The sequence below is a fragment of the Scylla paramamosain genome, chromosome 33 (genome assembly GCF_035594125.1).
Source record: "Scylla paramamosain isolate STU-SP2022 chromosome 33, ASM3559412v1, whole genome shotgun sequence".
NCBI lineage: Eukaryota > Metazoa > Arthropoda > Malacostraca > Decapoda > Portunidae > Scylla > Scylla paramamosain.
Window position 1 is genome coordinate 18,399,868 of NC_087183.1, and position 70,000 is coordinate 18,469,867.

Consider the following 70,000-nt stretch of genomic DNA (forward strand, 5'->3'; position numbering starts at 1 on the left):
ATTAAATTACGAAAAAAAGATATGCACAGTTTACCACGTGTGTGTGTGTGTGTGTGTGTGTGTGTGTGTGTGTGTGTGTGTAAGTCTTCCATTGTAGCGGTAAACGTTTTTCCCTCCTCCTCCTCCTACTCTTCTTCTTTTTCCTTCCTCCTCCTCCTCCTCCTCCTCCTCCTCCTCCAGAACACAAACTTCTCATTTCCTCTCTCTCTTCTTTACTCTCTGCACCTCATTGTTATCTCTTCCGCAGCATCATATTTTTGTACCTCCTCCTCCTCCTCCTCTTCCTCTTCTTCTTCTTCTTCCTCCTCCTCCTCTTCTTATTCCTCCTCCTCCTCCTCCTCCTCCTCCTCCTCCTTTCCCTCCCACTAAAGTTGACTGAGTACGTGTACTATAATACTACTATGTGTGTGTGTGTGTGTGTGTGTGTGTGTGTGTGTGTGTGTGTGTGTGTGTGTGTGTGTGTGTGTGTGTGTGTGTGTGGATTCTGTCATGTTGGAAAATCGGATTAACAGAAGCGAAACACACACACACACACCGCTTTCACCTGGTCAGTTCAATTCAGACACGTGAGCTGATTACAGGTAGAGACAGGTAAGGGAAAGACACCCAGTACATGTGGCTAGAATATACAGGTAAGATGCAAGTCATTAGCTATGCACTTGCCTTTCATCTAAGTAGTGGTGGTGGTGGTGGTGGTGGTGTTGGTGAAGGTGGTGGTGGTGGCGGTGGTGGTTTTAATCCTCGACTGTGGAAGAAAAATAAAACATAAGTTATTCTTTAGAAAAAAAAATAGATAAATAGTAGTAGTAGTAGTAGTAGTAGTAGTAATAGTAGTAAAAGCAGCAATAACAACAACAACAACAACAACAACTACTACTACTACTACTACTACTACTACTACTACTACTACTACTACTACTACTACTACTACTACTACTACTACAACTATATTACTACTACAAGACAACACTGCTAACGTGATTCACTTAGTCTACTCGTAAATCTAATAGACGTAATCCTACAATTCTGTGCAGTATTTCCCTTGCACCATGGAGCCTCTATTTATCTCTATATGTACTCTAATGAGGGCCAGACGAGGCATCTCACACCCATACAATCATTCACACAGGTTAGGTTAGGTTAGGTTAGGTTAGGTTCATCACTGTGGGCTCTTCTGAAGGGTTATTTAGTGTTCCTTTGTTCTTGTTGTTGTTGTTTTTTTTTTCTTCTAAACATTCATTATTGTTAGCCTATATTCATTTTTTGCTGTTTTTAAATACTTTATTTGTTCCTATCTTCCAAGTATTCACCATTGTTAACTTAAGTCTTGTGTTTTCATGTTCCTGTTATTCTTCTTAAATTCTCCATTTAAGCATTCATTATTGTTAGCCTAATATTGTTTTACTTATAATCCTTATCATCATAATCATGCGTTTATATTCTACGAAAGGGGAAAAAAAGAAAAAAAAGAATAAAGAAACGTATTATGATCATTCTCACAAAATAAAGAATAATAATGAGGTAAAAAAAAATCTATATACAACAAAGAAACAACTTCATGCAGTCATTCACTCTATCAGAACAAAATTGCAGAAAACACTGAATAGTAACACCGTTGAGATAAGAGGCGGATACAAACCAAAACAACAATGATTTTAATTTCCCTTCACCTCTACTTTACCTGTCGCTTCTAATACACCCTGACATATCACTGCAAACCCTTTCCCCTGCCAAATGTGTTAATAAGATCATTTTATACCTGAGATTAGATACAATATACTTTTCCCAATACTAACATACCAGTGCTCCCGCTATGACTAGCCTAACATTACAGTAATCAACTAAATCATGTAATAATTAAGACGATCAAGGTTTTAACTGCTAATAAAATGATTACGGAATACTCACAAGCTTATTTCTTTATCATCTCCTCCAAGCCACTGTAAACTATCCTTTTTAATTATTTTCTTCCCACTGGCGATTGGCTGGCGGCTACACAAGTTTGCCTTCTCACTTCCTTACCCCCAGAAACTGCGCGTCGCAAAGTAGAACCTAAATAAAAGCCCGATTTTCTTTCTGCGGAGATTAATAATTGTGTTTTTATTTACAGATGACTCACTTTTTACTCTCTCTCTCTCTCTCTCTCTCTCTCTCTCTCTCTCTCTCTCTCTCTCTCTCTCTCTCTCTCTCTCTCTCTCTTCCTTCGCCTCTATTTCACAAAATTTCAGAATGTGGTATTATAACAAATATTTCGAGATAATCTTCATAATATAAAAATCTGTAGCCTATTCCATGATTTATATTCTCTCTTCATAACATTTTCCTCTTTTCCTTATGTTCTATACAACTTTCCACTGTTCTTCATAATATTTTGCGTACTTTTTTTTTCCCCCTTCCTTCCTCTCATTTATTCTCTTTCCTCCTCCAGTTCTTCATACCATTCCCCAAAACTTTTCCCTCTTTCCTGCATTCGCCTGTACCCTGTTTTTTTTTTTTTTTCCCCTCCCTACATGATATATTATAAAACTTTTTCTTTCCTTATCCTCGTGACCTCTGGTGTTCTCTCCTGGTCTCCTCTCGGTGTCCTCTTCCTGGTGTCTTCTCCCTGGTGTCCTCCTGTCCTCGAATTGGTTATAAGAGTGGTAGATGAGTGGAAAAGACTGAGAATGTTAGTGTTGAGTCATTAGGGAGCAGGGACTGCCACGTGTAGGCTTCATGGCTTCTTGCACCAACTTTTATTTTCTTATATTCTGATAATAATACTAGATAATAACAATAGCAACAGCAATAACAATAATACCAACAACATCGTGGCATATATTGGCATCGTGTACAGACCTGCCACGTGTAGGCCTGACGGCTTCCTGCACCAACCCTTATGTTCTTATGTTCCGCCCCACCAAGACCTGCCTGACGGTGCCCCAGTCATCTCGGGAGTAAGAAGCCAGTACCTGCCCGGGGATTGGGTGGACCTTACCTGCACCTCGGGAAAGTCCAAGCCAGCAGCGATCCTCAACTTTACCGTCAACACAAAGCCTGTGAGTCCGGGGAGAGGAACAGAGAGAGAGGAGGGGGGGGGAGGAAATGGGTGAAGATAAACAGAGGGATGGGAAGAAAGATGACAGGACAGAGATAAAGACAGAGGCACAGATGGACAGAGATATAGATACAGGAAGAAGGAGAGGGAGAGAGGGAGAGATGAAGATAGACAGAGGGATGAGAAAAAAGATGAAGGAACGGAGATAAAGAAAGAGGGGACGGTATAAACAGAGGAACAAAGATATAAAAAAGCACAGGGAGAGAGGAACAAAGATAAACAGAGGAAAAGAAACAGATAGACAAAGAAGTAGAGGGACAGGGAGTGAGACAGATATTCAGATAGACAGACAATCATTTTCTCATCAAACATTCATTTCTTTTCTTTCAAACATCTTTTTTTTTTCTCTTGCACATCCATTTTCCCTTCAAACTTCTATATTTTCCTTTCAAACATTCATTTTTTTCAGCCTACAAACATTAACATTTCCTCTCACACACCCATTTTCCCGTCCAAACATCCATTTTCCCTTGAAACATTAATTTATCCCCTCAAACATCCATTTCTTCCGCCAGACACTAACCTTTCCTAAAAACATTAGAATTTCCTCTTACACACCCGTCATTTCCCCAAGCATTCATTTTCCCATCAAGCATTACTTCTTTTTTCAATCCCAAACATTACCTTCCTAACAAACCTTAGGAAAACACTTGATTCCTCCCTCTTTTCATCTTTTTTTCCTCTTTCCAGTACTCATTCTCCTCTTCCTCCTCTTCCAGGCTCCTCTTGGGTGGCTGGAAACACAGATAGACAAAGAGGATGATGACAAACTCTTCACGTCTAAGCTTCGTCTTCGCTTCTCCCTCCTCCCGCGCCTACTGCAGGAGGAAGCGGGAAGCCTGAGGGTCCGCTGCGAAGCCGAAATTCCTGGGGTTTATATGCAATCTGCACAGAACATTCTGACCACGAGGCCGCCCTACCAAGCCTCTGTCCTGGGCTCCTCCGCTCCTAACGGTGAAAATGTTGTGGTAATAGTAGTAGCATTAGCAGTAGTAGTAGTAGTAGTAGTAGTAGTAGTAGTAGTTAGTGTTAAGGGACAGTACTAGATAATGTTCTTTTCTTCTTCTTCTTCTTCTTCTCCTCCTTTCTGTCTTCAGTTTCCGCTACTACTACTACTACTACTACTACTACTACTAATAATAATAATAATAATAATAATAATAATAATAATAATAATAATAATAATAATACGAGAAAATATGTATTAAATAGATTATAACCACCTCTCTCTCTCTCTCTCTCTCTCTCTCTCTCTCTCTCTCTCTCTCTCTCTCTAAAGACACCCCCTCTACCCAACAGGCCCCTGCTCCTGTCGCTGCTCCCTGCTCCTTCTGCTGCTACTACTACTGTTACTTCTCCTGCCGTGGCCATCAACACCACCACCTCCACCACCACTCGTCTGAGACCCTCCCAGCGGCTTCCGTCACACGTCACCTCGCCTCCTTCCCCCTCGTCAGCGTCTCCGTCACGAGGACCCGCTGACGTCGCGCCCTTCCTGTACACTGTAGTAGGGGCTGGGATCTTCCTTCGTCTGCCACCTCGTCAGGGACACAAACATCTTGGAACACCTAGGAAAAATAATATCTGGTGTTTTTTTTTTTTCTTTTTCTTTTTTTTTTTTTTACATGTAGAATTACTGTATTTGATCTCTCTCTCTCTCTCTCTCTCTCTCTCTCTCTCTCTCTCTCTCTCTCTCTCTCTCTCTCTCTCTCTCTCTGCTACGGAAACTGCATTTTTTTTCTTACAATCCTCATTCATCTCGTTTATTATATCTATTTACATTAATTTATATCTATTTATCAATTATTAAACATGGTATACATAAAAAAGACGAGCAGCCAGTCAGCCAATCAGCGCCCAGATGCCACGATCGTCTGAGCCAATCATGTGTCTACCTGTTCCCCGGGGGTCTGCTTAGCCAATAGCGGAGCAGATCACATCACCCTTATAAGCCACCAATCAGATTCCTCGCCTCGCCAATTGTCATCCTGTAAAGAAAATGAAGAGAAATGAGAATAGATGAAAATCGAAACAGAAGAGAAAAAAAAATTAAAATAAATACAAAAAAAAAAAAAACTCGTCATTTTTATTCGTTTCAAAAATTTGCTCGTTAAGTTTTTTTTTTTTTTTTTTGAGAATAAAAAGTTACAATTATGATTTTTTTTCATGATTTACTTGATTTTTCTTCTAGTTTTTAATAATTTATTCATTCATTTATCACTTTTTTTTCTTTCTTTCGTGCACCCATCAAGTAATCTCCATTTTATTCATTTATTACTGTTGTTACTAAATACTGAATGAAAATTATTTATACGTAATGTTCTCTCATCATTCACTTAGCATTCTCTCTCTCTCTCTCTCTCTCTCTCTCTCTCTCTCTCTCTCTCTCTCTCTCTCTCTCTCTCTCTCTCTCTCTCTCTCTCTCTCAATTTACTCTTTTCGCTTTACACCCAAATCACATACTCTATAGTCCTCCCGTAACCTCATTCTCCCTCCCTCTCCCTCTCCCTCTCCCTCTCCCACTCTCCCTTTCCCTCTCCCTCTCCCTCTCTCTCGCTCTCTCTCCCTCTCCCAGTCAACAAGGTAACACAGGCTGAGGCTTTCAAGATTTCCCTAGAGTAAGAGAAGGTGCTATTAGGCTCTCTCTCTCTCTCTCTCTCTCTCTCTCTCTCTCTCTCTCTCTCTCTCTCTGCCGCCGCTGCTCCCGTCATGATGAAATTTAATAATATAACTATTTAATTTTAATCTACGTGAAAATACGGACAGTTCTGGTTTGTATATTTTTTCTACCTTATCATCATTATTATTATTATTATTATTATTATTATTATTATTATTATTATTATTATTATTATTATTATTATTATCGTGGTCCCAAAAAACTCCCCTTGCTCAGAATTATTAACTCTTTACCTAGTGTGTGTGTGTGTCTGTGTGTGTGTGTGTGTGTGTGTGTGTGTGTGTGTGTGTGTGTGTGTGTGTGTGTGCGCGCGCCTCAAGCATGCATAATTCACCAGCTGCCATTGATGCGCTAACTAGAAGAAAAAAAAAAAGAGGAGGAGAAGGAAGAAGAGAACATGAGTGTCTGTCTGTCTGTCTGTCAGTCTGTCTGTCTGTCTGTCAGTCTGTCTGTCTGTCCGTCTGTCAGTCTGTAGGTTGTATAGGTCTTGAATTTTCTACATAACCATAATACTGTACATATCCGTGTATGTGTGTGTATGTACATATACCTGTGCGCTCACCTGTGTATAAATATAGAGGGTTCACCTGTGTTTCTATTCTAATCCTTTTGGTCATCGCGAAATAAGGGATTCAGGAGTCTATGTTTCAGAAATAAGGGATTCAGGAGTCTATGTTTCAGAAATAAGGGATTCAAGAGTCTATGTTTGAGAAATAAGGGTTTCAGGAGTCTATGTTTCAGAAATAAGGGATTCAGGAGTCTATGTTTCAGAAATAAGGGATTCAAGAGTCTATGTTTAAGAAATAAGGGATTCAGGAGTCTATGTTTCAGAAATAAGGGATTCAGGAGTCTATGTTTCAAAAATAAGGGATTCAGGAGTCTATGTTTCAGAAATAAGGGATTCAAGAGTCTATGTTTCAGAAATAAAGGATTCAAGTCTCTCTCTCTCTCTCTCTCTCTCTCTCTCTCTCTCTCTCTCTCTCTCTCTCTCTCTCTCTCTCAGTAATCTATTCCTTCGCAACTTTATCAGCTCTTATTTAGTTGTTCAGTAAAAAGCCATTCATTATTTCAGCTTTGTGCTAGAATCATAAAATCACTCTTGGAAGCCTCAAATAACTTCCATTAGGCTTCATCAAACTAGCAGTGGAATCATGAAAACACCTATATCATATCAATTCCACAATAACACCCACAGGAGCGCATCAATCTGTTACCGAAACCATGAAAGCACCCTTGAAAACTTGCAATATCTTCCACCAAGCCCTGTTTCAATAAAGCATTTGACGCCAAGACACATTTTTCGGCTCCTTATCCACACCCATTCATCTTGCACAGAACCTAAAAACGTTTTCATAATTAGCTTAGCGTCTAAACTACTTTGCCGCCTCCTCTTTCTCCTCCTCTTACTCTTTATTCCTTTTGTGTGTGTACTAAGGCGAGCGTGTGTGTTGTAAATAGTGAGGGAGGGAAGGAGGGAGGGAAGGAGGGAGAGAAGACTGGCTAATGAGACTGGAGGGAGGAGGACGAGGAGGAGGAGGAGCAAGAGGGGGAGGTAAGGTAATAGCGGTCACGAAGGAAGTTACTGCGTATTTAGTAACGAAAGGACAACTCCTCCTCTTCCTCCTCCTCTTCCCCTTCCTCCTCCTCCTCTTTCGCGTTAATGGCCTTAAGTTTGTTATGGTTATTTTTTTTTTATCAATCATCAACATCGACATTGATTGATATATAAATGGCATGGATTTCTTTCTAACACACACACAGAGAGAGAGAGAGAGAGAGAGAGAGAGAGAGAGAGAGAGAGAGAGAGAGAGGAAAACGAATAAATGAATAAAAAGTTTTCTCATTCTTATAAATCTACTTTCCTGCCATTCCTTTTAATCTAATATCATTTTACATTTTCTTGTCTTCAATCGTCTCATTCTTCCAAACTTATTCTTTTAATGTTTTTTTTTTTTATCCATCCATTCTTTTTATGTTCCTTTTTTTTTCTCAAGTCGTATCATTTTCTCTAGCCTAGTATAACATTATTGCGTTCCTCTCATTCTTTCCAAGAGAGAGAGAGAGAGAGAGAATACTGGCCTAGATTTTTGCATAAGACCCACGTAAGTTCAATATTCGACCTTGCTCCACATTCTTCTCCCTTGAGGAGAGGGGACGCTTTAAAAAAATATATTTTTCAACCCAGAGGTCAAAATTGAGTTATTAACATCATAGTTACTCTTAACATGTCTGAAGTTTTCTGTGAAAACCGCAAGTTGTATTTTTAAATCGCCTTTGTTTACCATTATTAAAGGGCTTTAAATGCCCCACGCGCCACGTTCTTGCCAGGTGCTCGGTCACCTAGCTTAGAAACTCATAATTTTGGAGCAGTTTTTTTTTTTTTTTTACTTCTCTTTTGTGTTTTCTTTTTTTTTTTTTTTTTTTTTTTTCTTCTTAATACATGTGGAGCTTCAGTTGGCAACATCATTGATGGTCCACGAGGGACTCCGAGGGAGGCCGGCCACTGCGGTCAGTCCAGTGAGACATCAGATTGTCTGCACTCCGCTATCCAAGGCTACTCCAGTTTCTTTTGTATTTGGAAGGATGCCTCGTTATAATAAAGCAAAGCGTGCACGGACAAATGCGGCAAAGAAGATGAGGAAAAAGAAAAATAAGCAAGAGGAGTTGCGTTGTGGTAACAAGTCGCCACCACACGCTGCCTTTATTTCACCACCACCACCACAGCACTCTAATCTATGGGCTAGATGCAGCAGAACTAAGTATATTGGGACCAAAAGAGTCAAGTTTGCTACCACTGTGACCGTATTGGATCACCACTTAGGATATTGAATCCAGGTTTACTAATTTCTCTTGGGTTTGGTGACTCAAAACTCTCGCTGGGTTAGGCATTCAAGAAAGCAGAAGAACTACTTGTGTACAGAAGAGGAACGAAAAAAAAAGCTCCATTCAAGAGAAGGAAGTGAAGACTACCAGCCAGGCAGCTTCTAATGATCCTGGCGACAAAGAGGAGGGTGGCGCCCTCTGATAAACTCACCTGCGAGTGAGTAATATCCTGTCATACAGGAGGGGGCCAGGTGCCAGTTAGCCCTGAATATGATCATAAATGATGGTTTCCTTTTGGTTATATAATTTTTATCCTAATGCATGTAAAATTTTACCAGAAAACTCAACATATGGAATTATACAAACTTCTCAGAAGAAAACGGCTCGTATCTCAAAACTTAAGTTTTTCACACATCAAGCGTTTCTCCTTCGTTGTCCTACAAGACAGCGGAGATGTAAAGGTATTGTTGGAAAGAGGAAAAAACGGGCTATTTTCCCCAAAGATAGATTTTCAAAAAAGGCTCTTCATACCGTGCTAGATTTTTTTTTTTGTCAAAAAATTTTGAAAAAAAATTTGAAATTTTTCTTAGTTCTTATTTCAAAATGAAATTTCTAATAAAAAATCTATCTTTGGAAAAGTGAAGATACATGTATGCATATTATCGTGATACGTGAATAGAAGTGAAATTATGTCCACAATCACCACCCTACACTCACGCATCTTACCATAACAAAGATCAGCTGATCTGATCAGCTGCTTAAGTGTAAGCACAACACGCTTCCTCTTTTCTACAACTTTAGGCATGATGAAGGCGTCAGGCGATAAACAGTGCACACGTGGACTGAGTCACAGAGTAAACACAGTGCAGTGGGCCGCGGGTGGCGCGAAGCAGTGCGCTCTGGTGGCGGGGGGACAAAGTATGCCTCGCGCGGGAATTTTAATCGATTTTATGAGTACACATTGATTTTTAAGGCTCGGGGAAAAATGTGCCGGATACTTGAAGCTGCCGGATACTCGAATGCCGGATGAGAGGGATTTTACTGTATATATATATATATATATATATATATATATATATATATATATATATATATATATATATATATATATATATATATATATATATATATATATATATATATATACGAGTATATATATATATATATATATATATATATATATATATATATATATATATATATATATATATATATATATATATATTTTTTTTTTTTTTTTTTTTTTTTTTTTTTTTTTTCTAGACCCTTGAAAGTTTGTGCTACCTTTATTAGTAAATGATGGGAATAATTTTTTGCTAAGGCAGCCACTGAGTGTACTAAAGTTTCATGCTTGCTGAGCTCAGCAAAACTCGTGAGTAATGAAATTCACAATGCTGAGTTAAATGACAGATATTTGTATGATCTAATGCTCATGTGTACAAATATTTGGTGCTGAGTTATGGCCACATGGATGGGTTACTTTTTACTTAGCAGTAAGGAAAGATATCAACAGTAAGGAGATGGGATAGTCATGTGGTTAAGCAGCATGGTGGCACGGCTTCCTGGAGCATCCACATTGAATGAGATGGTGTGGTCATATTTGAAGTCAAAGGTTTGAAAGATGTCATTTGAATTGACATGCAGCATAACTGTGATGGCCTGGGTTAATCTCTTCAATTTAGCATTATTGTAAACTTACATAGCTGTAAGAGATAGAGGTGATTTTTATGGCTAAAGAAAATTTGCATGAGTTATTTGGTATGTCTTGCATGGAGATTAATTAGCACTGTTGTGAAAAACATGCTTTCCTAAATGTTCACCCATGCCAGGTAAGTTTTTTTTTTCAGATAAAAACTGACAGTTGTATAATTTTAGCACTGATATAACTGCCTGCTTATATTTTATGTCATCATGAAGACAGAGGTGAGTACAGAAGTGTACAATGTGAGAAGAAGTGTACAGAAGACACCCATGACTGCTCCTCTGTGGAGAACTGTGTGAACCACCTTGGCCACTAGGTACAAGGAGAAAGAGGCCCCGATGTATGAAAGGTGGTATGATGGAAGCCTGGGCGGTGATCTCTTCCGAGCGAGGGCACAGTGTATGGATGTGAACGCAAGGAGTCCAAGCCCCGCAGCAAAGTGTGCCAAATATGTGACATGGGAGAGGATTAGACGGTGGAACATGTGGTGCTGGAATGTGTGAAGTATGCCAGAGACAGGAATGAGATGATGCAAGTGATACTGACTGAGTTAGGGCATGACAGGAATGAAAGAGTGGAGAAGACAGGAAGAGAGTGGATGGTGTTCTTGCTGGGACCGTGTAAAGGAGAATGCAAGGATGGTTGAGGCGGTGAAAGAGTTTCTGGAGAGAATGTGGCGTGCCAAATGTAGGAGTAATTAGTATAAAGGATGCTGTTCGTTTCTCTTTTTTTTTTTTTTTCCTTCAGGAGTTGCCGATCCAAAGGCCTGGCTTAGGAGTGATCCCGAGCCACCTGTACTATCAAGATCAAGATCATGTACAGAAGACACCCATGACTGCACCTTGGCCACTAGGTACAAGGAGAACAAGTGGCTTTGCCTTGCTCTCTGAGTTTTCTCTGAGTTTTGTGGTTTATTTTTCTTGCCTGTGTGCTGAAATACCCTGAAAATGGTGATGAGCGCGTGTGGTTCATGCGAAGAGAGTGTGGCGAACAGGCAAAGGGCTGTGGCATGCGAGAGATGCATGGCCTGGTTCCATGTAGCCTGTGTGGGCATGAGGGAGGCCAACATGAAGGCGCTGGGGTTCGAGCTTCTGGTGTTCCTCTGCAGGGAATGCCTGAGCAAGAGCCTCAATGAATGGAGGAACCAGGATGAGGAAAAAGAAGAGAGAGTGGAGCAGAGCACCCAGACAGAAAACCTGATGAAAGAGGCAGAAGCACAGACGACGAAGACTGAATAGAGAAAAGACCAGAAAGAAGTGGTGGAAGTGGCCAGAACAGACAGACGCCCAAGGAAGAAGAGAATGGTAATCAAGAAAGCCCCAGTACGTGTCATTGGAGACAGCATGGTAAGGAAGACTCCCGACTTTGTGAGAAGGGAAATTGAGTGCACCAGCATGGGAGGTGCTAAGATCCAAGACGTCAAGAGGAAAGTCAAGGAAGAAGTGCAAGAAATGGAAGAGAGAAGCCTGCTAGCGCACGGGAGGCGGCGGCTTCGAGGAGGTTCCGAATCAGTTCTTCTGAGTTCTTCTTCTGCAGTGGTGTTGTTCAGGTTGCAAGACGTGGCCACCATTGCATTACCCATGTGCAATCACTAATCCACAGCGTATCTTGCATATTCACCCTGCAAAGTCACGAAATGCTCTGAATGTGACAATTTCCAGCATTCTGAACGAGATTTGCGTAATATTTCACTTCATTTCACGATCATTTCGCTGCTCAAACACAATAAATATTTAGAAATTATCAATGCCCAAATATTTATCCAGATTTTATCAAAGTTCCTCGACACACGGAAGAGATATTGGCAAAATTTATTTCCGCAAAGCGAAGTCCCCCCTAAAAACTGGAAGGGGTGGGTTGGGTCCCTTTGGGTTTGGTGGGGAGGGGGGTAAATGAGGAGATGGGGAGGAGTCAGAGGACGGGGAGGTGATGGGGAGGTGATTTGGGGGGGGGTAAAACCGTTAAATGCATTACATCACGAGAAATATATCTTTTTGTATAGATTCCTTAGCAATAAAAGCATTTCTATCTTTGTGTTGCCAAATTATTGTGCAACGATTAAATGTGTATCTAATTATATCTACCAGTCTGTGGAAAACCTTGTTTCTGGTTATAAATTGTAAATGTTGTAGTATTAGCGACGATATCAAGGCATACACTGTGTTGCGTTAGGTTTGGACCGTTTGCATCTTGTTTAGTTTACCAATATACAAAACAAATGGAGTCAATGTTTGCAAAAGTTTTGCAATACAGAAACAGAATAAATCAACAGAAAAACACAGGTTTGCCTAAGATATCTATTCAAAGCTACATTGTCTATCAGTGGCCTCTGAACCTAAATTTTGAACGAAAAACAAGGATTTTGCTGATTTTCGTAATATTTTAACACAGTTTGGTGTGTTTTATATAAAAGACAAATAATATCTCACCGCGGTACATCAAGTCTACTGCCTCAAACGAATACATCTTGTTTATTGCATTATTTTGCATGTAACTAGATCAAAATCTCAAGAAAATAAACACTATATACTAATTTATTTGTACCAAAACATTTATATTGAACGATGAAATAAGAAAACTCACTGGTACGAAAACATTCACTTAGAGCTGAGAGAAAACATGTGACGTCAAGAACAATAGATGACAGAATGCACAGTATAAGAGGATCCAAGTATTCATAGAGCACTCTTATAAGATATCTGAAACTTTTTACTATAAATTGAAACTCCTTATTTTGGCTGTTTACTAAAGATATCTCTATTTCATCATTATTTCCTGGATAATAGCATATTTTGTCTTTGGAAATTTAAATGTTGAATAGGAGAAAAGAATGGTCTAGCAGTAATATAAGAGGATCAAAGATAGCACCCCACGAGATGCCACGAAGGTCACAAGTTTATGAGCATACCACAGAGGGTTTTCACAGAGGGTGCGAGGATATAGATGAAAAATTAAAGTAATATATATTTTTGCACGCGTATGCTATCTATTGTGACGAGAGAGAGAAAAAAATATCAGGGAAATATATAATAAACAAATAAACGAATAAATAAATAAATATACAAATAAGCATAATTGAATAAATATTATAAATTCAATTACGAAAAACAATCCATTATGATAATCGAGATATGACAAAATGTATATTTCCAGAAACAAGATTATGAAAAACTATGGAATTTCACAGCAATACTTAGAGATAACGATATCTAAAGATTATACATGGAGAGATACTGAAGATACAAACTTAATATAACCTACACACCAAGAAATTATGGCTACCAATTAGATATATTAGGTAAAATAGAGATACTGAGAGACAAGTCCAGGGTGACAAAAAGAGATGGAGGGATTTAAACTATGGAGGAATATTGAGATAGTGAGAAATATAATTATGACGAGAGAGAGAGAGAGAGAGAGAGAGAGAGAGAGAGAGAGAGAGAGAGAGAGAGAGAGAGAGAGAGAGAGAGAGAGAGACCCATTCATTCTTCACCTGTCAACATCTGGGGAGGGGACCATAAATGTCCCCAGGTCTGTCTGCCTTTTTGTCGACGACCCTAAGTGTCTTGACACCCCCCTCAACTTTTTCTTCATTAACTTGTGCAACATTCGCGGTCTAAGATCTAATTTTCAATATGTACAACACCACCTCTCCTCTTCTAAACCTCATCTTCTTTTCCTCACATAAACTCGGGTGTCTGAGGCAACTGACAGTAGCTACTGTTTTTGTTTTGTAATGCAGTTTAGTACAGAGCAGAAATTCGTGTTACCAAATGGTCCAGCGTCTTATTTTAACTTTTATAAATTTCTAGAGATCTATTTAGGTTTTCAGAGGTATTTTCGTGACTCTAGGAAAAAAAGAATCCAGCTCTACGTGTTTCTTATGTAATTCAACTTATTACACAACAGGAATCAGTGTTATCATATCTTCCCGCGTCTTATCTGAACTTTTATCATGTTCTGGTCTGTTATTTAGGTTTTCAAAGGCATTTTCATGACTAGCACAAAAATCCATCTATTCTTGTTTGTTCTGTAATTTTTATATAACAGAAGAGAAACTCGTATCCTCAAACGATCTGGCGTCTTATCTTTCTTAATTTTTATCAGGTTCTAGTAGAAATTATGTACGTTTTTATGTTTCTGAGTAAAAAAGAAAAAATCTATCTTCCCTGTTTATTCTGTAATTCATTTAACTACAGCAGAACAAGAACAACATGCTAAAACATTCCGATTGCGTTGCGAGAAGTTTTGTGGAGCAGAGTTGTGAAATATTGTCTGCTGCTGAATTACTGACGTGTCCTTAAACTTCACCTATATTGTAATAGCACGTTTTTCTTGATTTCTGGCCTGGTGTTCTAGAGTGTATGGTGTCTTATAGAGGGAACAGTGAGAAAGGACCTTCACTCCTCTCCCTGTGTCTTATATAGGGAGCAGTGAGAAAGGACCTTCACTCCTCTCCCTGTGGTTCAGTGGCTGATGTCTCTTCTTATTTTTTTTTCTTCTCCCTCGTCACTCGGTCAAGGAAACAGAGTCGCCCCCTTTAAAAGATAAAATCCCTCTGTAACCTGGCTTTGGTCTGTATGACATCAAATCGCTCCACTCCCTCCCTTATCCACTCTTTAAATTCCCTTATACTCTTTACCCAATCTTAATAACCCTAGGAACACTTCAGCAATATAATATCTTAAGAGTCTTCTGTGGAATCAACTCAGACAGGTTTGAATTACTTGAATCGCGCTGACACACCTTCTCCTCACACTCCGTCTCTTAAACGTCCTTTAAATTCCCCTATACTCTTTACCCAAGCTTATTAACCCCACAGATACTTTCTTACTACAATATCTTAAGTCTAATACGTAATCATATCAGAGGCTGGAATTGTTTGAATTTCGCGCGAAAACATCCGCTCTTCACACCATCTAAATTGTGTTATACTCCTTATCCAAGCCTACTAACCCTAGGAACACTTCAGAACTACAATATCTTAATAGTATAGTGCGGAATCATGCCTTTATACGCTTCAGTTACGGTCTAATAAACTCCTTTCAATAGCGAGAAAATATGAGCTGCCAAGTGAATGGCATCTACCATCACCATGACAACGGGTCGTGAATAGCCAATCCCAGCCCGCCATTTCATCCGGGACCTCAAGATGACCACACTGATACAATATAGTTTAATTTCCAGCCAAGATCAGAGTTAACCGAGACATATATGGTGGATAAAAAGCTCTTAAAAATATGGGTGTTCCGAGGAAAGTATACCACTAGGGAATGTGGGTTACATTAGTAATGGAGGAATATTTTGACAGCAGACGAAACTAAAGGTACAGTTACTAGTTAGTGTTTTTGTGTGTTTGTTTATGTGTGTGTCGTGGAGGAGTGATCTGTGCCTGTTCATGTGGCTGTATGATGAACCAGGCGTGAGTATTCAGCATTTGACCAAACACACACACGCAGAGACTGTCCCTTTAAACCTTCGTCCCTTTAAACCGTACCCAAATAAACGCTTTCGATTCGCGTAGGCAGACCAGGCTAGCTCTCTCTGACCGGGCCATGTGACGTATTTTTAGTCATATGGTCCTAGTGAGAGTAACCCGCCGGCTAGGGAGTCTGGGAGTGTTAACTGGTTATTTAACAGAGTAGAAGATGAGAGAGAGACTGGGATGTGTGATGGATGAGTGACAGGGAGAAGAAGGGTGTAATCTGTTTGACGTAAGGGTGACAGGCTGTGTGCGTCCGTGTGTACATGTATGTGGGTGGGTGTGGGTGACTGGGTGTGTGTGGTGGGTCAGTGTCCGTATGTATGTGTGTATTACCCTTGTGAGACCCGCTCTGTGTGTATGTGTGTGTGTGTGTGTGTGTATAGGGAGGGAGAGACACGTGAGTAAAGAAGGGAGGATGGGGGTCAGGAAAGAGGAGGAGGAGGAAGAGGGCTGACTGGGTGGAGCTCTTAAAGATAGTATTCAGAAATTACGTGTTTTCTTGACGGCTTCGCTGAGTCACTGTGTTAGGGAAGAGGAAGAGGAGGAGGATGAGGATATAGAAGTGATGTAAGCATAGGTAGGTTTTAAGTTAGTGTCGGTAAGGTTTAGGTGATGTTAGGTTAGGCCACGTAAGTTGAAGTGTGTTAGATTGTAAGGTTAAGTAAGGTTTGGCTGTGTAAAAGATGAGGTGAGGTTAGGTTAAGATAGTGTGTTAGGTTAGGTAAGTTAAGGATAGGTTAGACTAGCATAGTTTAGGTTATATTAGATGAATTTACATTAACTTGCATAGGTTAGATTAGATTAGATTAAAGTAAGATTTGGATGACATAGGTTACGTTAGATCATGTTATGTTATAGCAGATTAATTAGGTTAGTTAAGGTAATTGAGTTAGCAAAGGTTGCATTAGGTTAAACTAGCATAAGTGAAGAAGTTAAGTTAGATTAGGTGAGGAATGAGTAGGTTAGATGAGAGGAGATGAGGTTAAGTTAGATTAGGTGAAGTGTAGTTGGAAAATGTCATAGGAAAAAATTGTAGTTAATATTGGATGCAAAATATCAAAGTAAGATTAGCTAAAGAATTTTTAACGTTGGGAATAGTAATCCATATATATATATATATATATATATATATATATATATATATATATATATATATATATATATATATATATATATATATATATATGGGAGTATATTTTTTGTAACTGTGAATGATAAGATTCCATTTTTCAGTGTTGCCATGGTGACGGTGGTGGTGGGCATGATACAGATGCGGGAGGTGGAGTTTGTGCCCGATGGAGACATGCAGCTGGACAAATTGTGTTGCTCATTGGTCAGACTGGAGTTTACATGTGTACCTCCTTCACCATCATTGGTGGACACTTCACCATGAGTGTTAGTGAAATGTGCTCTCTTTGTTACTTTATTTGTATATCAGAAAAATTTAAGGCCAGTTAGTTGTCTAGACTATAAGTTTTAAAATGAGAAAATAAATCTACATATTTTTTTTAAAAGCAAACAGTTAAGGCATTGTAAAGTAAAAGTCAAAATGTATTTTGGTTATTATTTTTTTTTGCAATCAACAACTTTCATGTATAATGAAATAAATACATTCATCAAACTTAATATCATATTTAATAACAGCTAGAGGTACCAATTTGCAGATGTCTATGGAAAATTTGTATGATAATCTTGTGGCCAACAAAAAAGGATACAATGAATGATGACTTATTATTGTAAGAAATCTTTCAGAGTTGTTGTTGTGTACTTTCACATTCCATAGAGACAGGTTTTTCCTTCACTTTTCAGCATTTAAAAAGTGATAATTTCAACAGGATGCTTGAGCTGTCACGGTGCTGCTGCTGTTGTCTGCCATCATCCCCCTGACACAGACCACCCTGCAGACCACCTTCATCCTGGGTGCCACACGTCACTGCTGCTACAACTCAGAGCAACTGGAGCGCAAGCCAGGAAGGGAGTTAGTAACTTTTCACTTAATTTGTTGTTTATTTGAGGGCCTAATGACAGACACATAATGGAATGAGTATTTGTGAATGTTTGTTTATATCTAGATACAGCATTCACATATCTTTTAAGTGCCACCTTCCAAAAACAATGTCAGCCAGAAAAATAACTGATGAATCTAATTACATTTCAAGTCAAAAAGTTTTCCTTTAACCACTTTGCTCCAGATGCTTAAAAACATGCGTTGCTCACATACATGGCGTCGCGTAGGCTCGTGAGTGGTAACTTATCTAATTTCTAATAATTTCTAATATAATTTCTGTGTGTGTGTGTGTGTGTGTGTGTGTGTGTGTGTGTGTGTGTGTGTGTGTGTGTGTGTGTTTTATGTATGAGTGACACTGGCCAAGGGCAACAAAAATCCAATAAAAAAATATGCCCACTGAAATGGCAGTCCCATAAAAGGGTCAAAGCAGTGGTCAAAAGTTGATGAATAAGTGTCTTGAAACCTCCCTCTTGAAGGAATTCAAGTCATAGGAAGGTGGAAATACAGAAGCAGGCAGGGAGTTCCAGAGTTTACCAGAGAAAGGGATGAATGATTGAGAATACTTGTTAACTCTTGCATTAGAGAAGTGGACAGAATAGGGGTGAGAGAAAGAAGAAAATCTTGTGCAGCGAGGCCGTGGAAGGAGGGGAGGCATGCAGTTAGCAAGATCAGAAGAGCAGTTAGCATGAAAATAGCGGTAGAAGACAGCTAGAGATGCAACAATGCGGCAGTGAGAGAGAGGCTGAAGACAGTCAGTTATGTTTGTGTGTGTGTGTGTGTGTGTGTGTGTGTGTGTGTGTACGCTGATGCAGCTGAGAAGGTTGCCTTATGATAATTATTGACAAATGAAGGTAATGGATGCGCATGTCATTACTACTTTTTTAAGTGTGTGTGTTATGTACACACACACACACACACACACACACACACACACACACACACACACACAACACACACACACACACACACACACACACACACACACACAAAGAGAAGTAATAGACACGCATCCTTTACCTTCATTCATCAATAATTGTCATAAGACGACCTTCCCAGCTGCATCATTACACACACACACACACACACACACACACTTACACACCACGTAGTGTAGTGGTTAGCACGCTCGGCTCACAACCAAGAAGGCCCAGGTTCGAATCCCGGGCACGGTGAGACAGATGGACAAGCCTCTTAATGTGTAGCCCTCTTAATGTGTAGCCTCTTAATGTGTAGGTACAGGATGTAACCCGAGGTGATGTGACTTTGCTGCCCCGGTGTGTGGTGTGTCATTGGCCTCAGTCCTACCCAAAGATCAGTCACCATGAGCTCTGAGCTCTTACACACACACACACACACACACACACACACACACACACACACACACACAGAGAGAGAGAGAGAGAGAGAGAGAGAGAGAGAGAGAGAGAGAGAGAGAGAGAGAGAGAGAGAGAGAGAGAGAGCAAAATGGCAATGAATGAAACAGGGAGGAGGGGGAACTGTGTGTGAAGGAAAACATCATCTACGTGAAACATTTGATTGATTATAAAGCACATGTGCATCATATATAGTCATGAATGTGGAGGAACAGCAGAGTGAGTGATCAACCACAGAAAGGAGAGAGTCGGACATGCGGAGAGAATGGAAGGGGAACAATTTGAGAAGATAAGCATGCAAATACATAAATATAAGGTGGAATAACAGTGTTTGGTGGGAAGATGAAAGAGAGATGCCTGTTTATGAAGCAAAATGGTTGTGCAAGAGAGGAATGATTGGAAAACCATTCCCACCAAAGCCAACAGACCTTACACCATATTTTTACAAACCACAGCATCTCTATTCATCCATTCTGTGTGTCTTCTCTTCTCTCTCTCTCTCCACTCTTAATGCTGCTGTGGGTCTCTGGGCTGGAGTACATCAGAGAAAGATTGACACCGACTTATGTATGAGAGGATGTTGTCTGTAACTATGCTATGGGGACATTGCAAGTTTGTGGGGTGTAGTGAATGAATAAGTGTGTCCTCTATAGCATACTTAAAAACCACACTCTCACATGGAAATCAATCTCTCTCTCTCTCTCTCTCTCTCTCTCTCTCTCTCTCTCTCTCTCTCTCTCTCTCTCTCTCTCTCTCTCTCTCTCTCTCTCTCTCTCTCTCTCTCTCTCTCTCTCTCTCTCTCTCTCTCTCTCTCTCTCTCTCTCTCTCTCTCTCTCTCTCTCTCTCTCTCTCTCTCTCTCTCTCACTACAGCCTACAGACTCACTATTTCCTTAACCACACCTCTTGCCTGAAACAAATTAAAAAGGCAGGTGAGAGAGAGAGAGAGTGTATATAAATCTGTTGTTATTGTATTTATTTGTCTATATTTTCCTTACAGAGTGATTAATTGATTAAATGATATATATTGGTGTTAATATATATAGACAGACTGGTATATAGACATTCTGATATGTGATGGCCAGTCCATGGAGCACAAGGTCTTTGTGGACTAATGAATATTTTACACTAAGGTTTAAGACCAGTGTTTTATTCAGCTATCATGAAAAAAAAGAAAAAGACAGTACATAATTATTTAGTAAGTAATTCATAACTTTAACCCAATCAAATTATAGATACATGCAAAAAAGAATTATATCAATAACAAAAGTAAATAATAATAATAATAATAATAATAATAACTATTACAAATTACAAACAATTACATATGTTTATAATAGTAGAGCTGATTACAATTTGAAAACTAATAAATACAATGAATAATTACTTGTTAAGTGTTGTTTTATCAGTAATTTAAAGGAATGTAATGGTTTGTTTTTAACTGTGTCCGAGAGCCGGGTCCAGTGCTTGGTTCCTCGTGAGACGACACTCTGTTGGGCACGGGAGGTTCAGCAGAAGGGTGTCCTCAAGTTACCTGTCTGTCTTAACTGAATATCATGAGCCCGTGTCTCTTGTGTTTGTATTAAGAGCTTTGTATACAAACGCCAAGGTCTGGAATACAGTAATGTCTCCAGTTTCTAGGAGTTTAAGATCCACTGCTATGTTCGGACTTGTTACTGTTTGTCTTATTCCAAATTAGCTTTTTTGGGGCAAGAAATAATTTATGAGTGTAGGTTGCACTAGGAGAGAGAGAGAGAGAGAGAGAGAGAGAGAGAGAGAGAGAGAGAGAGAGAGAATGTTTTAGATATTATTATTATTATTATTATTATTATTATTATTATTATTATTATTATTATTATTATTATTATTATTATTATTATTATTATTATTATTATTATTACTGCTACATATTCTCTCTCTCTCTCTCTCTCTCTCTCTCTCTCTCTCTCTCTCTCTCTCTCTCTCTCTCTCTCTCTCTCTCTCTCTCTCTCTCTCTCTCTCTCTCTCTCTCTCTCTCTCTCTCTCTTACAATAATAGTTTTACCCTTCTCTCTCATCCTCTCTCCCACTTCCACTCACTCACTCTCTCCCTCCTTTTGCAGCAAATCCCGAGGATCAACGAGGACATGGTGGACCCAGAGATTGCAGCAGCAGCGAGAGAGAGAGAGAGAAGCAAGAGAGGAGGGAGAGGAAGGAGAGGAGGAGGAGAGAGAGGGAGGCCAGGAGGGAGGCACGTCAGAGAGAGAGGGAGAGGAAAAGGTTGATTCTGTTACAACAACAACTGCAACAACAACAACAGTTAGTCAGTGAGGAGGGGGAGGGGCCGTCCTCTGATGCTGAGGATGAGGTATTGTTCAGGGTAAGTAGTAGTAGTAGTAGTAGTAGTAATGCATCATTTTTAAACTTTCCGAGATAATCTTATTTCAACAGGTAGAGATGAAAAAGTCCTCTAACTGACAAAAAAAAAACATTATCTATTTATTTTGTTATGTAGGCCAGCCAGCCGTGGGGGGGACAAAACTTCAATAAAAGAGACTCTCTGAGGTGTGGCTCCCCAAAATAGAATTGCAAATGGTAGCCAGAATTTACATGAATACTGGAGGGTGCTGTCAGGCCAAACCAGCTCCCCATCTGTGCCTATGCAGTGTCTGGCCAGCCACTAGTGTGTTTTGGGGGCTCAGACCAGCAGATTCCCACTGTTTATTCACTGTTTGTGTTGATGCAGTGTCTGGCCAGCCACTTGTGTGTTTTGGGGGCTCAGACCAGCAGATTCCCACTGTTTATTCACTGTTTGTGTTGATGCAGTGTCTGGCCAGCCACTTGTGTGTTTTGGGGGCTCAGACCAGCAGATTCCCACTGTTTATTCACTGTTTGTGTTGATGCAGTGTCTGGCCAGCCACTTGTGTGTTTTGGGGGCTCAGACCAGCAGATTCCCACTGTTTATTCACTGTTTGTGTTGATTTAGTGTTTGGCCAGCCACTTGTGTGTTTTGAGGGCTCAGACCAGCAGATTCCCACTGTTTATTCACTGTTTGTGTTGATCTAGTGTTTGGCCAGCCACTTGTGTGTTTTGGGGGCTCAGACCAGCAGATTCCCACTGTTTATTCACTGTTTGTGTTGATCTAGTTTTTGGCCAGCCAGTTGTGTGTTTTGGGGGCTCAGACCAGCAGATTCCCACTGTTTATTCACTGTTTGTGTTGATCTAGTGTTTGGCCAGCCAGTTGTGTGTTTTGGGGGCTCAGACCAGCAGATTCTCACTGTTTATTCACTGTTTGTGTTGATCTAGTGTTTGGCCAGCCACTTGTGTGTATGTAGGGGACTCAGACCAGCAGATTCCCACTGTTTATCCATTGTTTGTGTTGATGCAGTGTTTAGCCAGCCACTTGTGTGTATGTAGGGGACTCAGACCAGCAGATTCCCACTGTTTATCCACTGTTTGTGTTGATGCAGTGTTTGGCCAGCCACTTGTGTGTATGTAGGGGACTCAGACCAGCAGATTCCCACTGTTTATTCACTGTTTGTGTTGATGCAGTATTTGGCCAGCCACTTGTGTGTATGTAGCGGACTCAGACCAGCAGATTCCCACTGTTTATCCACTGTTTGTGTTGATGCAGTGTTTGGCCAGCCACTTGTGTGTTTTGGGGGCTCAGACCAGCAGATTCCTACTATTTATCCACTGTTTGTGTTGATCTAGTGTTTGGCCAGCCACTTGTGTTTATGTAGGGGACTCAGACCAGCAGATTCCCACTGTTTATCCACTGTTTGTGTTGATCTAGTGTTTGGCCAGCCATTTGTGTGTTTTGGGGGCTCAGACCAGCAGATTCCCACTGTTTATTCACTGTTTGTGTTGATCTAGTGTTTGGCCAGCCACTAGTGTGTTTTGGGGGCTCAGACCAGCAGATTCTCACTGTTTATTCACTGTTTGTGTTGATCTAGTGTTTGGCCAGCCACTTGTGTGTATGTAGGGGACTCAGACCAGCAGATTCCCACTGTTTATTCACTGTTTGTGTTGATGCAGTATTTGGCCAGCCACTTGTGTGTATGTAGCGGACTCAGACCAGCAGATTCCCACTGTTTATCCACTGTTTGTGTTGATGCAGTGTTTGGCCAGCCACTTGTGTGTTTTGGGGGCTCAGACCAGCAGATTCCTACTATTTATCCACTGTTTGTGTTGATCTAGTGTTTGGCCAGCCACTTGTGTTTATGTAGGGGACTCAGACCAGCAGATTCCCACTGTTTATCCACTGTTTGTGTTGATCTAGTGTTTGGCCAGCCACTTGTGTGTTTTGGGGGCTCAGACCAGCAGATTCCCACTGTTTATTCACTGTTTGTTTTGATCTAGTGTTTGGCCAGCCACTAGTGTGTTTTGGGGGCTCAGACCAGCAGATTCTCACTGTTTATTCACTGTTTGTGTTGATCTAGTGTTTGGCCAGCCACTTGTGTGTATGTAGGGGACTCAGACCAGCAGATTCCCACTGTTTATCCATTGTTTGTGTTGATGCAGTGTTTGGCCAGCCACTTGTGTGTATGTAGGGGACTCAGACCAGCAGATTCCCACTGTTTATCCACTGTTTGTGTTGATGCAGTGTTTGGCCAGCCACTTGTGTGTATGTAGGGGACTCAGACCAGCAGATTCCCACTGTTTATTCACTGTTTGTGTTGATGCAGTGTTTGGCCAGTCACTTGTGTGTATGTAGGGGACTCAGACCAGCAGATTCCCACTGTTTATCCACTGTTTGTGTTGATGCAGTGTTTGGCCAACCACTTGTGTGTTTTGGGGGCTCAGACCAGCAGATTCCTACTATTTATCCACTGTTTGTGTTGATCTAGTGTTTGGCCAGCCACTTGTGTTTATGTAGGGGACTCAGACCAGCAGATTCCCACTGTTTATCCACTGTTTGTGTTGATCTAGTGTTTGGCCAGCCACTTGTGTGTTTTGGGGGCTCAGACCAGCAGATTCCCACTGTTTATTCACTGTTTGTGTTGATCTAGTGTTTGGCCAGCCACTAGTGTGTTTTGGGGGCTCAGACCAGCAGATTCTCACTGTTTATTCACTGTTTGTGTTGATGCAGTGTTTGGCCAGCCACTTGTGTGTATGTAGGGGACTCAGACCAGCAGATTCCCACTGTTTATCCATTGTTTGTGTTGATGCAGTGTTTGGCCAGCCACTTGTGTGTATGTAGGGGACTGAGACAAGTTTATTTAATGTTCAGTGACCCGTTTGCAGGCACAGGGGTGTTGACGAGCTGGGTGTGCAGGAGACAGACAATTACAAAGGTTTACAGTTCAAATGCTACATGTATCTTCAAAATACAGATAATAAGTAGATAAATATTGAAATTAATATAAAATACCATTCTTTATTTAACACTTAACCAAACTTAACCAACATACACACACACGCTAACTCAGACAGTTCCCTAACTACCTTACCATCCCGCAGGAGGCCATGTCGGAGGTGCCGGTGGTGGGGTCGCCAGTTCCGGAGTACGAGGTGGAGGAGGAAAAGGAAGAGGAGGACGAGGAGGAGGCACGGATAAGGAAGAAGAAAAGATTATTACCTGTAGCCCTCCCTCCAGCTGATAAGGGGATATTAAGGAGCCCTTCCTACAGGTGTGTCTGTCTACCTGTGTGTCTCTTTCTATCTCTCCTTTTCATTTTTCCAGTTTCCCATTATTTTCTCCACCCTCTCACTGTCTTTTCTCAGCCTCTCACAACCTGTCACACCCTCTCCCAGCTATTCACAGCCACTCACAGCCTCTCTCTCTCACTCTATCTCATTCCCAGTGTATCCAGACCATTCCAGACTCACCCCAAACTTTCCCCAAGACTTCCAGTCCATCCCAACTTCTCACAGCCTCTTCCAGCCTTTCACAGCCTCTCTCTCTCTCTCTCTCTCTCTCTCTCTCTCTCTCTCTCTCTCTCTCTCTCTCTCTCTCTCTCTCTCTCTCTCTCTCTCTCTCTCTCTCTCTCTCTCTCTCTCTCTCTCTCTCTCTCTCTCTCTCTCTCTCTCTCTCTCTCTCTCTCTCTCTCTCTCTCTCTCTCTCTCTCTCTCTCTCTCTCTCTCTCTCTCTCTCTCTCTCTCTCTCTCTCTCTCTCTCTCTCTCTCTCTCTCTCTCTCTCTCTCTCTCTCTCTCTCTCTCTCTCTCTCTCTCTCTCTCTCTCTCTCTCTCTCTCTCTCTCTCTCTCTCTCTCTCTCTCTCTCTCTCATTCCCAATGTATCCAGACCATCCCAGACTCACCCCAAACCATCTCCAAGACTCCCCTTCTCTCTTCCTCTCCTCTCCCTCTCTCTCCCTCCCCTCTCTCACTCTCCTAACTCTCCCCAGGAGAGTCCCCAGTGGTGAGCAGATGGTGATGCTGGAGATGATACTGGCATATTGAGTATTATAATTAGCCATAAACACTTGCTTGCTTACTTTCATGTCTACACAGGTTCGTTCGATGCAAGGAGTTGGCACAGGAGGCGTCCGAGGCTGTGTAGAGCGGCCGTCTGAACCTGGTGCCACAGCTTACTATGTTCAACAGGTGCGTGTGTGTGTGTGTGTGTGTGTGTGTGTGTGTGTGTGTGTGTGTGTGTGTGTGTGTGTGTGTGTGTGTGTGTGTGTGTTTTGTGTGGTCATTTCACTATCTATCTATCTGTTTAGTTTGTCTCCATCTGTCTGTCTTTCTGTCATTGGTCTGTCTGTCTGTCTGTGTATTGCAATGATTTTTTCAGTTATGTATTTTATTTTTTATTCTTGTGTACTTGTGTCTGTCTGTATGTATGTATGTATCAGTCAGTGAGTCAGTCAGTCAGTCACTCAGTTAGTCAGTTAGTCAGTCATTCAGTCAGTCAGTTAGTCAGTCATTCAGTCAGTTAGTGAGTTAGTCAGTTAGTCAGTCTGTCAGTCACTCACACAGTGTTAATCCTCCTCTTCCTCCTCCTCCTCCTCCTCCTCCTCCTCCTCCTCCTCCTCCTCCTCCCTCCTCCTCCTCCTCCTCCTCCTCCTCCTCCTCCTCGTCCACCTCCTCCTCTCCTCCTCCTCCTCCTCCTCCCTCCTCCTCCTCTCCTCCTCCTCCTCCTCCTCCTCCTCCTCCTCCTGTTCCCCACCACCCCTGCCGAGAGGTGAGTGTATGTACGTGTGTGTGTGTGTGTGTGTGTGTGTGTGTAGTAATAATAGTAATGCTATGTACATATATAAATACTGTTAATATTATTGATAAAAAATATTGATGATGATGATGATGATGATTCAGTGGTGATTATGAAAATGTGCATTACAATATAGGGTAGATATTATTGTTATTACCTGTGTGTGTGTGTGTGTGTGTGTGTGTGTGTGTGTGTGGTGTGTGTGTGTGTGTGTGTGTGTGTGTGTGTGTGTGTGTGTGTGTGTGTGTGAGGAATAATTGAATAATTGAATAATTGATGCTCTCTCCTTTGCTATTCATTATATACATGGACAGATGCCTGAAGGAAGTGTGTGTAAGGGAGGATAAAGAGATCATGCTGGCCTATGCAGACGATGTCGCTGTCGTGACAGGAAGCCAACAAGATCTTCAAGAGGCCATGACAAGATGGAATGATGTTTTAAATAGGGAAGGAATGAGAATGAACAAACAAAAAACTTATTTACTAGTGGACAAGCAACAAGTGATGGTGTGGCTCTGAGCCACTGTAGTAGGGATGTTATGGTTTAAGTGTAGGAAGTTGCAAATGCTCACCTAACAATTGCACCTTAGTAGAAAAACACAAACAGGAAGTTTATGCAAGTTTTTATCCTTATATAAAATGTTGTATTGCATCAAACCTCCATACATTACTGTCTCTATCCAGTATGAGACCGGTGTTCAGGAAGCACAAGCATGTGCTGAATAACAAGAAGCCGGCATTGGTGAATGGTGACAACATTTCATCTATTTATACATACTTTTTATTATTAAAGCTTATCTTATAATTATTTCTGAAGAGATTGACTAATTTTTGTAGTATTTATGACTTAGAACTATGATAAAGCTATGAATTGATATAATTCCTGATTTGTTTTATCTTTTCATTATCCTTCCTTTGTTAATTGAGCATTTTATATTACTTAGCTTAAAAATGCAAGAACGGTTCAGAAGTATCCAACCTTGGGCTAAGGGCCAAAATTATGGTATCATTCAAAATGTCCTTCAAAGAAAGCCCTCTGTAATCCAACACACTTAGCCCATTAATCCTTCCATTTCTCATCAATTTGTTCAACATTCATATTTTTCCCTTATAGGGTTGAACAATTTTCATGGGTTCAGAGCAAAAGGCTTCCTCATTCCTCCCCAAGGTATTCTCGGATGGTAAGCAGGTTTGACTCTGGAGCAAACCTGACCAAGGGCTACTGCCCAAGGCTACAGAGGTTCCTCTCCCTGAGGCTGAATGCACCATGTGAGATGGTTCTGTTATGTGGATGAATGTCATGGTGGATAGCAGTGCCACCACATTCCTACAATCATCCATCACTCCACTGCTCAAACGCTTCTGCAACCAATGATAGGTATGCTGCCACATTCTGCATGGTCTCCTTGGCTCTCAGATAAGGATACTGTCAACAGGTTTGGGATTGCCAAAAAATCATAAGGAGCTATGTCTGAAAAGTCCAGAGAGAGAGAGAGAGAGAAAGAATGAGCAAGAGAAAGAGTAGGATGAAGCAAAGGAAGAGTCAAGAGGGAGGAAGAGAGAGTAGGACAAGAAAAAACAGAACAAATAAATCCCCTACACGTCTTGTCTCCATTCACACAAGCCATGAAAAGCTTGTCCATCCCTGAGTGCTCAGAAGCAGTGTTCCACTGATGATGTGGAAACTTGAGACACCCAATCATTTAATGGGCTTTAGTAGGTTTTGTCACCAGTCTTCTGTGTGTCACTGACTACATTTTGAAATTTTTATCTGTTCTATTTAATTTTGTGTGTATGTACACAATGTTTATGGTCAATAAACTATTTATAAAACTATTTATCTGTGTGAGTAAGATAAAAGCAGTTATTGTTATTATTATTATTATTATTATTATTATTATTATTATTATTATTATTATTATTACACATTTTCCTCCTTGTATTTAAATATTATTATTATTATTATTATTATTATTATTATTATCATGAATTGTTCTTGTTTATAAATAAAATACTGTAACTGATTATTATTTTTTTTATCATTCATTTTAGACTCTCTCTCTCTCTCTCTCTCTCTCTCTCTCTCTCTCTCTCTCTCTCTCTCTCTCTCTCTCTCTCTCTCTCTCTCTCTCTCTCTCTCGAATAAAATGACTGGTGAGGAACTCTAATAATTAAAGTGCTAAAAAATCCATTAAACTACGAGAAATAAGACAAATAATTAATGACACACCTAATAACACAAACAAGGAGTAATAAACAAAACTTAAGCCAGAAAACACGAAAAGATAAAACTATCATATAAAGAAATACGAAGTTAAAAAAAAAATCATGAATATCAAATAAATAACTCACATATAATCAATAAACACGTAAGGAACAGTAAATAAACAATTAAGCCATTCATTGCAAGGGCCACAGTCAGAAAGTGAAAAAAAAAAAAATGCTTAGTTAAATACCGAGGCTAAATAAAACAAGGAATTAGGCAAATGACAAATAATTAATAAATACATAAGGAATAATGAATAAACAAAAATTAAGCCAGGAAGACTATTATAATTATTGCAAGGAGACGATATGTATGTATGTATTGTATGTAATTCGAGGTTAAAATGGCTCAAATCTGACCCAACAGCAGGCCATAAGTGAAGGTGTTCCTCAAGGCAGGGAAGGGGGGGGGGAGCAATGAATAGGGGAGGGGCTATAAACTATTGGGGGGATATTAATTAATGACGCATCCAGTTTAGCGTGTGTGTATATTTCGCGTTGTGATAATTTAAAGGTTTTCTCGCGTTTTTATCTTTATTTATTGATTGATTTTATTTATTTATTTTATTTTTTTGGCAGGTGTTATATTTGTTGAGTGTTTTAAGTAACTGTGGCTCATTGCATCAAAACTCCATTCATTACCTTCGTGGGAAGGTTCAATTTGGCAAGGTTTTTTTTTTCGCATTTTGGGTTTTGTAGTAAATTATGCATTTTCTCATATTTTTCTTTGCTGGTATTGTCCCTTCCACGCCATATATGACTGGAAAGTTGGGGGCGCCTTCCCCCCCCACCCTCCACTGCTACGTTTTTTTTTTCTTAATCAGTCAGTCAACCAATCAATCAATCCCTTCATGAATCATACCCATTTCCAGGTGTCACCCCCACCCATACATCTCTCATTCTGTCATGTATGAACAAGTGCTAAGGGCAAGCTGAACAAGTACAAAGGGCAAGCCAGCTGTCTCTTTAAATATTCTTGCCTGAAATAAGATTACAAATGAAGGTCTATTAATCATCCATTAAATAATCCATTTTTATTGCTTTCTCATTCTTCTTCCTCTGTGTATTGTTAAATTGGATGGTTATATCATTGTCCCTTCCTGTGTTTTAGTGTGCCATTACCTGTCCTCTCTTCCAGCTGATATTTAGTTTGTACTAAAATAGACTGGCATAACTTTACAATTTATACACAAATAACAACATAAACCAATAATGCATTGATATTATGCATGATAGGAGTGGACATTTCCACTCTACATCATTAATGAATGCATGATGAGACGCACACTATTACAAAGCTAATGAGTTCAATAAAAAACACTCAATAACAATTTCAATAACTTTATTAAAAATAGCAATCTTTATAAATCATGAAACTAGAAAACTTTAAGAACCTGGGGCTATAACATCAAATGCACAATAATGCAAACACTTTTTACACACACACAGTATAATTCCAAACAGTATAATTCCAAACAGAGAGAGAGAGAGAGAGAGAGAGAGAGAGAGAGAGAGAGAGAGAGTGATGAACTACCTGGGGTCATAAATGTAAAGTACAGGTATCAGTCAGGCAAAGCATAGTGCTTGCCTGTCTCATATGGAATGTAAAAACATGGCTTCATATCATTCCAGACCTGGGATTATGGCCAAAAGTTACCAAGCAGTGCTGAGCAAAATCCAGTAGAGTAATATTCAGTATCATTGAATTACTGACAAAGTAAAGATCATTATGTGCAATGATACTCACTACCTAGGAGCATTTCAGGTTACTACCAAGAATCTGACCATGCTGGCAGGGATGGTTAGGCTACAACACATTACATACTTCTCCATTCAAATCAGTCAGCTGATTAAATGGTGAGTTAAACCATTTTGATCATCTAAATCATATTAAGGCATTGGATGAGACCTGGACAGCTTGGGTCAACACCATACATAGGTACTCCACTACTCTGTGGGAGGCACTTGATTGTGGCAAGAGTCATCACAATACCAAACACCATCCTTGACAAAGCACAGCATGGCCCACTCATCCACAGGAACCCAGCCATCTCTAAGGAGCAAATCAATGCTGCCCAGTGTCACTCCTCATCACTTTTAGGGAATAAGAAGTAGATCCCACCCCAGCACCATCTTTACATAGAATATAATACAGAGGACAAAGAAGGAATACAAACAGGGCACATGGTATGGTATGGAACACCAACCCTCACTTTTGGAAAACCCCAGCCACTCAGTAGGAGACCAGCCAGTCACCATGGTTATCACCTGGGGATTCTTAGGAACAGGTGTTAGGTATAGAATGAGAGATAAAGAAAACTCCCAATACATTTCAAGTCTATACGCAAGTCTCCATAGATAGACAAAAAAGTGTTCATGAATTAAACACAATATTGTAAGTTTTAAATGTTATGTGGTACCTTAGATAGATGGACAGGTCACTTGAGAAGAGAAAATAAGAAATGTCTTAGGAAGAGTATTTTGTCATATGTATGAATATATATGACTGTATGACATAGATGACTGGTGAAGTAGATTTTGTCCCTTATCAGAGTGGTTGTGTAGCTGAAACAAATTAATGATTATCAAAACAGAGACACATTTGAGCTGATTGGTGAATTACAGTTTCAGAGTGGATACAGCATACACTGGGATGATAAAACTACTGCAGTCATAAAGTAGATGAAAAAATACTGTGGGGAGGAATGTAAAGCAGTAACATATGCAACAAAAGAAAGAAAGAAAGAAAGAAAGAAAGAAAGAAAGAAAGAGAGAGAGAGAGAGAGAGAGAGAGAGAGAGAGAGAGAGAGAGAGAGAGAGAGAGAGAGAGAGAGAGAGAGAGAGAGAGAGAGAGAGAGAGAGAGAGAGAGAATGATGTGACATGACATCTTTAAGTACAAATGAGTATATAGTAACCATACACTGATACTTGTCCCCTTATACAGTGATAAGTTTACCCAAACACAATGGACACGGATGGAACTTTTGGAGGCTAAAGTGCTCCAGGTGACTGGTGGACTCCATTTCATTGCGGAGGTCCAGGATTCTCTGCACAGTTGGGCTTTTGGTGTCAGTGGAAGTGGTGGCAGTGTGGCAGCAGTAACAGTTTTGGTCTTCCTATGGGCAAGTTCTGTAGGATTCATATTCTCCCTCCTCATGAGGGACATCAGTGTGAAGGGTCAACAGAGCATCAATTCCCTCCTCAGGCAAAGAATGATGGATGCAATTTTCTGTTTCTTGTTGTTGCTCCACCTTTTCAGAGTGCTTGAGGCGCTCGTCAGCCACCTTTCCACTGGTGGTGGGTGTCTCAGACTCACTGGTTCCTGTTCCACATCAAGAGTGTTAGCAGATGCCACTTGTATTTCATCTACTTAGTACATTACATCATTACATAAATAACTGGTGTTATCTGATATTAAAGTGCTAATGAGCAACATGCCACAGAAATCTGTTTATTTCAAGAAAATTATGAAGATAATAATAATGTTTCGTTGCACTTCATAAGATGGCTCAGTTTTTACTACTCACCAACACTGCTAAAGATAGCAACTGGACTCTTAAGGACGCTGCTTATCTTCTCGAGCTGCTGAAGGTCATGATCTGCTTCCTTTTCCTGCACCAGCTTTGATATCAAATCCTGCAGGAAACAACTGTGTTAATTCACATTTTGAATAAATCTAATAGATGAAATTTCACTTACAACACCTTATGTGTCTCTGGTGACTCATGGAGGACAGATACATCACCTGAGAGTAAATGGTCAGTGAAGAAGTTGACCCTTGATCCTGGCTAATCACATTAAGTACATTAAACACTCCTGTTAACTAATAAATGAGGTGTAGATTTCTCTGGAAGGTTACATTACACTACTTCCCTGGCATTTGAAAACATTTTGCTCTACATGAACTCATATGGAAGCTTTACTGCAACATTAAATCTCAGCTAGATGCCAGATGGTGTAGCCTCCATCACAGAGCAAGGTAATGATATGAAGGCTTAGTACTTTGGTCAACACCTGAATAAGAACCGTTTGAGATGCAGCAGAGATCACTAACCTGCCAGCAATTGAATAAGAAGTGTGTGAGATGCAGCAGAGATCACTAACCTGCCAGCAATTGAATAAGAAGTGTGTGAGATGCAGCAGAAATCACTAATCTGCCATGACATGAATAAGAAGTGTGTGAGATGCAAAAGAGAGCACTAACCTGCAGAGTGGTTTTGCTTCATTTCCTCTCATTCATGATGGAGGCTGGCAAGGTCTAACTCGCGTTCTCGAGCTTGTTGCTTCATCACTCCTCACTGCAACTGGTAGATGGTGATGTAGTCACCTGAAGAAGGATAAAATTCTTCATTAAAAGACCAAGGAAATGGCATACAGTAAACAGTAAACACTTCCTCCACTTCACTTTTACAGATGATTCAAATGAGCAAAAAACATGCACACACCGATGGACTCTGTCTCCTCATGCACTACAGCATGCTCAAGCTGCTACTTCCTGTCACTTAGCTCAGCCACCTCCTTCATGCTGCAAGTTAACCTGCTCTCCAGGACCCTGTGAGCCTCCTGCAGTTGTTGCAGCTTCTGTTAAAGCTCAGTTCCTCCCAATCCTGTTGTTTCTCCTGATAAAACAATAAGTTTGTTTCTCTCAACTTTTCTTAATACAGCCTCAATAAACAAATCCAATAACAATGCTTTTATTTTGTTATTAATTCAAAAAATTGAGCAACAGTGAGGAAAAATTATTTGCTTTATTATTAGAGAATATAAACTTTCTTACCTTTTGGTTCAGTTATGACATCTTCAGACAACTTTTCATGAGCAAGAGATTCTCCCAGCAGTTTGTTATACTTATCCCTCTCACAGTCTAGCTGAACCTGAAGACTGCTGCACTCACTCTCCAACCTGCTAACCTCAGATGTCAGTGTAGCCACTTGACCCAGCAATTTCCCCTTGGTATCTGTACCTGGAGGTGAAAAATTGATGCAACAGAGGGCCAGACAAGAATGACCAATGGAAGTAATTAGACGTAATGTAAGAAGTGGGTATAAGACTAAGGGAAATAGAAGGGCAATGGAGAGAGGGTTAGATGCACCAGAAATGTCTGTGGAGCCAGGAAAAATTTTAACTTGTAACAGAGATAACTAAGAGCAACTGTGAATGAATGTGATGTAGCCTCATCCCATGACTGGGAAAATGCAAAAGCAGCACCTCAGACACCAGGACCATGATGACTGGCAGCTCCCAAAATTAGCTGCTGGCTTTTGTACTCCTAGTCACCACAGGAGGCTCATCCACAGCTAATCCTATCAGCTGATCATCTTGGGTGAAGTAATTGTTTATCAGTCTGGCTGTTGAGTCCTGATGCAGAGATGTGTGTGTGTGTGTGTGTGTGTGTGTGTGTGTGTGTGTGTGTGTGTGTGTGTGTGTGTGTGTGTGTGTGTGTGTGTGTGTGTGCACTTTGGAAAGCCTCCCTCCAAGGAGAATGTCAGTTTGATATACAAATATATATTCATGTGGATGGTAGCTCACATTTAGCTTCTGAGTTCTCACATGAAGACATGCCATCCTTGTCTTTTTCCTCTGAGGGAGTGACTTTATACTCTGTGATAAGTGCATGCAGCTCACTATTCTGTCTTGTGACGTTTTTGATTTCTATCTGTGAAAGACACAAGAAGGCAGTAAGTTAACTTGTTTAACATGCCACATCATTTTATATATATTATGCCAAGTTTAAACAGGAAAGCCTCACCAGAAGCATCAACTAAAGACCAAAGTGATTAACAAATCTTTCACTTTACCACCCTTAATGACAAAAGCTGCTGATGTAGCATCCCATCCATATCCTGCATTTTTACACCTTCATGATTCCATTAGATTACATTAGATTACATTAGAACAGTATGTGACCAATGACGTCTCCATTCTACATTGCCATGACAAGAATACAGGGCTTTACTGAACATAAACCAAGGACGCCTCCATTCTACATTGCCATGACAAGAATACGGGGCTTTACTGAACATAAACCAAGGACGCCTCCATTCTACATTGCCATGACAAGAATACAGGGCTTTACTGAACATAAACCAATGACGCCTCCATTCTACATTGCCATGACAAGAATACAGGGCTTTACTGAACATAAACCAAGGATTCCCTCCTCCTCTCTCTAAGGGTTAGGGTTCTCTCAACAGTTACAGCGTGGTGTGAGAGATGCAGTGCTGTCAAGGCTTTACTATTTACAGGAAGCAACACACCAATAAATAAATGTTACTTTGGAAATGAAACTGAATAATCAAAGGCTTTATATCTCATGAACTTCCCTTCTTTAATAAACTGTCTTCAAGCTGACAGACTCCAGTAGTATTGCATCTTAGGAATATTCTACAGCTGATTTCATAATAACTGCTCTCTAAAACTGACTACATGCCTCCTTCCCTACCTCCTACAGACTCTACTCAACAATTGTTGTTATTCTGTTCATGCTGGTGTGACAGTTAACCAGTATATTAATTCCTTAGTTATGTACACTCTAGAATGGTGGTTCATTTTATCTACCAGTGATTTGAATTCCCAGCTTCTAAGTATTACATTATTATTTGTTGATTGGTACCATTTGTATGCAATCAGAGAAAGATTTCAATATAAAAACATATCCATGTTACTGTTACCTTTCAGAATGTAAACCAAAATGAAAGCTATGTAAATTTCTTGGTTCTTGTGCTTCTTCAAATGCAGTCCCTTGTCTGGTTTCTCTGTCAATTCTAATTTCTTATTGCTCTGTGGAAAAACAAAGTGCAAATGTTTAGGATGAACTGATTCAATAATATTGCTTTCACAATTTCAATATTGTTCACAATTTCTGCAGGAAGTTTACTCCATATATTTACTATACGATTAAAGAAAAAATGTTTGGCCTTGTGGGATTTAAAACGTTTGGGTATAATCTTGAATCCATTATTTCTTGTTAGGTAGAATGAATGAGGAGGAGGAGGAGGAGGAGGAGGAGGAGGAGGAGGAGGAGGAGGAGGAGGAGGAGGAGGAGGAGGAGGAGGAAGGAGGAGGAGGAGGAGGAGGGAGAAACAAAGATAGGAGGGAAGGAAGAAAGGAAGAAAAGGGAATAAGAGAGAGAGAGAGAGAGAGAAAGAGAGAGAGAGAGAGAGAGAGAGAGAGAGAGAGAGAGAGAGAGAGAGAGAGAGAGAGAGAGAGAGAGAGAGAGAGAGAGAGAGAGAGAGAGAGAGAGAGAGAGAGAGAGAGAGAGAGAGAGAGAGAGAGAGAGAGAGAGAGAGAGAGAGAGAGAGAGAGAGAGAGAGAGAGAGAGAGAGAGAGAGAGAGAGAGGAGTTGGTAAGGAAAATTATTACAATGGTCCAAGGTGAAGAACAGGGACTGGAATGAGAAGTGGAAGAAGCATATAGAATTGGAAAATATAGTGAAGGAGGTAAAAGACCATTAAAAGTGAGAATGAGATCCCAAGTTACAGTAAAGGAGATCCTAGTGAGAACTGGGAAGCTGGCTGAAAATTCAGAATACAAGAATATTTGGGTAAAAAAGAGATATGAACTTGGAAGAAAGGGAAAAAGAGAAGGATCTGAGGAATGAAGCCAAGCAAAAAAAACGAGAGAAGTACAGAGACCGAGAAGCAGAAATTTTATTGGAGGGTACTAGATATGAAACTAAGGAAATGGTATATTCAGGAAAGGGAACAAGAAATGAAAGAACCACAACAGCAGACAGACAAATTGCATGTGGTGGGAGAAGTAGTATATTAAGAGTAATATATACAAAACAAACTTCATGTAAACAAATAAAATTTTCAGAAAACTTGTCACACAAAACCTTATTAACAACTCACCTTCTCCTTCTGCGGCATTTCCTTCCTTCTTATCTTTCTCCTTTCCTTCCCCATCTTCCTCCTCCTCCTCCTCTCCTTCCTCTTTCTTTCCACCTTCCTCCTCCTCTTGTGACTCTTAACTCTCTTCCTCCTCGTCCTCCTCTTCCCCTGTGCTTCCCTCCTCTGAAAGAAAAGACTTGTTTAAAAAGCAAGCAAATATAGTAGTAATAGTAAAAAAAAGTCAATGAAATGAAAGTTTATACACATATGAAATTAGTGAAAATTTGACACCAAACATTCTCTATCTGTAACATTACATCAGAATGACGAGAACACAAGATATGAAAAGTGAAAGGGAATGATGTATATAACAAAGAAAAACATTGTATAATGACATATGACAGGAAAATAATCTTGTATACTTGAGTCCCTTAAATACTTGCTTCCTTGTATATTAACTCCCAAAATGCTCATTCCTTGTACTCTCATTTTCAAAACACCTCTTCCTTATATATTGTCACTCAAACACTCCTTTCTTGTACACTTATTCCTAAATCACTCCTGTCTTCCTGTATTCTCATTCTCCAAACACTCGTGCCTCTGCACACCCAGTTCCTCAAAACATTTCTTCATTGTTTACTCATCCCCCAAACACAGCAACTTTCTTGTATACTCAGCTCTCAAAAGATGCATTTTTAAACATCCATAACTCCTTTTATTTTCATTCCCCAAACACTCCCGGCTGTGCACACTCCAGCACGTTAACACAATAACCAAGCAATACACACGACTACTGGCACCATCCAGATCTGGCCCCAGCACCCCTGCCTCCTTGTGTGCCAGCTCCAGCAATGCACGGCCACAGCGGCAGTACGCGTCACCACACTCGGGCGCCTGCTCCCCACACAGCTCCACCAGGGACTCTGTTGCCTCCTGGAGTGGTAAGGAGTGTCAGTTAAACCTGGTGTTTACTTTCACTATGATATGAAACAATTAACAACACAGAAAACAACACAACTAGGTAACATGCAACACATACCACACCTAAGCAACAGACACACCTCGAAGGCAGCCACAGCAGATTTGAAGTCCCCCACCAGGAGGTGTCGCTTGCCCCTAGAGAAACGGTCGAACGCTGCTGCACTTGCCGCACGTCCAAGGGGAGCAAGCAAACAGGCCATCATCAAACAAGTCTTGACTTTAACCATTCGTAATTTACACCATCATATATTGTGGAGTAACTTCATGTTTAGTATATCTTAACATGGAACATTATTAAGAATGTGTACATGCTTGTATTATTTGATAAATTATGTGGTCAGCTACACTTTCCACTCACACTCTCATCCATCACCAAAATTAAACTAACCCCCTATTACTTTCCTCCCACCCTCAGAATTATTAAACTAACCTCCAGTCACATTCTTCTGACACCCTCATCCCTCACTAAAAATTAATACCAACTGGCAAAATTACCAAACTAACCTCTAAATATCATCCTCCCACCATCTAGTCTCTCACTAAAATTAATCTCACCAAGCACGATTATCAAGCTAATATCCAATCACTTTCCTCTGACCCTCAAAATCCTTTCCAGCTGGTAGAATTATTAATCTATACTCCAGTCACTTCCACCCTCTCATCCCTCATTAAAATTAATCCCAGCCTTCAAAATTATTGAACTAACCTCCAGTCAAAGAAATATCACTGGTTTTGTGGGGGATATTGTCACTGCACTAAGGGATGCACACAATTTCTCGTAAGTTTTCACATTTTGCGTTCAACTGTACCGGTCTAAGTGGAGGAGTGAAAAAGTGACATCTAATGAATAGTTGCCACAAAACTTATTCTCATTACTTTTTGTTCCTTGTCATTTTTCTTTCAGGCTTTTTTCATCATCACAGCAGCTTGAAATTTTGAAAATACATGCTATTTGAGGAGGTAGCTGTACATGTGAAAAAAAAGAAGGGAAACAAACATCCATACTTGTGACTGATATGAAAAATAAACTATACATATAAATGTATATTTCACTTTTCTTTCTAGCAATTAAAAAATGTACATACGACAGTATTTCTTTCTTTTCCTCAATAAATACGACAACAGTATTTTTCCTTCCCTTCAGTACACCGAGCCTTTCCCTTAGTACATATCACAGTACTTTTCCTTTTTGCTCAGTGCATATGAGAATAATTTTCCTTTTCCTCCATGCATATGACACTACTTGCCCTTTTCCTTTTCTTTCCCTAAATAGAGAAGACAAGACAGAAATTTTCTTTCCCTCAATACACAACACTATTTTTTCTCCCACTCTCTCTCTTGTACAGAGTCAGTTTCAATGTACTGGAAGGTTATGCCTACGGGAAACTGAAGGACAGCTCAAGCAACGAGTGGACGGGCACGGTAGGAGCTCTGCAGTCAGGGGAAGCTGACCTCACTGTCTCTGAATTGTCCATCACTGAGGAGAGGTTGAAAGTTGTTACCTACACCCAGCCTATCTATATCATCAGGTGAGAGATACAGGTGATGATCAAATAATATTTTAAAGATGTTGAACAAAGTGCTCCCTTAACAGATTAATTGGATCAGCAAAATGTTCAGAATATGAAATGTCAAATAATTAGATTGATCTATCTATATGCCAGGCTGGCAGTCCTATACAGGGTGCCCCAGACACTACACTATACACTCACATACAACATTGACACTGTTAATCCAAATTCTAATCTATTTATCTATATACCAGGCCAACAATCCTCCCCAAGACACCGCAGACAAATCACCACACATTCACACTCTTAACTTCATTATTATTAACGATTTAGCTGTCTATACATCAGGCTGGCAATCACACACAAAATGGCCCAAACAAGGCACCACACACACATTCACACTCTTAATATCATCTGTCAGGCCCTAGTGGAAAGGGACAATCTTGTGGCCCACCATACTACACCTCAGGAGGTCAGACACAGCATTCAGTTAACAAAAAATCACATTAACACCCACTCCCCACAGAACATAGTAACACAAAATCAGATTAACACTCACCCCAACGTCACATTCACAAGACAAGTTCTCATCCCACAGCCGTAAACTGTTTGCGGCCACCCACGAGGACCTTGCCAAGAAGATGCTTGCCTACACAACCCCAACGGACACAGCTCTGTACCGGCGCATCCCGGCTAACACGACAGGACTCGCCAGCATCCTCTTCTTCATCGAGCGACTCCAGAGGTGCTACATACCCACGGGGGAGAAGCCTGTTAGCATGGGAGTTGCTGCTGGCTGGTACATGTTGTCAGCTCTCCTACAACAAGGTGAGGACCTGTTGAGGTGTAAGACTGGTCAGTTCAAGTGTTGGAGCATTTAGTGTTTGGTAAGATGGCTGGTACATGTTGCCAGCCCTCCTACAGCAGGGTGAGGACCTGTTGGGGTATGAGACTAAGTTGAATGCAAGGGTAGTGGTGTTTAATGTTTGATAAGATGGGAATACAGAAAGACAGTTATTAAAGGATAGATTTAAAACTGGGAAACTTTACATGATACCTGGTGTATTTTCATAATTGAGCTGATATTAACTTGAATTAGTTCTGGCATGAGCAATATAAGCAAGTGGTGTTAATATGACTGATATGGATATCAAGTAATGTATTTAATTTTATCAGTAGTTCTCTTCATATGATGATATCAACAGTTTTCTTAGTAAGATATGAGATATAAATCTTTTAGAAATGATGAGAAAACTCTTAAATTGCATTTTCATCTCTGAAACATTTTAAAATGGTCTTTTCTACATTTTTTAATTTAAAAAGATGTGTTACTTTCAAAGATTTTAAATTGCCTTTGTATCATCCTCCATGTCTTAAAATTGCCTTTTCATGGCATCTTTCCCTCCTCCTCTTCCTCCTGCAGGCTCCAACACCTACCCAATCAGCAGTGCAGCACGGGTAATCTACTGGGTTGGCTACAGTGTGTCCCTCATTGTGTACACATCATACTCTGCCACACTGGTCTCACATTTTGCTGTGGAGCAGCCTGCACCTCTGCCATTCAGCAACCTGCGGGACCTGTCTAGGCAGTCAGGCTGGGATGCTGGATGCAACAACAATGACCTCTTCCAAGTGACAGCCTCGGTGGGTCCTTGGCTTCTTGCTGTGTGAACTGATATACCATCCAGTGGCTGAGAGTTGAGGAGAGAGAGCGAGAGAGAGAGAGAGAGAGAGAGAGAGAGAGAGAGAGAGAGAGAGAGAGAGAGAGAGAGAGAGAGAGAGAGAGAGAGAGAGAGAAAGAGAGAAAGAGAGAAAGAGAGAGGAGAGAGAGAGAGAGAGAGAGAGAGAGAGAGAGAGAGAGAGAGAGAGAGAGAGAGAGAGAGAATTTTGTTCAGTGCCAGATTTAGGAGTCCACAAAAAGACCAGCTGCCCAGGAGCCTCCACAATCTGGGGTCTCCACAATCTGAGGAGTCTCCCACATAAATATTCTGTAAGTGAAAGAAACTTAAATTAATCAAACACTAGTTTTCTATGAACTAAATATTTTTTTTATTACTATCAAAATAACCACTTGTTTCATTTACACTAAATAAATATGTTCCTTTCACTATAATATATTATATGTATTAAAAACTGCATGGAATACAGATACAAAAATATTAATATAAATATTTCAGGTAGATGGCCTCCACACTCAGGCTGCTCACAGGCCTCCACAGACACAAATCCAGCCCTTGATTTGTAAATTAATTATTTTATTTAATTATTTATTTTTCCTTTGTAAGAGGAGCACTGCCTTAGGGAGGGAGAGAGAGAAAGAGAATAAAAAAAAAAAAAAAAAACAGATGCCATTTCTTTAAGAAATGGCATCTGTAATAATAATCTGTTATATGCCATAATAAATTATGGCATATAACATTTTATGTTATATGCCATTTGATAACAGTTTTCTATAGATCTAAGTGTAACTCAGTAAGTTTGTAACACAATCTCCCTCTCCTAAATCCAAATTGCTTTATTATCACTGGGAGAGGCTGGGATGGACTGGGAGAGGCTGGAATGCACTGAGAGAGGCTGGGATGGACTGGGAGAGGCTGGGATGGACTGGGAGAGGCTGGAATGCACTGAGAGAGGCTGGGATGGACTGGGAGAAGCTAGGATGCACTGGGAGAGGCTGGGATGGACTGGGAGAGGCTGGGATGGACTGGGAGAGGCTGGAATGCACTGAGAGAGGCTGGGATGGACTGAAATGCACTGGGAGAGGCTGGGATGGACTGGGAGAGTCTAGGATGCACTGGGAGAGGCTGGGATGGACTGGGAGAGGCTGGAATGCACTGAGAGAGGCTGGGATGGACTGGGAGAGGCTGGGATGGACTGGGAGAGGCTGGAATGCACTGAGAGAGGCTGGGATGGACTGGGAGAGGCTAGGATGCACTGGGAGAGGCTGGGATGAAAAGGCTGGGGCTGGGGCTGAGGCTGGGGGAAAAGGTCAAGAATGTTGGGTGTATCTCCAAGACAGTCAGGAATACGAGTAGGGTGTTGCACCAATTGCTCTAGGTCATGGAGGATAGCAAAGTTGTAGGCTAGTTCACCAGTGAAGGGAGAGGAAAGCCAAAGCTGGTGGTGAACATTGAAGTCTCCAAGAATGGAGATCTCTGCAAAAGGGAAGAGGGTCAGAATGTGCTCCACTTTGGAAGTTAAGTAGTTAAAGAATTTCTTATAATCAGAGGAGTTAGGTGAGAGGTATACAGCACAGATAAATTTAGTATGAGAGTGACTCTGTAGTCGTAGCCAGATGGTGGAAAACTCAGAAGATTCAAGAGCGTGGGCACGAGAGCAGGTTAAATCATTGCGCACATAAACGCAGCATCCAGCTTTGGACTGAAAATGAGGATAGAGAAAGTAAGAGGGAACAGAAAAGGAGCTACTGTCAGTTGCCTCAGACACCTGAGTTTCAGTGAGGAAAAGAAGATGAGGTTTAGAAGAGGAGAGGTGGTGTTCTACAGATTGAAAATTAGATCTTTGACTGCGAATGTTGCAGAAGTTAATGAAGAAAAAGTTGAGGGGGGGTGTCAAGACACTTAGGGTCTTTGACAGAAAGGCAGTCTGACCTGGGGACATTTATGGTCCCCTCCCCAGATGGGGACTACGAGGCTGGTGTAGGAGTCCCCACGATGATTTTAAAATTTTTGAGTGAAGGGTGTGTGTGTTATTAGGTGCTTGTAGTTTTGTGTGGAGGAAGAGAGTTGTCTTTAGAGGGCAGGCTATGACTGCCCCCTTGTGTTGTGAGACACAAAGGGAAACGTTCAGCGAGGTCACAGCTGGGTTTAATGATAAGTTCACAGCACCCCCTGAACAGTGCTTTAGACCTCACTGGTAGTAATTATTCATTTAGGCAGATGTCTACTGCCTCCTCATATATATATATATATATATATATATATATATATATATATATATATATATATATATATATATATATATATATATATATATATATATATACCCAGCCAACATTGGATAATGGGAGGCATGTGGGTGTTTTGTGGGCTACTTTATGGGTCCCATGTGGGCTACCCACATTACTGTAAAACACAGGTTGTTCTTGGAGATTTAAACTTTTTGCATTTATAAATATTCATTCACATGACAGTAAAGATTCATTTTACTAACATGCCAGTTTCTCTTAAACCAAGCAATTTACGTGTAATCTTATCTTACAAATGGCTTGAGGCATTCTCTAACCCTCTTGGAAAGTTGACAGATATAAGTAATACTGCTAATTTTCATTGAAATATTAAAAGAAAATTAAATAAATAAATAAATAAATAAAATAAATAAATAAATAAATAAATAAAAATCTTTTGGTTCAGTGATGTTCCTCATTTTTTGTCCAAGGTTCTAACCATACCTAAACTAACTTAACAACACCAAAACTAACCTAACCATACCTGCTGTAACCTAACCATACCTAAACTAACTTGACCACACCAAAACTAACCTAACCATACCTGCTGTAATCTAACCATACCTAAACTAACTTAACCACATCCAAACCTAACTACACCCAAACTAACCTAACTGTACTTGCTGTAACCTAACCATACCCAAAACTAACCTAACTACACCCAACCATATCAAACCTAACCTAACCATACCTAAACTCAAGGCAAGGTATGGCGTGTCTAGCCAGTGGTAGCCATAATTATTTCCTATTTTCATCAATAAGAAAAGGCATTGAATTCAATTTAAAAAAAACCTTTCAATTATTGTTAAAGGTTTGTAGAAAAGAATATATCAAGAGCTAGTGTTATTTCATAAGATAGGTAATGAAATACTGGCACATTAATAAAAGTGATATCAAGCCTCAATATACTGACATACGGTAATAACAGTGTAGTACCATCACAATCACCAGCACCACCACCTTACCATTTATATCACTAGACAACCACCTCTACACCGTACGTAATGTACTTTCCACATATAATGCATACCTTTGGGCAAATTGGTGTCAGCGGAGCATTGAATGAATGCCTCTTGGCACTTGCTGGGAGACTGGATGCCTTGGTAATCTGCAGGGATCACCACTTTTTAACACAGGCTAACTTCTTACTTTACACGTTATGGAAGGCATCAAGTATGGCTTCAAGCATTTTAAAGTATTCACAACATTGTCGAGTGCAATTTAAGATACCTTACTTCTGAACTGGTGTGAACCGCCAACGTACTGTTTACAGCACCCGCTGGGTTAAAACGTATGTTCACTTTTTAAATCTCTGAATTAAAGTATATTGCATTTTCAAGTTCAAAAATTAAAAATATTATTGCATAAAAATAATGCACTTTTCTTTCTCTTTCCACAAGTTACCTCCAGCAGATTATTAAAGGTAGGTGGAAATTTTATTTAGAGCATGATGAACCCAGCCGTTAGCAGGAAGGCGGCACAACAACGTCAGCGGCGCACCTACAGAGTGAGAAGAGATATTTTCGCTGAGTACGACGATGCTGAGTTACTGAAAAGATTCAGATTGGACCGTGCTGGTATTGTTGCAGTGACTGATATAGTGAGAGACAAGCTGCAAAGTAAAACTGAAAGAAATAGAGCCTTGACCCCTGAGATGGTGGCCATCATATTACGATATTTAGCCACAGGAAAAATGCAACAGTGCAGTTGTGATGATTTTGGAACAACGCAGCCCACTATCAGCCGTGCAATATCACAGACAATTGATGCACTGGCTGACCCAGAAGTAATCTGCCAGTTCGTGGCTTTCCCTCACACCCAGCGTGAAGTGCAGCAAAAACAGGCAGAGTTCATGCAAGTAACTCAGTTTCCCGGTGTTGTGGGAGTGATTGATGGTACTCATATAAGAATTGTGTCTCCTCATGTCGATGAACATGTATATGTGAACAGGAAACGCTATCACAGCATAAATGTGCAAGTAGTATTTGATGCTCACTATAAGATTCTTGACATTGTGGCAAGGTGGCCTGGCTCAGTCAACGATGCAAGAATACTAGATAAGTCAGCACTCAAACTGATGTTTGAGGAACAACATGTACCTGCAGGATGCTACCTTCCCGGGGACAGTGGCTATCCCTGTAAGCAGTGGCTCCTCACTCCTTACCTTCGCCCTCAAACTGTTGCACAAGCTAATTATAACAGGTGGGTTTATTTGTAAATAGTGTTCTGTTAGGTTTAGATATGCTTTGAACGAATCTAGTAGCTTTCTCCCCAGGGCCGCCCTCCCGCGTGTGCCCGCAGCCCCTACAAGAACCGGTCCCTGCCCCCCTTTGGGCACGCTCTCCTCCCAAGGCTAAGTCCCCGGGGCGTGGCCGCCCAAACTAACCCCCCTCCTCCCAACAGTTCCAGTACCTTACGATGCAGCCGAGGGGACTGACGCCACCACCACCACTGCCACCACCGCCACAACAAGGGTTATTCAAATGGGGAACATGCTTCAGGTGTTGCCCCAAGATGCCTCAGCCCCGCAGCCCCACTTCCCCATGATAGTGCAGGCAGGGAATGTCATACAGGTGAGAGAGAGAGAGAGAGAGAGAGAGAGAGAGAGAGAGAGAGAGAGAGAGAGAGAGAGAGAGAGAGAGAGAAAGTTTTTTACATACAGAAAGGAGAGACAGAGATAGAAAATCAATCTTACTACTACTACTACTACTACTACTACTACTACTACTACTACTACTTCTGAGCACCTCCTTCCTCTCAGGTTGTTCCAGCTGACAACACGCAGGTATTAGGGGCAGAAGTCGTTGGAGTTGGTCGGGTCATGCAAGTGGTCGGAGTCCCAGGCTTTCCCCCGACCCCAGCCCCAGACCCCTGCCCCAGCCACCCCTCTCCCTGTGACCCCTGCCCAGTCATCCCTCACCCCCTCCTGCCCCCCTGCGGTGCTGCCAGCGGGGGTGATGGGAGGTGGAGGTGGGCCACACACACCTGGGTTAGCTGTGGCTTGGCTTATCTCCCTCCTCAGCAGGTGAGAGAGAGAGAGAGTGTATATACATCTGTTGTTATTGTATTTATTTGTCTATATTTTCCTTACAGAGTGATTGATTGATTAAATGATATATATTGGTGTTAATATATACAGACAGACTGGTATATAGACATTCTGATATGTGATCGGCCAGTCCATGGAGCACAAGGTCTTTGTGGACTAATGAATATTTTACACTAAGGTTTAAGACCAGTGTTTTATTCAGCTATCATGAAAAAAAAAAGAAAAAGACAGTACATAATTATTTAGTAAGTAATTCATAACTTTAACCCAATCAAATTATAGATACATGCAAAAAAGAATTATATCAATAACAAAAGTAAATAATAATAATAATAATAATAATAACTATTACAAATTACAAACAATTACATATGTTTATAATAGTAGAGCTGATTACAATTTGAAAACTAATAAATACAATGAATAATTACTTGTTAAGTGTTGTTTTATCAGTAATTTAAAGGAATGTAATGGTTTGTTTTTAACTGTGTCCGAGAGCCGGGTCCAGTGCTTGGTTCCTCGTGAGACGACACTCTGTTGGGCACGGGAGGTTCAGCAGAAGGGTGTCCTCAAGTTACCTGTCTGTCTTAACTGAATATCATGAGCCCGTGTCTCTTGTGTTTGTATTAAGAGCTTTGTATACAAACGCCAAGGTCTGGAATACAGTAATGTCTCCAGTTTCTAGGAGTTTAAGATCCACTGCTATGTTCGGACTTGTTACTGTTTGTCTTATTCCAAATTAGCTTTTTTGGGGCAAGAAATAATTTATGAGTGTAGGTTGCACTAGGAGAAAGAGAGAGAGAGAGAGAGAGAGAGAGAGAGAGAGAGAGAGAGAGAGAGAGAGAGAGAGAGAGAGAGAGAGAGAGAGAGAGAGAGAGAGAGAGAGAGAGAGAGAGAGAGAGAGAGAATGTTTGATATTATTATTATTATTATTATTATTATTATTATTATTATTATTATTATTATTATTATTATTATTATTATTATTATTACTGCTACATATTTCTCTCTCTCTCTCTCTCTCTCTCTCTCTCTCTCTCTCTCTCTCTCTCTCTCTCTCTCTCTCTCTCTCTCTCTCTCTCTCTCTCTCTCTCTCTCTCTCTCTCTCTCTCTCTCTCTCTCTTACAATAATAGTTTTACCCTTCTCTCTCATCCTCTCTCCCACTTCCACTCACTCACTCTCTCCCTCCTTTTGCAGCAAATCCCGAGGATCAACGAGGACATGGTGGACCCAGAGATTGCAGCAGCAGCGAGAGAGAGAGAGAGAAGCAAGAGAGGAGGGAGAGGAAGGAGAGGAGGAGGAGAGAGAGGGAGGCCAGGAGGGAGGCACGTCAGAGAGAGAGGGAGAGGAAGAGGTTGATTCTGTTACAACAACAACTGCAACAACAACAACAGTTAGTCAGTGAGGAGGGGGAGGGGCCGTCCTCTGATGCTGAGGATGAGGTATTGTTCAGGGTAAGTAGTAGTAGTAATGCATCATTTTTAAACTTTCCGAGATAATCTTATTTCAACAGGTAGAGATGAAAAAGTCCTCTAACTGACAAAAAAAAACATTATCTATTTATTTTGTTATGTAGGCCAGCCAGCCGTGGGGGGGGACAAAACTTCAATAAAAGAGACTCTCTGAGGTGTGGCTCCCCAAAATAGAATTGCAAATGGTAGCCAGAATTTACATGAATACTGGAGGGTGCTGTCAGGCCAAACCAGCTCCCCATCTGTGCCTATGCAGTGTCTGGCCAGCCACTAGTGTGTTTTGGGGGCTCAGACCAGCAGATTCCCACTGTTTATTCACTGTTTGTGTTGATGCAGTGTCTGGCCAGCCACTTGTGTGTTTTGGGGGCTCAGACCAGCAGATTCCCAGTGTTTATTCACTGTTTGTGTTGATGCAGTGTCTGGCCAGCCACTTGTGTGTTTTGGGGGCTCAGACCAGCAGATTCCCAGTGTTTATTCACTGTTTGTGTTGATTTAGTGTTTGGCCAGCCACTTGTGTGTTTTGGGGGCTCAGACCAGCAGATTCCCACTGTTTATTCACTGTTTGTGTTGATCTAGTGTTTGGCCAGCCACTTGTGTGTATGTAGGGGACTCAGACCAGCAGATTCCCACTGTTTATCCACTGTTTGTGTTGATGCAGTGTTTGGCCAGCCACTTGTGTGTTTTGGGGGCTCAGACCAGCAGATTCCTACTATTTATCCACTGTTTGTGTTGATCTAGTGTTTGGCCAGCCACTTGTGTCTATGTAGGGGATTCAGACCAGCAGATTCCCACTGTTTATCCACTGTTTGTGTTGATCTAGTGTTTGGCCAGCCAGTTGTGTGTTTTGGGTGCTCAGACCAGCAGATTCCCACTGTTTATTCACTGTTTGTGTTGATCTAGTGTTTGGCCAGCCACTTGTGTGTTTTGGGGGCTCAGACCAGCAGATTCTCACTGTTTATTCACTGTTTGTGTTGATCTAGTGTTTGGCCAGCCACTTGTGTGTATGTAGGGGACTCAGACCAGCAGATTCCCACTGTTTATCCATTGTTTGTGTTGATGCAGTGTTTAGCCAGCCACTTGTGTGTATGTAGGGGACTCAGACCAGCAGATTCCCACTGTTTATCCACTGTTTGTGTTGATGCAGTGTTTGGCCAGCCACTTGTGTGTATGTAGGGGACTCAGACCAGCAGATTCCCACTGTTTATTCACTGTTCGTGTTGATGCAGTATTTGGCCAGCCACTTGTGTGTATGTAGCGGACTCAGACCAGCAGATTCCCACTGTTTATCCACTGTTTGTGTTGATGCAGTGTTTGGCCAGCCACTTGTGTGTTTTGGGGGCTCAGACCAGCAGATTCCTACTATTTATCCACTGTTTGTGTTGATCTAGTGTTTGGCCAGCCACTTGTGTTTATGTAGGGGATTCAGACCAACAGATTCCCACTGTTTATCCACTGTTTGTGTTGATCTAGTGTTTGGCCAGCCAGTTGTGTGTTTTGGGGGCTCAGACCAGCAGATTCCCACTGTTTATTCACTGTTTGTGTTGATCTAGTGTTTGGCCAGCCACTTGTGTGTTTTGGGGGCTCAGACCAGCAGATTCTCACTGTTTATTCACTGTTTGTGTTGATCTAGTGTTTGGCCAGCCACTTGTGTGTATGTAGGGGACTCAGACCAGCAGATTCCCACTGTTTATCCATTGTTTGTGTTGATGCAGTGTTTAGCCAGCCACTTGTGTGTATGTAGGGGACTCAGACCAGCAGATTCCCACTGTTTATCCACTGTTTGTGTTGATGCAGTGTTTGGCCAGCCACTTGTGTGTATGTAGGGGGACTCAGACCAGCAGATTCCCACTGTTTATTCACTGTTTGTGTTGATGCAGTATTTGGCCAGCCACTTGTGTGTATGTAGCGGACTCAGACCAGCAGATTCCCACTGTTTATCCACTGTTTGTGTTGATGCAGTGTTTGGCCAGCCACTTGTGTGTTTTGGGGGCTCAGACCAGCAGATTCCTACTATTTATCCACTGTTTGTGTTGATCTAGTGTTTGGCCAGCCACTTGTGTTTATGTAGGGGACTCAGACCAGCAGATTCCCACTGTTTATCCACTGTTTGTGTTGATCTAGTGTTTGGCCAGCCATTTGTGTGTTTTGGGGGCTCAGACCAGCAGATTCCCACTGTTTATTCACTGTTTGTGTTGATCTAGTGTTTGGCCAGCCACTAGTGTGTTTTGGGGGCTCAGACCAGCAGATTCTCACTGTTTATTCACTGTTTGTGTTGATCTAGTGTTTGGCCAGCCACTTGTGTGTATGTAGGGGACTCAGACCAGCAGATTCCCACTGTTTATTCACTGTTTGTGTTGATGCAGTATTTGGCCAGCCACTTGTGTGTATGTAGCGGACTCAGACCAGCAGATTCCCACTGTTTATCCACTGTTTGTGTTGATGCAGTGTTTGGCCAGCCACTTGTGTGTTTTGGGGGCTCAGACCAGCAGATTCCTACTATTTATCCACTGTTTGTGTTGATCTAGTGTTTGGCCAGCCACTTGTGTTTATGTAGGGGGACTCAGACCAGCAGATTCCCACTGTTTATCCACTGTTTGTGTTGATCTAGTGTTTGGCCAGCCACTTGTGTGTATGTAGGGGACTCAGACCAGCAGATTCCCACTGTTTATTCACTGTTTGTGTTGATCTAGTGTTTGGCCAGCCACTTGTGTGTATGTAGGGGACTCAGACCAGCAGATTCCCACTGTTTATCCATTGTTTGTGTTGATGCAGTGTTTGGCCAGCCACTTGTGTGTATGTAGGGGACTCAGACCAGCAGATTCCCACTGTTTATCCACTGTTTGTGTTGATGCAGTGTTTGGCCAGCCACTTGTGTGTATGTAGGGGACTCAGACCAGCAGATTCCCACTGTTTATTCACTGTTTGTGTTGATGCAGTGTTTGGCCAGCCACTTGTGTGTATGTAGGGGACTCAGACCAGCAGATTCCCACTGTTTATCCACTGTTTGTGTTGATGCAGTGTTTGGCCAACCACTTGTGTGTTTTGGGGGCTCTGACCAGCAGATTCCTACTATTTATCCACTGTTTGTGTTGATCTAGTGTTTGGCCAGCCACTTGTGTTTATGTAGGGGACTCAGACCAGCAGATTCCCACTGTTTATCCACTGTTTGAGTTGATCTAGTGTTTGGCCAGCCACTTGTGTGTTTTGGGGGCTCAGACCAGCAGATTCCCACTGTTTATTCACTGTTTGTGTTGATCTAGTGTTTGGCCAGCCACTAGTGTGTTTTTGGGGGCTCAGACCAGCAGATTCTCACTGTTTATTCACTGTTTGTGTTGATGCAGTGTTTGGCCAGCCACTTGTGTGTATGTAGGGGACTCAGACCAGCAGATTCCCACTGTTTATCCATTGTTTGTGTTGATGCAGTGTTTGGCCAGCCACTTGTGTGTATGTAGGGGACTGAGACAAGTTTATTTAATGTTCAGTGACCCATTTGCAGGCACAGGGGTGTTGAGGAGCTGGGTGTGCAGGAGACAGACAATTACAAAGGTTTACAGTTCAAATGCTACATGTATCTTCAAAATACAGATAATAAGTAGATAAATATTGAAATTAATATAAAATACCATTCTTTGTTTAACACTTAACCAAACTTAACCAACATACACACACACGCTAACTCAGACAGTTCCCTAACTACCTTACCAATCCCGCAGGAGGCCATGTCGGAGGTGCCGGTGGTGGGGTCGCCAGTTCCGGAGTACGAGGTGGAGGAGGAAAAGGAAGAGGAGGACGAGGAGGAGGCACGGATAAGGAAGAAGAAAAGATTATTACCTGTAGCCCTCCCTCCAGCTGATAAGGGGATATTAAGGAGCCCTTCCTACAGGTGTGTCCTGTCTACCTGTGTGTCTCTTTCTATCTCTCCTTTTCATTTTTCCAGTTTCCCATTATTTTCTCCACCCTCTCACTGTCTTTTCTCAGCCTCTCACAACCTGTCACACCCTCTCCCAGCTATTCACAGCCACTCACAGCCTCTCTCTCTCACTCTATCTCATTCCCAGTGTATCCAGACCATTCCAGACTTACCCCAAACTGTCCCCAAGACTTCCAGTCCATCCCAACTTCTCACAGCCTCTTCCAGCCTTTCACAGTCTCTCTCTCTCTCTCTCTCTCTCTCTCTCTCTCTCTCTCTCTCTCTCTCTCTCTCTCTCTCTCTCTCTCTCTCTCTCTCTCTCTCTCTCTCTCTATCTCTCTCTCTCTCTCTCTCTCTCTCTCTCTCTCTCTCTCTCTCTCTCTCTCTCTCTCTCTCTCTCTCTCTCTCTCTCTCTCTCTCTCTCTCTCTCTCTCTCTCTCTCTCTCTCTCTCTCTCTCTCTCTCTCTCTCTCATTACCAATGTATCCAGACAATCCCAGACTCACCCCAAACCATCTCCAAGACTCCCCTTCTCTCTTCCTCTCCTCTCCCTCTCTCTCCCTCCCCTCTCTCACTCTCCTAATTCTCCCCAGGAGAGGCCCCAGTGGTGAGCAGATGGTGATGCTGGAGATGATACTGGCATATTGAGTATTATAATTAGCCATAAACACTTGCTTGCTTACTTTCATGTCTACACAGGTTCGTTCGATGCAAGGAGTTGGCACAGGAGGCGTCCGAGGCTGTGTAGAGCGGCCGTCTGAACCTGGTGCCACAGCTTACTATGTTCAACAGGTGCGTGCGTGTGTGTGTGTGTGTGTGTGTGTGTGTGTGTGTGTGTGTGTGTGTGTGTGTGTGTGTGTGTTTTGTGTGGTCATTTCACTATCTATCTATCTGTTTAGTTTGTCTCCATCTGTCTGTCTTTCTGTCATTGGTCTGTCTGTCTGTCTGTGTATTGCAATGATTTTTCAGTTATGTATTTTATTTTTTATTCTTGTGTACTTGTGTCTGTCTGTATGTATGTATGTATCAGTCAGTGAGTCAGTCAGTCAGTCACTCAGTTAGTCAGTTAGTCAGTCATTCAGTCAGTCAGTTAGTCAGTCATTCAGTCAGTTAGTGAGTTAGTCAGTTAGTCAGTCTGTCAGTCACTCACACAGTGTTAATCCTCCTCTTCCTCCTCCTCCTCCTCCTCCTCCTCCTCCTCCTCCTCCTCCTCCTCCTCCTCCTCCTCCTCCTCCTCCTCCTCCTCCTCCTCCTCCTCCTCCTCCTCCTCCTCCTCCTCCTCCTCCTCCTCCTCCTCCTCCTCCTCCTCCTCCTCCTCCTGTTCCCCACCACCCCTGCCGAGAGGTGAGTGTATGTACGTGTGTGTGTGTGTGTGTGTGTGTGTGTGTGTGTAGTAATAATAGTAATGCTATGTACATATATAAATACTGTTAATATTATTGATAAAAAATATTGATGATGATGATGATGATGATTCAGTGGTGATTATGAAAATGTGCATTACAATAGTGTGTGTGTGTGTGTGTGTGTGTGTGTGTGTGTGTGTGTGTGTGTGTGTGTGTGTGTGTGAGGAATAATTGAATAATTGAATAATTGATGCTCTCTCCTTTGCTATTCATTATATACATGGACAGATGCCTGAAGGAAGTGTGTGTAAGGGAGGATAAAGAGATCATGCTGGCCTATGCAGACGATGTCGCTGTCGTGACAGGAAGCCAACAAGATCTTCAAGAGGCCATGACAAGATGGAATGATGTTTTAAATAGGGAAGGAATGAGAATGAACAAACAAAAAACTTATTTACTAGTGGACAAGCAACAAGTGATGGTGTGGCTCTGAGCCACTGTAGTAGGGATGTTATGGTTTAAGTGTAGGAAGTTGCAAATGCTCACCTAATAATTGCACCTTAGTAGAAAAACACAAACAGGAAGTTTATGCAAGTTTTTATCCTTATATAAAATGTTGTATTGCATCAAACCTCCATACATTACTGTCTCTATCCAGTATGAGACCGGTGTTCAGGAAGCACAAGCATGTGCTGAATAACAAGAAGCCGGCATTGGTGAAGGTGACAACATTTCATCTATTTATACATACTTTTTATTATTAAAGCTTATCTTATAATTATTTCTGAAGAGATTGACTAATTTTTGTAGTATTTATGACTTAGAACTATGATAAAGCTATGAATTGATATAATTCCTGATTTGTTTTATCTTTTCATTATCCTTCCTTTGTTAATTGAGCATTTTATATTACTTAGCTTAAAAATGCAAGAACGGTTCAGAAGTATCCAACCTTGGGCTAAGGGCCAAAATTATGGTATCATTCAAAATGTCCTTCAAAGAAAGCCCTCTGTAATCCAACACACTTAGCCCATTAATCCTTCCATTTCTCATCAATTTGTTCAACATTCATATTTTTCCCTTATAGGGTTGAACAATTTTCATGGGTTCAGAGCAAAAGGCTTCCTCATTCCTCCCAAGGTATTCTCGGATGGTAAGCAGGTTTGACTCTGGAGCAAACCTGACCAAGGGCTACTGCCCAAGGCTACAGAGGTTCCTCTCCCTGAGGCTGAATGCACCATGTGAGATGGTTCTGTTATGTGGATGAATGTCATGGTGGATAGCAGTGCCACCACATTCCTACAATCATCCATCACTCCACTGCTCAAACGCTTCTGCAACCAATGATAGGTATGCTGCCACATTCTGCATGGTCTCCTTGGCTCTCAGATAAGGATACTGTCAACAGGTTTGGGATTGCCAAAAAATCATAAGGAGCTATGTCTGAAAAGTCCAGAGAGAGAGAGAGAGAGAAAGAATGAGCAAGAGAAAGAGTAGGATGAAGCAAAGGAAGAGTCAAGAGGGAGGAAGAGAGAGTAGGACAAGAAAAAACAGAACAAATAAATCCCCTACACGTCTTGTCTCCATTCACACAAGCCATGAAAAGCTTGTCCATCCCTGAGTGCTCAGAAGCAGTGTTCCACTGATGATGTGGAAACTTGAGACACCCAATCATTTAATGGGCTTTAGTAGGTTTTGTCACCAGTCTTCTGTGTGTCACTGACTACATTTTGAAATTTTTATCTGTTCTATTTAATTTTGTGTGTATGTACACAATGTTTATGGTCAATAAACTATTTATAAAACTATTTATCTGTGTGAGTAAGATAAAAGCAGTTATTGTTATTATTATTATTATTATTATTATTATTATTATTATTATTATTATTACACATTTTCCTCCTTGTATTTAAATATTATTATTATTATTATTATTATTATTATTATTATTATCATGAATTGTTCTTGTTTATAAATAAAATACTGTAACTGATTATTATTTTTTTTATCATTCATTTAGACTCTCTCTCTCTCTCTCTCTCTCTCTCTCTCTCTCTCTCTCTCTCTCTCTCTCTCTCTCTCTCTCTCTCTCTCTCTCTCATAAAATGACTGGTGAGGAACTCTAATAATTAAAGTGCTAAAAAATCCATTAAACTACGAGAAATAAGACAAATAATTAATGACACACCTAATAACACAAACAAGGAGTAATAAACAAAACTTAAGCCAGAAAACACGAAAAGATAAAACTATCATATAAAGAAATACGAAGTTAAAAAAAAAATCATGAATATCAAATAAATAACTCACATATAATCAATAAACACGTAAGGAACAGTAAATAAACAATTAAGCCATTCATTGCAAGGGCCACAGTCAGAAAGTGAAAAAAAAAAAAATGCTTAGTTAAATACCGAGGCTAAATAAAACAAGGAATTAGACAAATGACAAATAATTAATAAATACATAAGGAATAATGAATAAACAAAAATTAAGCCAGGAAGACTATTATAATTATTGCAAGGAGACGATATGTATGTATGTATGTATTGTATGTAATTCGAGGTTAAAATGGCTCAAATCTGACCCAACAGCAGGCCATAAGTGAAGGTGTTCCTCAAGGCAGGGAGGGGGGGGGGGAGCAATGAATAGGGGAGGGGCTATAAACTATTGGGGGGGTATTAATTAATGACGCATCCAGTTTAGCGTGTGTGTATATTTCGCGTTGTGATAATTTAAAGGTTTTCTCGCGTTTTTATCTTTATTTATTGATTGATTTTATTTATTTATTTTATTTTTTTGGCAGGTGTTATATTTGTTGAGTGTTTTAAGTAACTGTGGCTCATTGCATCAAAACTCCATTCATTACCTTCGTGGGAAGGTTCAATTTGGCAAGGTTTTATTTCGCATTTTGGGTTTTGTAGTAAATTATGCATTTTCTCATATTTTTCTTTGCTGGTATTGTCCCTTCCACGCCATATATGACTGGAAAGTTGGGGGCGCCTTCCCCCCCCCCCCACCCTCCACTGCTACGTTTTTTTTTCTTAATCAGTCAGTCAACCAATCAATCAATCCCTTCATGAATCATACCCATTTCCAGGTGTCACCCCCACCCATAGATCTCTCATTCTGTCATGTATGAACAAGTGCTAAGGGCAAGCTGAACAAGTACAAAGGGCAAGCCAGCTGTCTCTTTTAATATTCTTGCCTGAAATAACATTACAAATGAGGGTCTATTAATCATCCATTAAATAATCCATTTTTATTGCTTTCTCATTCTTCTTCCTCTGTGTATTGTTAAATTGGATGGTTATATCATTGTCCCTTCCTGTGTTTTAGTGTGCCATTACCTGTCCTCTCTTCCAGCTGATATTTAGTTTGTACTAAAATAGACTGGCATAACTTTACAATTTATACACAAATAACAACATAAACCAATAATGCATTGATATTATGCATGATAGGAGTGGACATTTCCACTCTACATCATTAATGAATGCATGATGAGACGCACACTATTACAAAGCTAATGAGTTCAATAAAAAACACTCAATAACAATTTCAATAACTTTATTAAAAATAGCAATCTTTATAAATCATGAAACTAGAAAACTTTAAGAACCTGGGGCTATAACATCAAATGCACAATAATGCAAACACTTTTTACACACACACTCTTTAATGATATTTCCTAATATACAGTATAATTCCAAACAGAGAGAGAGAGAGAGAGAGAGAGAGAGAGAGAGTGATGAACTACCTGGGGTCATAAATGTAAAGTACAGGTATCAGTCAGGCAAAGCATAGTGCTTGCCTGTCTCATATGGAATGTAAAAACATGGCTTCATATCATTCCAGACCTGGGATTATGGCCAAAAGTTACCAAGCAGTGGTGAGCAAAATCCAGTAGAGTAATATTCAGTATCATTGAATTACTGACAAAGTAAAGATCATTATGTGCAATGATACTCACTACCTAGGAGCATTTCAGGTTACTACCAAGAATCTGACCATGCTGGCAGGGATGGTTAGGCTACAACACATTACATACTTCTCCATTCAAATCAGTCAGCTGATTAAATGGTGAGTTAAACCATTTTGATCATCTAAATCATATTAAGGCATTGGATGAGACCTGGACAGCTTGGGTCATCACCATACATAGGTACTCCACTACTCTGTGGGAGGCACTTGATTGTGGCAAGAGTCATCACAATACCAAACACCATCCTTGACAAAGCACAGCATGGCCCACTCATCCACAGGAACCCAGCCATCTCTAAGGAGCAAATCAATGCTGCCCAGTGTCACTCCTCATCACTTTTAGGGAATAAGAAGTAGATCCCACCCCAGCACCATCTTTACATAGAATATAATACAGAGGACAAAGAAGGAATACAAACAGGGCACATGGTATGGTATAGAACACCAACCCTCACTTTTGGAAAACCCCAGCCACTCAGTAGGAGACCAGCCAGTCACCATGGCTATCACCTGGGGATTCTTAGGAACAGGTGTTAGGTATAGAATGAGAGATAAAGAAAACTCCCAATACATTTCAAGTCTATACGCAAGTCTCCATAGATAGACAAAAAAGTGTTCATGAATTAAACACAATATTGTAAGTTTTAAATGTTATGTGGTACCTTAGATAGATGGACAGGTCACTTGAGAAGAGAAAATAAGAAATGTCTTAGGAAGAGTATTTTGTCATATGTATGAATATATATGACTGTATGACATAGATGACTGGTGAAGTAGATTTTGTCCCTTATCAGAGTGGTTGTGTAGCTGAAACAAATTAATGATTATCAAAACAGAGACACATTTGAGCTGATTGGTGAATTACAGTTTCAGAGTGGATACAGCATACACTGGGATGATAAAACTACTGCAGTCATAAAGTAGATGAAAAAATACTGTGGGGAGGAATGTAAAGCAGTAACATATGCAACAAAAGAAAGAAAGAAAGAAAGAAAGAAAGAAAGAAAGAGAGAGAGAGAGAGAGAGAGAGAGAGAGAGAGAGAGAGAGAGAGAGAGAGAGAGAGAGAGAGAGAGAGAGAGAGAGAGAGAGAGAGAGAGAGAGAGAGAGAGAGAGAGAATGATGTGACATGACATCTTTAAGTACAAATGAGTATATAGTAACCATACACTGATACTTGTCCCCTTATACAGTGATAAGTTTACCCAAACACAATGGACACGGATGGAACTTTTGGAGGCTAAAGTGCTCCAGGTGACTGGTGGACTCCATTTCATTGCGGAGGTCCAGGATTCTCTGCACAGTTGGGCTTTTGGTGTCAGTGGAAGTGGTGGCAGTGTGGCAGCAGTAACAGTTTTGGTCTTCCTATGGGCAAGTTCTGTAGGATTCATATTCTCCCTCCTCATGAGGGACATCAGTGTGAAGGGTCAACGGAGCATCAATTCCCTCCTCAGGCAAAGAATGATGGATGCAATTTTCTGTTTCTTGTTGTTGCTCCACCTTTTCAGAGTGCTTGAGGCGCTCGTCAGCCACCTTTCCACTGGTGGTGGGTGTCTCAGACTCACTGGTTCCTGTTCCACATCAAGAGTGTTAGCAGATGCCACTTGTATTTCATCTACTTAGTACATTACATCATTACATAAATAACTGGTGTTATCTGATATTAAAGTGCTAATGAGCAACATGCCACAGAAATCTGTTTATTTCAAGAAAATTATGAAGATAATAATAATGTTTCGTTGCACTTCATAAGATGGCTCAGTTTTTACTACTCACCAACACTGCTAAAGATAGCAACTGGACTCTTAAGGACGCTGCTTATCTTCTCGAGCTGCTGAAGGTCATGATCTGCTTCCTTTTCCTGCACCAGCTTTGATATCAAATCCTGCAGGAAACAACTGTGTTAATTCACATTTTGAATAAATCTAATAGATGAAATTTCACTTACAACACCTTATGTGTCTCTGGTGACTCATGGAGGACAGATACATCACCTGAGAGTAAATGGTCAGTGAAGAAGTTGACCCTTGATCCTGGCTAATCACATTAAGTACATTAAACACTCCTGTTAACTAATAAATGAGGTGTAGATTTCTCTGGAAGGTTACATTACACTACTTCCCTGGCATTTGAAAACATTTTGCTCTACATGAACTCATATGGAAGCTTTACTGCAACATTAAATCTCAGCTAGATGCCAGATGGTGTAGCCTCCATCACAGAGCAAGGTAATGATATGAAGGCTTAGTACTTTGGTCAACACCTGAATAAGAACCGTTTGAGATGCAGCAGAGATCACTAACCTGCCAGCAATTGAATAAGAAGTGTGTGAGATGCAGCAGAGATCACTAACCTGCCAGCAATTGAATAAGAAGTGTGTGAGATGCAGCAGAAATCACTAATCTGCCATGACATGAATAAGAAGTGTGTGAGATGCAAAAGAGAGCACTAACCTGCAGAGTGGTTTTGCTTCATTTCCTCTCATTCATGATGGAGGCTGGCAAGGTCTAACTCGCGTTCTCGAGCTTGTTACTTCATCACTCCTCACTGCAACTGGTAGATGGTGATGTAGTCACCTGAAGAAGGATAAAATTCTTCATTAAAAGACCAAGGAAATGGCATACAGTAAACAGTAAACACTTCCTCCACTTCACTTTTACAGATGATTCAAATGAGCAAAAAACATGCACACACCGATGGACTCTGTCTTCTCATGCACTACAGCATGCTCAAGCTGCTACTTCCTGTCACTTAGCTCAGCCACCTCCTTCATGCTGCAAGTTAACCTGCTCTCCAGGACCCTGTGAGCCTCCTGCAGTTGTTGCAGCTTCTGTTAAAGCTCAGTTCCTCCCAATCCTGTTGTTTCTCCTGATAAAACAATAAGTTTGTTTCTCTCAACTTTTCTTAATACAGCCTCAATAAACAAATCCAATAACAATGCTTTTATTTTGTTATTAATTCAAAAAATTGAGCAACAGTGAGGAAAAATTATTTGCTTTATTATTAGAGAATATAAACTTTCTTACCTTTTGGTTCAGTTATGACATCTTCAGACAACTTTTCATGAGCAAGAGATTCTCCCAGCAGTTTGTTATACTTATCCCTCTCACAGTCTAGCTGAACCTGAAGACTGCTGCACTCACTCTCCAACCTGCTAACCTCAGATGTCAGTGTAGCCACTTGACCCAGCAATTTCCCCTTGGTATCTGTACCTGGAGGTGAAAAATTGATGCAACAGAGGGCCAGACAAGAATGACCAATGGAAGTAATTAGACGTAATGTAAGAAGTGGGTATAAGACTAAGGGAAATAGAAGGGCAATGGAGAGAGGGTTAGATGCACCAGAAATGTCTGTGGAGCCAGGAAAAATTTTAACTTGTAACAGAGATAACTAAGAGCAACTGTGAATGAATGTGATGTGGCCTCATCCCATGACTGGGAAAATGCAAAAGCAGCACCTCAGACACCAGGACCATGATGACTGGCAGCTCCCAAAATTAGCTGCTGGCTTTTGTACTCCTAGTCACCACAGGAGGCTCATCCACAGCTAATCCTATCAGCTGATCATCTTGGGTGAAGTAATTGTTTATCAGTCTGGCTGTTGAGTCCTGATGCAGAGATGTGTGTGTGTGTGTGTGTGTGTGTGTGTGTGTGTGTGTGTGTGTGTGTGTGTGTGTGTGTGTGTGTGTGTGTGTGTGTGTGTGTGTGTGTGTGTGCACTTTGGAAAGCCTCCCTCCAAGGAGAATGTCAGTTTGATATACAAATATATATTCATGTGGATGGTAGCTCACATTTAGCTTCTGAGTTCTCACATGAAGACATGCCATCCTTGTCTTTTTCCTCTGAGGGAGTGACTTTATACTCTGTGATAAGTGCATGCAGCTCACTATTCTGTCTTGTGACGTTTTTGATTTCTATCTGTGAAAGACACAAGAAGGCAGTAAGTTAACTTGTTTAACATGCCACATCATTTTATATATATTATGCCAAGTTTAAACAGGAAAGCCTCACCAGAAGCATCAACTAAAGACCAAAGTGATTAACAAATCTTTCACTTTACCACCCTTAATGACAAAAGCTGCTGATGTAGCATCCCATCCATATCCTGCATTTTTACACCTTCATGATTCCATTAGATTACATTAGATTACATTAGAACAGTATGTGACCAATGACGTCTCCATTCTACATTGCCATGACAAGAATACAGGGCTTTACTGAACATAAACCAAGGACGCCTCCATTCTACATTGCCATGACAAGAATACGGGGCTTTACTGAACATAAACCAAGGACGCCTCCATTCTACATTGCCATGACAAGAATACAGGGCTTTACTGAACATAAACCAATGACGCCTCCATTCTACATTGCCATGACAAGAATACAGGGCTTTACTGAACATAAACCAAGGATTCCCTCCTCCTCTCTCTAAGGGTTAGGGTTCTCTCAACAGTTACAGCGTGGTGTGAGAGATGCAGTGCTGTCAAGGCTTTACTATTTACAGGAAGCAACACACCAATAAATAAATGTTACTTTGGAAATGAAACTGAATAATCAAAGGCTTTATATCTCATGAACTTCCCTTCTTTAATAAACTGTCTTCAAGCTGACAGACTCCAGTAGTATTGCATCTTAGGAATATTCTACAGCTGATTTCATAATAACTGCTCTCTAAAACTGACTACATGCCTCCTTCCCTACCTCCTACAGACTCTACTCAACAATTGTTGTTATTCTGTTCATGCTGGTGTGACAGTTAACCAGTATATTAATTCCTTAGTTATGTACACTCTAGAATGGTGGTTCATTTTATCTACCAGTGATTTGAATTCCCAGCTTCTAAGTATTACATTATTATTTGTTGATTGGTACCATTTGTATGCAATCAGAGAAAGATTTCAATATAAAAACATATCCATGTTACTGTTACCTTTCAGAATGTAAACCAAAATGAAAGCTATGTAAATTTCTTGGTTCTTGTGCTTCTTCAAATGCAGTCCCTTGTCTGGTTTCTCTGTCAATTCTAATTTCTTATTGCTCTGTGGAAAAACAAAGTGCAAATGTTTAGGATGAACTGATTCAATAATATTGCTTTCACAATTTCAATATTGTTCACAATTTCTGCAGGAAGTTTACTCCATATATTTACTATACGATTAAAGAAAAAATGTTTGGCCTTGTGGGATTTAAAACGTTTGGGTATAATCTTGAATCCATTATTTCTTGTTAGGTAGAATGAATGAGGAGGAGGAGGAGGAGGAGGAGGAGGAGGAGGAGGAGGAGGAGGAGGAGGAGGAGGAGGAGGAGGAGGAGGAGGAAGGAGGAGGAGGAGGAGGAGGGAGAAACAAAGATAGGAGGGAAGGAAGAAAGGAAGAAAAGGGAATAAGAGAGAGAGAGAGAGAGAGAGAGAGAGAGAGAGAGAGAGAGAGAGAGAGAGAGAGAGAGAGAGAGAGAGAGAGAGAGAGAGAGAGAGAGAGAGAGAGAGAGAGAGAGAGAGAGAGAGAGAGAGAGAGAGGAGTTGGTAAGGAAAATTATTACAATGGTCCAAGGTGAAGAACAGGGACTGGAATGAGAAGTGGAAGAAGCATATAGAATTGGAAAATATAGTGAAGGAGGTAAAAGACCATTAAAAGTGAGAATGAGATCCCAAGTTACAGTAAAGGAGATCCTAGTGAGAACTGGGAAGCTGGCTGAAAATTCAGAATACAAGAATATTTGGGTAAAAAAGAGATATGAACTTGGAAGAAAGGGAAAAAGAGAAGGATCTGAGGAATGAAGCCAAGCAAAAAAAACGAGAGAAGTACAGAGACCGAGAAGCAGAAATTTTATTGGAGGGTACTAGATATGAAACTAAGGAAATGGTATATTCAGGAAAGGGAACAAGAAATGAAAGAACCACAACAGCAGACAGACAAATTGCATGTGGTGGGAGAAGTAGTATATTAAGAGTAATATATACAAAACAAACTTCATGTAAACAAATAAAATTTTCAGAAAACTTGTCACACAAAACCTTATTAACAACTCACCTTCTCCTTCTGCGGCATTTCCTTCCTTCTTATCTTTCTCCTTTCCTTCCCCATCTTCCTCCTCCTCCTCCTCTCCTTCCTCTTTCTTTCCACCTTCCTCCTCCTCTTGTGACTCTTAACTCTCTTCCTCCTCGTCCTCCTCTTCCCCTGTGCTTCCCTCCTCTGAAAGAAAAGACTTGTTTAAAAAGCAAGCAAATATAGTAGTAATAGTAAAAAAAAGTCAATGAAATGAAAGTTTATACACATATGAAATTAGTGAAAATTTGACACCAAACATTCTCTATCTGTAACATTACATCAGAATGACGAGAACACAAGATATGAAAAGTGAAAGGGAATGATGTATATAACAAAGAAAAACATTGTATAATGACATATGACAGGAAAATAATCTTGTATACTTGTCCCTTAAATACTTGCTTCCTTGTATATTAACTCCCAAAATGCTCATTCCTTGTACTCTCATTTTCAAAACACCTCTTCCTTATATATTGTCACTCAAACACTCCTTTCTTGTACACTTATTCCTAAATCACTCCTGTCTTCCTGTATTCTCATTCTCCAAACACTCGTGCCTCTGCACACCCAGTTCCTCAAAACATTTCTTCATTGTTTACTCATCCCGCAAACACAGCAACTTTCTTGTATACTCAGCTCTCAAAAGATGCATTTTTAAACATCCATAACTCCTTTTATTTTCATTCCCCAAACACTCCCGGCTGTGCACACTCCAGCACGTTAACACAATAACCAAGCAATACACACGACTACTGGCACCATCCAGATCTGGCCCCAGCACCCCTGCCTCCTTGCGTGCCAGCTCCAGCAATGCACGGCCACAGCGGCAGTACGCGTCACCACACTCGGGCGCCTGCTCCCCACACAGCTCCACCAGGGACTCTGTTGCCTCCTGGAGTGGTAAGGAGTGTCAGTTAAACCTGGTGTTTACTTTCACTATGATATGAAACAATTAACAACACAGAAAACAACACAACTAGGTAACATGCAACACATACCACACCTAAGCAACAGACACACCTCGAAGGCAGCGACAGCAGATTTGAAGTCCCCCACCAGGAGGTGTCGCTTGCCCCTAGAGAAACGGTCGAACGCTGCTGCACTTGCCGCACGTCCAAGGGGAGCAAGCAAACAGGCCATCATCAAACAAGTCTCGACTTTAACCATTCGTAATTTACACCATCATATATTGTGGAGTAACTTCATGTTTAGTATATCTTAACATGGAACATTATTAAGAATGTGTACATGCTTGTACTATTTGATAAATTATGTGGTCAGCTACACTTTCCACTCACACTCTCATCCATCACCAAAATTAAACTAACCCCCTATTACTTTCCTCCCACCCTCAGAATTATTAAACTAACCTCCAGTCACATTCTTCTGACACCCTCATCCCTCACTAAAAATTAATACCAACTGGCAAAATTACCAAACTAACCTCTAAATATCATCCTCCCACCATCTAGTCTCTCACTAAAATTAATCTCACCAAGCACGATTATCAAGCTAATATCCAATCACTTTCCTCTGACCCTCAAAATCCTTTCCAGCTGGTAGAATTATTAACCTATACTCCAGTCACTTCCACCCTCTCATCCCTCATTAAAATTAATCCCAGCCTTCAAAATTATTGAACTAACCTCCAGTCAAAGAAATATCACTGGTTTTGTGGGGGATATTGTCACTGCACTAAGGGATGCACACAATTTCTCGTAAGTTTTCACATTTTGCGTTCAACTGTACCGGTCTAAGTGGAGGAGTGAAAAAGTGACACCTAATGAATAGTTGCCACAAAACTTATTCTCATTACTTTTTGTTCCTTGTCATTTTTCTTTCAGGCTTTTTTCATCATCACAGCAGCTTGAAATTTTGAAAATACATGCTATTTGAGGAGGTAGCTGTACATGTGAAAAAAAAGAAGGGAAACAAACATCCATACTTGTGACTGATATGAAAAATAAACTATACATATAAATGTATATTTCACTTTTCTTTCTAGCAATTAAAAAATGTACATACGACAGTATTTCTTTCTTTTCCTCAATAAATACGACAACAGTATTTTTCCTTCCCTTCAGTACACCCAGCCTTTCCCTTAGTACATATCACAGTACTTTTCCTTTTTGCTCAGTGCATATGAGAATAATTTTCCTTTTCCTCCATGCATATGACACTACTTGCCCTTTTCCTTTTCTTTCCCTAAATAGAGAAGACAAGACAGAAATTTTCTTTCCCTCAATACACAACACTATTTTTTCTCCCACTCTCTCTCTTGTACAGAGTCAGTTTCAATGTACTGGAAGGTTATGCCTACGGGAAACTGAAGGACAACTCAAGCAACGAGTGGACGGGCACGGTAGGAGCTCTGCAGTCAGGGGAAGCTGACCTCACTGTCTCTGAATTGTCCATCACTGAGGAGAGGTTGAAAGTTGTTACCTACACCCAGCCTATCTATATCATCAGGTGAGAGATACAGGTGATGATCAAATAATATTTTAAAGATGTTGAACAAAGTGCTCCCTTAACAGATTAATTGGATCAGCAAAATGTTCAGAATATGAAATGTCAAATAATTAGATTGATCTATCTATATGCCAGGCTGGCAGTCCTATACAGGGTGGCCCAGACACTACACTATACACTCACATACAACATTGACACTGTTAATCCACGGGTAATCTACTGGGTTGGCTACAGTGTGTCCCTCATTGTGTACACATCATACTCTGCCACACTGGTCTCACATCTTGCTGTGGAGCAGCCTGCATCTCTGCCATTCAGCAACCTGCGGGACCTGTCTAGGCAGTCAGGCTGGGATGCTGGATGCAACAACAATGACCTCTTCCAAGTGACAGCCTCGGTGGGTCCTTGGCTTCTTGCTGTGTGAACTGATATACCATCCAGTAGTAGCAGTAGTAGTAGTAGCAGTAGCAGTAGTAGTAGCAGTAGTAGTAGTAGTAGTAGTAGTAGCAGTAGTAGTAGTTTTAATTTCTCAAACAACAGTCCCATTGCTTTAATTTCCTGCCTATCTAAAGTTTTTAATCTACCCTTAATAGGAATATTCTTAAACATCTATTACTTCACAGCCTACTTGTATCTGATCGCCAGTATTAGGGTCCATCAAGGCTGCTCCACTGGTCATCTGGCTTTCCTTACTGAATCTTGGTCATCATACTCTTTTAGAGATTTTGGTGAAACTTTTGCTGTTGCCTTGGATATATGAAAAGCTTCTGATAGTCTGGCACAAAGCTTGCATTTCCAAACTACCCTCCTACAGCTTCTTTCCTTCTCTGTGTAACTTCATCTCAAGTTTCCTTTCTGACCATTCTATTGCTGCTGTGGTAGACGGTCACTGTTCTTCTCCTAAATCTGTTAACAGTGGTGTTCCTCAGGATTCTATCGTCATTCACTCTCTTCCTATATTCATCAATGATCTTCTAAACCAAACTTGTTGTCCTATCCAATCCTACACTGATTATACTAACCAGCATTTTTCCAGGTCTTTTCATGGACATCCAACCTTTCGGGAGGCAAACAGTTCACACAGGGAAGCCACAGAATACCTCACTTGTAATCTCTCTCTAAAATTTCTGACTGGGGCAGAGCAAACCTGGTATTGTTCAATGCCTCAAAAACTCAATTCCTCCATCTATCAACTCAACACAACCTTCCAGACAACAAGTATCCCCTCTTCTACACTGAACCTCCTCAGTCTGGAAACTGGAAATTTCATATCTCATCTCTAGCTAAAACAGCTTCTATGAAGTTAGGTATTCTGAGATGTCTGCCAGTTTTTCTCACCCCCCCCTCAGCTGCTGACTCTGTACAAGGGCCTTATCCATCCATGTATGACAAATCCATGTATGAAGAGTTTTAAAGAAAGGACTTACTTATTACTGGTTACACTTGCAATAACACAATATCACGTCCAACACCTCACGGTCACTTGATGCAAGTCACTCATTACCCGACCAACTCATCTCAGCTTCAAGACAACTCAATCTGGAAATAACAGATAAAGGAAATAGGTTGGGCTTTTAATCTTCAAGGGACACATTAAAAATTCTATGTCAAACCAATAGTAGTGAAGAATTCAGTCCCAGATTAATAGAGAAATGCAAGAGTCAACAGTGAAATGTAAACAGCAGGTAATTGGTGTCATTGTGCCTGCCATTCAGTGGAAGGAGAGGTAAATAAGTTGTCAATGTCCCTCCTACATAAAAAATACATAGAGTACATTTATGCACACTACTGCCTATTAATTTATTCTCCCTCAGCAACACTGGATTATATTTAACACCTGCTCACTAACTACTGTCTGTGAAGTAAATCACTGAAACTAGAAACATCACTTATCATCTCTCTCTCTCTCTCTCTCTCTCTCTCTCTCTCTCTCTCTCTCTCTCTCTCTTTTTGTCTCTCTCTGTCTCTCTCTGTCTCTCTCTCTCTCTCTCTCTCTCTCTCTCTCTCTCTCTCTCTCTCTCAGAAGTACTTATAGAACACTGTAAATACTAGTAACACCTTGAATTGTTTTGCTTTGATCAATTGTTACGTGATACTGGCTCCACTATTTCAGCTTTTACTGTGTTTTCACTCTTGACACTGTGGGAGCAAAGATTGTCTTCCTTACGATATAGTACACAGTCAATGCCACACACAGCAACACTGTTCTTCTGTTCCTCCAAGCTTTGAGTTTCCTCACTACAGTATCCTTTAGAATAAGCCCCACAAGGATCTTCCTCACCTCTGTCAGCTTGCAGTCTCTCAAAAAAAAGGGCCTCAGTCAAGATTCTCCTCCAGGCCAGGCCACATGCTGCTTCTGTCTCCAAGAACACACCTACTCATTTCACTGATATAAGCAACCTTTTCAAAGTCCCTCAGAGCCTCTTCCATTTCTAACAATAAGCAATATTTAATTGGTTCCTAAACACACACACACACACACACACACACACACACACACACACACACACACACACACACACACACACACACACACACACACACACACACACCTGCAAGAATTTGTCTTACCCTTAGCCAGTACTCATCTTATACATATAAACAGCAGATAGCACACCTAGAGTGGTCACCACTTCCTGTGAGTGGCAGTGCACAGCTGTTTTCAGTATGAGTGGAAGGTCCACTGTCACATAGTCTTGTGACAGGCTGGGCTGGACACTTGGTGAGCAGTTCTGGAACCTTCAGGGAGGTTTACTGCCAACCTGCACACTGAAAGGAAATGCAGTTTGAGTAAATGTACATATTATTATATAGAGACAAAAACAGTAGTGAGTTATCTAAGGAACTTATGACAGAGATACAGAAGAATTACAAAGATATTACATGGTCCAAGCCTTCAATTCAAAGTAAGTGCTTCAGATCTACACAAACAATTGAGACAGCTTCTAAAATCTACATAAACAATTCATGCAGCTTCTAATTCCATCAGTGAGCGTCATCAACCATTGGTCCCAGGTTAGCTCACAGTCATCCCCAAGTGACGCACACACCTGGCTCACTCAACCCCACATGCTTCATCGCTCTGTCTATCTCACTTGTCCACACCTGGCTCACTCAACCCCACAATTTCCACATTTTTTCCACACCTTCTCCACACTATTTCCACACTTTTCTACACAATTTCCACACATGGCTCACTCAATCCCACAATTTCCACACTTTTCCACACCTGGCTCACTCCATCCCAGAATTTCCACACTTGGCTCGCTCAGTCCCATGTGCTTGATCACTCTGTCTATCTCACTTGTCCACTTAGTTACATAACATTGTAAGCCCTCTCCATTTCTGACAATCCTACTTCCATCACTCTCAACAAGGCTTCACTCAACCCCTCAAAAGCCCAACAACTAGTTTCCAAGCCATTCTTTATTACCATCCTAACACACTTGTTCCCCCAACTGCTACTCCTAATATTCCACACAAACACCTTACTAGTCTCTCATCATCCATTTGCTCTAATCTAGACCCTGCCGAGGTACCCTGCACGAACACCCTCCAAAGCCACCAGCTCCGCCATCATGCCTTCCTTCGCCATCCATCTGACTCTTGCTCCTGCCCTCCACCTCCTGTTGCTGCCACGTCTGGAGTGCGTCAGCCAGCGTCGTGTAGCAGGTGGAATGGCGTCACTGCTGGGCCGTGGTGTCTGGGTGGGGCACAGCGGGAGGCAGGGGATGGGGTAGTCTGGAATGATTTGTTGGTGTTATGGTTGTAGTTGTTTTGTAGAAAGTATAGTTTAATTAGTTTCTTAGTAAATATAATAAAAATATAATAAAAAAATATATAATAAAAATAAAAAGAAGACGACGTAGCAGATCAAAGAAAAGGTGGAAAGATCACATTGGAGAGGACATGAGTGAGAGAGGATTGAGTGGAGAGAAGGTTGGGGACAGAGCCTTGGGGAGAAGACTAGTAAGGAAAAGTGACCCCATATGAATATGGGAGCAGCTGCAGAAGAAGAAAAAGAAGTAAATCTAATAAAATGAAATAGGATAAAAATTAAATACATTGTTAAGAATAGCATATCTCTCTCTCTCTCTCTCTCTCTCTCTCTCTCTCTCTCTCACCATGACTATTTTCCAGCCAGCCAGCTAGCCATTCAACCAACCAGCCAATCAATCAGTCACTCAGTTAGTCAGTCAGTCAGTCAGTCAGTCAGTCAGTCAGTTAGTCAGTCAGCCATTCAACCAGCCAGCTAGCCATTGAACCAACTAGCCAATCAATCAGTCACTCAGCTAGTCAGTCAGTCAGTCAGTCAGTCAGTCAGTCAGTCAGTCAGTCAGCCATTCAACCAGCCAGCTAGCCATTGAACCAACCAGCCAATCAATCAGTCACTCAGCTAGTCAGTCAGTCAGTCAGTCAGTCAGTCAGTCAGTCAGTCAGCCATTCAACCAGCCAGCTAGCCTTTCAACCAACCAGCCAATCAATCAGTCACTCAGCTAGTCAGTCAGTCAGTCAGTCAGTCAGTCAGTCAGTCAGTTAGTCACTCAACCAGCCAGTGAGCCGGCCAGCCAGTCAGTTAGTTCTGTGGGCCTGTGTATGGTTCTGGTGGGCCTCTGTTTGGCTTGTGTTAGATTCAGCTAGGCCTCTGTTTGGTCTGTGTTTGGTCTCTGGGCCATAGATGCAGCAAGACCGGTTGAAAATTCCAAGCACTGACGCACTGCACAGACTACCACCTCATGCCTGCTTGCTGTGAAAGAGTCTGCTGGGACAAATGACCTACACAGTAACTTGTATCAGTCCCACAGTTGTGTTCCTGGAAGCTCAGTGTTATGGATGCAGTGTGACATGCTGACTTAGGCAAGGCCGT

The 70,000-nt window shown here is 41.0% G+C and overlaps 4 protein-coding genes and 2 long non-coding RNA genes across 11 annotated transcripts in view; 4 read left to right on the top strand and 2 right to left on the bottom strand.

The window, feature by feature from the left end:
- Positions 1-5,527, top strand: part of LOC135089883 (uncharacterized) — a 95,403-nt gene extending 89,876 nt beyond the window's left edge. For both annotated transcript variants that reach the window (XM_063986073.1, XM_063986074.1), the window contains 3 exons: positions 2,905-3,038; positions 3,817-4,051; positions 4,397-5,527. In XM_063986073.1, coding sequence (XP_063842143.1) covers positions 2,905-3,038; positions 3,817-4,051; positions 4,397-4,500 — 473 coding nt within the window. In that variant the 3' untranslated portion in view covers positions 4,501-5,527. The remainder of the gene's footprint in view (positions 1-2,904; positions 3,039-3,816; positions 4,052-4,396) is intronic.
- Positions 5,528-15,441: 9,914 nt separating this feature from the next.
- On the top strand, positions 15,442-28,323 carry LOC135089887 (uncharacterized). 4 transcript variants are annotated; one of them, XR_010261672.1, is made up of 7 exons: positions 15,442-15,628; positions 17,021-17,182; positions 17,623-17,765; positions 21,268-21,524; positions 24,608-24,777; positions 25,600-25,692; positions 26,614-28,323. It is a non-coding gene; the product is annotated as an uncharacterized LOC135089887 (long non-coding RNA). The 4 variants fall into 4 exon arrangements; XR_010261671.1 differs by lacking the exon at positions 15,442-15,628 and adding an exon at positions 15,641-15,724; XR_010261674.1 differs by lacking the exon at positions 15,442-15,628 and adding an exon at positions 15,914-15,930.
- A 1,566-nt stretch (positions 28,324-29,889) lies between these two features.
- Positions 29,890-38,133, bottom strand: LOC135089885 (uncharacterized). The gene is made up of 9 exons (XM_063986077.1): positions 38,085-38,133; positions 37,442-37,535; positions 37,186-37,330; positions 36,419-36,580; positions 35,237-35,345; positions 33,343-33,528; positions 32,770-33,184; positions 32,093-32,201; positions 29,890-31,887 (listed from the first exon to the last, which is right to left on the bottom strand). The coding sequence occupies exons 3-7, from the start codon at positions 37,198-37,200 to the stop codon at positions 33,150-33,152; spliced, it is 507 nt and encodes a 168-aa protein (XP_063842147.1). The 5' UTR covers positions 37,201-37,330; positions 37,442-37,535; positions 38,085-38,133; the 3' UTR covers positions 29,890-31,887; positions 32,093-32,201; positions 32,770-33,149.
- Positions 38,134-38,453: 320 nt separating this feature from the next.
- On the top strand, positions 38,454-40,560 carry LOC135089477 (glutamate receptor-like). Its single transcript, XM_063985058.1, has 4 exons — positions 38,454-38,467; positions 38,725-38,907; positions 39,488-39,717; positions 40,313-40,560. The coding sequence occupies exons 1-4, from the start codon at positions 38,454-38,456 to the stop codon at positions 40,558-40,560; spliced, it is 675 nt and encodes a 224-aa protein (XP_063841128.1).
- A 3,743-nt stretch (positions 40,561-44,303) lies between these two features.
- LOC135089886 (uncharacterized) lies at positions 44,304-54,626 on the top strand. 2 transcript variants are annotated; one of them, XR_010261670.1, is made up of 7 exons: positions 44,304-45,058; positions 45,260-45,429; positions 45,618-45,881; positions 47,104-47,360; positions 51,092-51,261; positions 51,987-52,079; positions 52,922-54,626. It is a non-coding gene; the product is annotated as an uncharacterized LOC135089886 (long non-coding RNA). The 2 variants fall into 2 exon arrangements; XR_010261669.1 differs by having other exon boundaries at positions 44,304-45,429.
- A 1,560-nt stretch (positions 54,627-56,186) lies between these two features.
- On the bottom strand, positions 56,187-65,558 carry LOC135089884 (uncharacterized). The gene is made up of 9 exons (XM_063986076.1): positions 65,415-65,558; positions 63,668-63,761; positions 63,412-63,556; positions 62,647-62,808; positions 61,548-61,656; positions 59,642-59,827; positions 59,069-59,483; positions 58,392-58,500; positions 56,187-58,186 (listed from the first exon to the last, which is right to left on the bottom strand). The coding sequence occupies exons 3-7, from the start codon at positions 63,424-63,426 to the stop codon at positions 59,449-59,451; spliced, it is 507 nt and encodes a 168-aa protein (XP_063842146.1). The 5' UTR covers positions 63,427-63,556; positions 63,668-63,761; positions 65,415-65,558; the 3' UTR covers positions 56,187-58,186; positions 58,392-58,500; positions 59,069-59,448.
- Positions 65,559-70,000: the final 4,442 nt, after the last annotated feature.

Coding starts and splice junctions, on each gene's coding strand:
- LOC135089885 (XM_063986077.1), bottom strand. Junction 33,529..35,236: donor TTTGGTTTACATTCTGAAAG/GTAACAGTAACA, acceptor TTTCACCTCCAG/GTACAGATACCAAGGGGAAA. Junction 33,185..33,342: donor TGTCATAACTGAACCAAAAG/GTAAGAAAGTTT, acceptor TTGTTTTATCAG/GAGAAACAACAGGATTGGGA.
- LOC135089477 (XM_063985058.1), top strand. Junction 38,908..39,487: donor CAGCCTATCTATATCATCAG/GTGAGAGATACA, acceptor CTCATCCCACAG/CCGTAAACTGTTTGCGGCCA. Junction 39,718..40,312: donor GTCAGCTCTCCTACAACAAG/GTGAGGACCTGT, acceptor TTCCTCCTGCAG/GCTCCAACACCTACCCAATC.
- LOC135089884 (XM_063986076.1), bottom strand. Junction 61,657..62,646: donor AAATGCCGCAGAAGGAGAAG/GTGAGTTGTTAA, acceptor GTTTTTCCACAG/AGCAATAAGAAATTAGAATT. Junction 59,828..61,547: donor TTTGGTTTACATTCTGAAAG/GTAACAGTAACA, acceptor TTTCACCTCCAG/GTACAGATACCAAGGGGAAA.